Raw genomic sequence first — 72,089 nt, forward strand, 5'->3', positions numbered from 1 at the left:
GTTGGTTAGGTACCATTTCAGAGGACACAGAAAGGTGAAACCTTTGGCTTTCTTCCTCAGCAAAGAATGCAGCCAGACTGAATCCCACAATTTACACTTATTTACCTTTTTTGATATTATAAATGCTGATCTTTTTCAGACTAGCATTAGGCTAGACACATCTCTACTTAGCCAGTTGCCTAATTAGATTTGTACACACCTGACCCTCTCTGTCACCTTATTTTCCAGCATGTAACAGCACAGTTCAAACCTGATTTTAATCAGTTAAAATAGCTAGTCTTTCATTCCCATTTTACTTCTGCAAACACGAGAGACCAGATGTTAAAAGGAAAGGCGGTTCCTGAACTGTCCATCAGTTGTACAGAAAAGGACATTCAAAAACTCTTGCTTTTCTACTCTCGAGCATTCAAGTAAACACTGAGCTGATCACTCCACTAATGGTTAAATTTGCAGCTGACTGAGAGGCAGATAGTCAGTCTGTGCACATTTTGCAGGTCAGTCTAATCTGAAAGGTTACAGAAAAAAAAAACCTTTCTCAGGAATATTTTTTGTTTTGTTTTGTTTTGTTTTATTATAAGAGTGGTACAATCAAAATCCAACACCTCCTATTGTAGTTTTTTTGTGGTGTTTAAATAAATTAAAAAAAAATTAAAATGGTATATCTGTTATCCTTAGAGCTTAACCTTACAAAAAATAGAAGAAAGAAGGAAAGAAGGGAAAGAAAGGAAGAGAGAAAGAGACATATATTTATCAATATTTTGATAGTTCTTTAGTTCTTTAATTTCTTTGCACCAGAGAAACAGCTTGAATTCTAAAAAAGAGGACATACATTGAAAAGACATAATTCTTTCAGATAGGTCTGAATATTGTTCTTGCTGAAAACTGATTTTTCTTGTATTATTCTACTATCAAATCAACTGTGAAGCCTCGAAAAGTAATAAGCATAGCCAGTAAGATTCAGATAAACCTGCTGAATGAGGAAGCTACACTTAAACCAGACAAAAGACTTCCCCAGGTTTGCAAGTAAAATTAAATTCAGTAGAAACAAAATCAAATTGAGCTACATGAATGACAAGTGTAATTTTGCTTTATACAGAAATAAGATTTTTCACAGTATTAAGTTTGCAAATCTTAGCAGTCTGAATATTTAAATGTTCAGAATTTCTAACTGTCTCCACAAGGAGACACCAAGTGCACAAAATGCTCATCTGCATGTGACCTGCAGACAAGATAAAACACAATCATTTAAAAAATGGCAAATACTTTGTTTATAGAATTCTAATAAGTTAAGGAAAATATCACTCCACTTTAAGTTCCAAGAAGCAAATCTAGTGGAAAATGTAGTTATTCCATTTGCTTCTGGAAGATGGACTTACCATATTTTAAAATACTAATTTCCTTATGTTAAAGAATATATTTTAACCCTTATTTTGAATAGCTTTTTCAATAAAAAACATCAGTCTTCTGGAGAATTTACATCCTTGGTTTCAGTGAGTGAAATCTGACTAATGCCTCTGATTTGGGGAAGCTGTATGTACTTTAGCACTGTGTGGACTGGCTGGACAGCTACAACTCATTCCTCCCACCTCCCACTCTCTGACAGCACCCAGGACTTGGCCTGTAATTTCCTTATTTTATCCATGTCTTCCTCAAAGACTGTTGCACATTCTGCTTTCTGTTCTTCCAGTCTCCATTCCAAATGTGAATCAAGACTTACTAAACAAAAGAATGCCAATGAATGTGGTAGACAAATAATTTCATCAGCAGCAATTTTCCTATAGCTCCCAAGAATCTGTAATCTAGTCATGGTGACTTATTATTGTACATTGTATCAGCTTTCTCAAAAAAGTCTCTTTCCACTGGTGTTCCCACCAGTTCCTCAGGTTTGCCTCATAAAGAGGTTACAGTCTGAGACCCTCCCTACTAACCTCACCAATGCTAATAATCCTTTTCTGTTGTGTCCTAGTTTGGGCCCAACAGGACAACAAAGGAACAGCCCCATGGCTGCTCACTCAACTCCCCCCCCCACACACACACTCTGGGATGAGGAGGACCCCTTATGTCCATTAAGCTAGGAGAGCAATTAAAGGTGAAAAATAGAACTGATATAAAATCAGCAAGAATAAAAATAAAAAAAAAAAAAAGAAAAAACGCTCTTATTATTAAAATGCTCCAGACTATGAGAGAAACAGAGTTTAGAGCACTTTTGAAAGAGCAGTATTCAGCTTTTAACTTGTAGGAGGGATTATCTGGTACGGCACCTGCCTCTTCGCCCAGAAGTTGTCTTTTATTTCTGTAATCTTATGTTTTTTCCTTGCAGCTTATCAATTAGCTTAGTATCAACATCATATTGTCATTGATAATGCATAGTCCTGCTTTAATATTTAGTGACTCTTTAGAAGAGAAACATTTCGGGGGGTATTTTAGATACACCCAGAGCAACCCCATGTTCTCCATCATTCTTGTTCAAAGTACCTACCTTCTCTTTGTGAAGGTGATTCTTTGAACTGTTTATTATTTGTCATCTTTGGTGGGCAGGTTTCCTGCTCCCACATGCTATTTTAGCTGGCTTATTAATGAGGTGTAACATCCTCTGCCATTAAACAGGTCTACTGCTTGAAAATCTTATTGCACTGTTTCTTCTACTGCAGTCTCCTAATCAAAAACTCCTTTCAGCTTATTATAAACATTCAAAATTTGGTTTGACAAACTATCCAGGCATTGACTACAAGGAGATATGGGAAAAAGAAATATTCTAACAATGAATCTTCTGCGTCCCTTAAGCTGTCACAATTTGTAAGTTGCATACTCACTTGAGTGTATGTCATAGATTTACATGGCATCAGGATTTTATCTGTAGTATTATAATATAGAATGAAAAAAAATCTTTATTACATCACTTGAAATAGCTTGTAGTAAGTACTGAACTACTGAACAATGTAATCTACAGGCAACTGTATCCATTTCAGTGCAATGTGCTAACTACATCTGTCTTCTTTCAACTGCAGTCCCAACCCTTGCAAAAAAATCTTGGGATCTAAAATAACAAACAAGCAAAAAGTAACTCAAATAAACTAAAGAGTATGTCAAGAAAAGAATAAACAAACATCTGTACCTAAATAATAATTATATATAGAATATAAGAAGAATAAATTGTTTGATCTTCTGGTGAACAAGCCTTCCCATTTTTTTTACCATTCTTTGATAACATGTTCCTGGCAGTAATGCTCTCTAAACCTCTTCAGATAAATACCTCAATGCAATGAGGATTGCAAGGTGTTGCTAGACTATATGCCAAGAGAATCACTTCTAAATATGAGGAGTAGCATGTAAGAAGGTATTGACACATAAAGGAGAAATACAGAATAGAAGATATTGATAATTTTCCTTGCAATACTTTGAGGGTGTATTCTTCTTTGGGACTCTAATAATATATAACTTTTGCATCTTCACCAAGGCAAGGCTTTGAATACAAAGATTCCCTAAGTCCAGTTTTTCACCTTTCTTTATTATGCTTGACATAGTTGATGGTATTCCTCACTTTCACAATTCCACTGATAGTCTTTACTGCATGTCTCGATAAATTTATCTGATCCATATACCATCTACAACTGCACAGTAAAAGGTGTCACTGCATGAGGAAATGTACTTGCTATAAATAGTAGATACATTTGGGTTTTTCTCTTACACTGTCTAAAAACTTTTTTATTATCTGTCACAGCGCACAGTTTTTTAGTGCCAAAATTACAGTATTCTTTTTACAGAGCAGTTACCATTGGCACTTTTCTAATGGTAAAATAATTAATATTTCATTCTGCATATTGAACAAGGGGAGCACATTTGAAACCTTGTTGCAGTTGGAATGTCTTAATAGAAAAGGCAAAAAAGCACCTCTATATAATAAACTCCAGCTACATTACTTTTTTGAGTATTTTTCCCAAACAGATCTACTTAGAAACTTGCAGATATAACTTTTTCTTTTGCCCCTCTCAAGTTATTTATATGTTTAATTGGCAGAGGAATAACTTCAGAATCAGAACAAAATTTAACTAAGCACTTCAGAAAAAAAATATTGTCTATTTTAAAATTATTTAAACTCCGGAGACTGTGATTCCTTAGGATGACTTCCACAACCAGCAGTATGGAAAAGCAACTTGACAAAGATGAGACTGTACAATCACCCCTGTGATTAAAGGATGGTAAAACTAAACAGAAACTGTCTGTATGTATGTGTGTGAGTATATTTCCAAGACTCCACAGTATCTTCCAAATTACCTTAACTTTGCTGAAAACTATATTAAACTATGCTGGTAGTATTTCCCCTCTCTGTGTATATATTCAAGATAATTTGTTTTATTAGCAGGCAATTATCTGTATTACTGTTTTTAATAGGATAATCAAATCTAGAGCCATGGATTAATGTGCACTTTATGCCTTCTGTATTATTACTGTTTTATATGAGATAAATATTGCATAGTGTAAGCTCTTTAGCCTGGACAAGATAAATTCTCAATTTAAAATCTGGAAAAAATCCTACAAGTCATCTACTATACTAATGAGACAACACTGAATGAGTTTAAACTACTTAATGAACAGTATACTTCCCAAGACTTTATAATGAAATCTAACATACAAAATCAGTTTTTCATTTTTGAAGCTGAATTTCATGAACAAAAAGGACTGGGCTAATTAGTTGACTAGGAATAGACTTTTATTTCATAGAATCACAGAACACCCTTGGGTTGGAAGGGACCTCTAAAGGTCATCTAGTCCAACCTCACCTACAACAAGCAGGGACATCTCCAACTAGACCAGATTGCTCAGAGCCCCATCAAGCCTAACCCGTATCTCAGAGTCTGAGTCACTGTCACATGCTGCTCCTGCCTCAGGCTGATGCTTTGGGAAGCTCTGCATCCTCATCCCTCACTGGGCTGGTTCAGAGTGAGATGGGTGGGCTTAACAGTCAGGGCAAACCAGAGGGCAGAATTGCTGCTACCCCCCCTTCACCCTCCCAAGGGAAGATAAAAGGGGAATAAGGAAGAGAGACTTAAGGGTTGGAAACTGAAACTGGAACAAATTTACTGTAACACAGAAAAGGGAGTAACACGTGGGGGAAAGAACAGATATATAAACTTATACAGATATATACAAAACCGATCTCAGCGATGGCAGGAGTAGGTGGGTGAGTCCCTTGCAGCCAGGCCGCTTCAGGAGGGGAGTCCGCGGCAACTCACAGAACCCGATGGAGCTGGATTCTGGAGAGCATGTGGCGAGTTGAAGAAGCTCTGAGCAGCAGGGAAGGAGAAACTGAATGGGAAGAAGGAGTTGAGCTTCTGCTTCCCCTGGGTTTTATAGAGTATTGCAGGAAGTGGGAGGCAATACTGGCCCCTCTCTGTTCCGACCCTCCTGGGTTGTTCAGGGTCCTAAAGACCCTCTCTCTACTTCCTCTGCTAGGTGTCCAACACCCTGCCATGCCCATTTAAAGCATAACACCCGGGCACTCCCTTCTGCCCCCAAACTCAGCTCTGCAGAGACCAGCGCCTGTTTCCATCAAATAAAATGAAACCCAGCACAAATCACCATGTGCTTTTGCCTGTCTAAAAGCACTGGGCTGGTCCCCAAGTAGGTGCCCCATAGCCATGCCTGGTCTGTCCCCAGAGGGGGGTTCTGCAGATCCCACAGCTCTGCTCTCGGGACTGTGCCTTGGCACTGAGGCTGTGAAGGGAGAGCTCGGCCCTGGGCAGGCACAAGCTGCCAGCTGGGAAGGCAAGTGTGCCACAGAGGAGGAAAGATGAGAAGGACTGAGAACCTCTGTGCTGGTCTGTGGAGCTGGCCTGTCCCCACGGTGCAGCTGACACGCACACACACGTGCAGCTCGCCCAGCCAGGGGCTCCTGGAGGCTCCTGCTCTGCCGCAGCCCAAATCCCTCCACAAGGCTGGGGCTGCTCTGGGTGCCATCTCGGGAGAAACTCATCCATCTGCCCCCTCCCCCAGCTCCTCCGGCGCACGCAGAGCTAAAGCAAGAGAGGACAGCACCAGCTGTCGCCTGATGCTCACGGTCACAGTCTGGCTGCACCCTCCGGGCTGGGCTGGCCCTGCTGAGCTCCACAGGGATGGTGGCAGACACGGAGTGCTCCAGCCTCATGCCAGTTTGGTGCAGCCCCCCAGCAGCCTCCTGAGGGACCAGGCGCTTCAGCTGCTCTACCTCAGAGGCCATGGCAGGGGTGAGCAGGTTGCCAGTCCCCAGGAGGGACCAACCTGGGCAGCCCCACTGGGCTGGAGATGAGGTGAGGTGGCAGCACTGGCACCCAATTCTCTGCATCCTCATAGGTGCAGAGCTTGTCCTACAGATTGGCCAACTCTACCTTTCAGCTGCTCTCAGGCCACAGCATCTCTACAGGAGTGGCAGTTGGAGCTGACCACACTTCTCTTCAGCGACAGCTTGATCTGCTCTGCCCGGCTGGTGTACTTGAGGGTGTTGTAGGTGTCCTCATTGGCCAGCACTGAGGGGCCGATGACAGTGATCATGATGCTGCAGCAGTTGCCACCATTGGAGTCCTTGAGCTGGCGGATGAGCTTGCTCTCCTGGTACAGGAGCTCCAGGAGCTACTCTGCCAAGTAGACAGGTGGGAGGAGAGACCCGGAACCACAACTCCTTTCTCAGGATCCTCCCAGATAGCCAGAGGGCCCTTGGGCTGTAGCAGGTCATGAATCTGTTCTTTGTAGACCTCCTGGTAAGAGATGAGAACCTCACAGCTCTTCTCCCGCTTCCGGGCTTTGATCCTCTTGTTCAGCTGCTATGTTGAGGTACATGATTCCAGGACTTTTCTCCAAGTCCAGCATGGCATAAGTTTTTCCTGCTCCCATTGCACTGTAGAGAAACATGGAGCAATTCTAGCCCTCGAGGACACTGTCCAAGAGCCTGCAGGTGGTGTGCTGGAACACCTCCTCGTGGACGGTCCTCTTCCTGAAAACCCAAAGATGAACTTCAGGTCCTTACCCTGCTGCTTGGGCCTGTGGAGGACGAGGGCAGCAGGCTGCCAGGGGGGCTGTCGGGCTCCTTGGGGTTGAAGATGAGGACATGTTGGTCCAGGATGTACAGGAGGTGGGGCTCGGCCCACTCCTGCTTGCAAGGGGCGGGGACTGCATTTGCACACAATGACCATGGTGCCCCCCCCAGGCGGGGGGCTGGGAGCCATGGGGGCAGGGGCAGCTGGGTGCTGGGCATGGTGCTCCTGGGCAACACAGTGCTGCTGGAGGGCACAGGGCCACCAGAGATTTCTATATTTCTATTATTTCCTACACTTAGCTGTATGTAACAGTGAAAGGCACTCACTGCATTAACCCTAAATTCCATATTGGTTTACATCTCGTTATTTTCCTTAGGTCCTACTTCTCTTAGCCCAACCAACCTTGCAAGCGCTGTGCAATAGTTCCAATCTTTGGGCTGCAATATGTCACATCAACTTGTAGGCAAAAAGAGATGGTTTTGACATGTTTAAGCATTGCCTGCTCAAGTCAGTTTTTTATGAGTATGAGGAAAAATGACTTCAATTAAGTAAAGTTTCAATTTATTTTTTGTATGCCTATCTCAGGAATTTGTATAAAGGTCTAAATTGTCAATCTTTGTCATATTCAGTTCATACTAAGAAAGGGGTGGTAGGTTCTATATCACTGAATGTGGGTATATCTGTAAATGGCTGCTCAGGAATTACTTTTCCCTGTGGTGTTTCTTTTACAAGCTCTGATTCCAGGGGAGTCAGAACAGCACGTGGACGAGTGAAAAAATGTATTTGCTGAAGACCTGCAGCACTGACCAGCTGGATAGTTTGGTCTGGTGATGACAATACAAGGGAACTAAAAAGACTGAGAAGTCCTTGTCCAGCAGTGTGCTGCACAGGCACACAGAAAAAGTGAGAATCCCATGTATTAAGAGAGCAATAAAAATACTAAACATTAAAATAACCTAAGCCAAATATTAGCCTGCTTGCTTACCCAGAGCACTTGAGTTTTAGTATTTTTCTTTTATTACACAGCCTCGTATCTAAAGGTAAAGTCAATGTTTTTAAGCTGCTCCATGCAGCAAGAAAGTATGTATATCCTCCCATTTTTAAAGAAAATGTGTTCTCAAATGAAACAGCAAAAGGACTTCTCACTAATAGTTCTTCAGCTGTCATGAGCTGATGGGCAGGAAAGAGATCTTCCTCATGGACAACAAATGTAGACAAGGCTCTTTTTGTTCCCCATTGTAGCTTTGATCATGGGTAGAAGTATTATAAATATTAAAACCTTAAAAATAGGCTTTATATTATGTTTTATATATTTACTGCTTCCATCACTGACAAGCTGAAATTCTGTAAGGTACAAGGATGGAGTGGTGCATGGCACTAGTGACAGTATCAGTACATCTCCTGCTTCTATACAATAGCTTTGGAGTAACTGAGGGAAACTGTTGCTGAAACTGAATATGGTATTGTTAGTACAGGATCACAAAATGCTTCCAGAGGGTAAGTTGCATCTCCGGGGATCAGCTGCCAACCAGTTCCAGTACCCACTCTTTGGTGAACCACCTCTATCACTGGCTGCTGTTGTTCATGAAAAAGCAGCTGTAATGGAGTGTCACAGAGAGGCAGTCAGATAACAGCAGAGAATTAATAAAGTCAGACTTTAAATACAGCTCTGTGTTCCAAGAAGTGCTCTGCTGATGAACTCTCTAGATGCCAGGTGAGCTCTTTCTTCTCAGTGAATTATTACTTTTACTGGATCAGTGTGTAAATAGTGGTAGCTGTAAGTATACCTCTCCAGAGGTACTGGTTGTTGGGTATTGGTAAGTTACATTGTAATGAAAATCAGTAGAGATCAGGAGTTAAGGCTTTGTCCATAACAGCAAATTAATGAGGAACCCAGTTGTCACACTGTGAATTGTTGAAATAGTCCCTGGCATGTTTTCAGGTTGCTTTATTTTTTTGTTGTTTTGTTTTTCTGGATCAACCCACACTCTCCCAAATAATACCTATGTGTGTTTGAGTAAGCAGAGGTGAGACGCTATTTCAAACAGTCAGTTTGCATCCAGTCAGATTTAGAAAGCAAGAATATTTCGTAACTTAGGTGCAGATCATTCTGCACCAGCTGGACCCAAAGCCAGATAATACTTATAAACACTTTTAATTTATTGTAAAGTTTTATTCCGAGTGAAACAGACAACTCTATGATTGCTTTACCCTTCCTAGTTTCTGAGCACATTACAAAAAAATACCACAAGTGGAATGGAGACTTTAAAAGATCCACCAGAACCAGAAGTCTCTGAAAACAACTGAAGTAGATTCAAACACAGCTTTTTTCCATATTTCCAAGCCATAAATGACAGTAAAAAGGAAAACAACCAGGAAACAGCCTCCTGTCTGGCAGTAGTTGGTTCTTTAATGCTTGCTAGCTAGCCTTTAGTAGCTGCATTCAGCTTATTCAGAAAATGTTAACTATCAAGCTATATTATTTCAAAATTGAGGAGAACAGTATGCTTGGAAAAAAAAGACTTTTAGATTGAATGTACCAGAGTTCTCTAACTTAGTGAGGACTTCTTTAGGCTTTGAATTAAATACTGAACTGTTGGAGTTTTACAGAGTTGTTTCAAAATGCTATCCATGCCTAGAATTTTGCAGAAGTTCCTACAGCTGTCTCACAGTACAATATATGAACTGGTAATGCACTATCTTGAAGTTAACACACTTCAGGAATGGGAAAGGAGGGATAGAGATTTTATTGAGCAAATAGTAAGTTCACTGAACAGTGAAAGTTTGGAGCATTTGAAATTGTTCATAAAGTCAAGTCAAATGTCCTAATGTACTGCTTCAGATAATGAAAAACATGGGAGGAATATATTAAAAGTTATTAAAACTGAATGTTTTTTTCTGCTTGTTTAATTATGCCTTATCTGAAGGCCAAAGGGGTGCTATTCCATGCAGAGTCTTAGATTTTGGGTTGCCCTACTCTTACGGAGCAGGGGCAACCTGCATCCAGTGAGAATTTTCCAGGTATCATGCCTTATTTTTATGGGCTTGGCCTGCCATATATGACATGTGAAATGGGTCGTTTTAGCAGGGAACACTGTACACAATCAGCAGACTGACCTCCAGGGAGTTCTAAGGATATTACCCCAGCTTTCAGAAAAGCTCAAGCTGTCAATCAAATATGCCTAAGTAGATACAGTCAGCAAAATATATCTTATGATTTCCATTTTCTATTGCAAATTGAGGCAAAATTTTCATGTCATATTCTCCGGATTGAGTCACTCAACTCATCTATTGAAAGACATATATATTAGATATAAAAATAAATCTGCAATATAGCATACTGCTCTGAGCTATTATAGCTAGTCAGTATAAAGGAAATCGGCTGATACTTTCAAGCACTCCTTCAGCATACAATTTAATAGGGCATTGTGCAATGTCTTTCTTCATTAGAAAAGAGGAGGAAAAACAAGTACAGCAGGCAAAAAAAATGACTTTCATTTGCAGCCGAGGCTGAAGTAATTATGTTTACAGCATGAATTTTAAAATTTTCTTTTTATTCAAGACTTCAGTCTACTTTTAATTAAGACTCGCATGTTGGTTGAAAAAATACAGCGTATTTGCATAGAAATAACCATGGCAAGCTGAAATCTTAATTTTAAGCTGTTTTAATCACTTTCCTGGACTGATAATTACTTCTAGTTGATACATTTGAACTGATTCCTTGCAGCAATTGAATATATTCACACCAATTGAAGTATCCCCTGCTACTGAGAGTTCATATGCATATGATATCTCTGGAAGTGGGCAAATCGTATTTTTTATCATGGCCAAATAAGTAACAGAAATTCTTAGTCCATGTTGCTTGAGCTCCAACAAAAGAAGCTTATAATTACTTTTGACTGAATGTAAGGTAAATATTTGATGCTATTCTGTCAGTTTTAGTGATACACAAGTCAGCTTGTGGTATACATGTCCTTAGCCTTAGCCTTTAATAGAACTATAGATGTTAATAACAAAGGCAAGGTCAATTCTACTGCATCTGCTGTTGTTGCTTCATGCTGCAGGCAGATAACCTGGGAGACAGAGCCAGCAGAGCATCTAGCTAATGAACTCCCTTGAGACTGATGCTTTTCATGGGCTGAAAAACAGGAGATTGCTGTTAGCAAATTCAGTGCGGTAAAAATAGTTAAGATTGTATTTTAAAATGTTTTCAAAAGGTGATAATAATAGTGCTCAGGAATGCAAATAATCTGGAAGAGGTTTGAATTTAAACCTCTAATTCTTTTGCAAGTAGACTACATGAAACAATAATGTTATTTCTTAAGACTTCGTATGAGTTTTGCCCTAGGTATGCTTCTTCTAGACATATTCTCAAAAACACTAAAGGGCTCATTTTAAATTACAGAAAAATTATTTTAAACTGGCATGAAGATACAAAAAACTGGTTCAGAAATCCACTACTTCCTAACTGACACTGGCATTTTTGGGTCATGTGGAATAATGTCCCAGCATAGTGTACCAGAGATCATTGGAGAAGTTTTTTTTAGGTTTCCTTTAGTGTGGTTGGTTGGTTCATTGTTTTTTTTTAATTAAAAATATAGTTCAGTAAGCCAACTTCACTAATAGATGGAACTTTCAAAGCACGAGTTAGCTAAGTGCATGCCACTCAGAAATATAAAATCAGCTGGTTTGGGGTGCTCTGAAAACATTTCAGAGGATGCTTGTTGCAGGACTGATGGGCTTTAGAGACTCAGAGGTACCCAAAGAATCTATCTGAGTCTGTAAAATTTGCAAGGTTATGTAGGGTGCAATGTTTGCATCCCACTGCAATTCCTGCTCTTTAGTTTAATTTTGCAGTTAACTGAGCATTTTGCAGGATTGCTTCACAGATTGTTATTTTACAGCTTCACAAGAAGTTCATAGGACAAACGTAGTAAGAAACTGATACTGACATGTGCTTAGAATCATCTTCAAATTTGCTACTGTAGTTGTGAGGACTTGGCTGAAACATGTCCAACTGAAATGATGAATGAAGTAAAGACATTGCTGAAATATTAGTGGAAGTATTTCTGGTACTTTCAAAAACAATTTACTGCAGAAATAGATGATTGTGAAGAGTCAGTTTTATCCCCAGTGTGAACACTGGCCTTGAGAAAAGTCCTCAGTGGCATATGCATTCTGTTCATCTTACTTTACTTACACAGAAAAAGCATTAAACTCTCAAGAAACTAAAATTATTTTATCCAAAAACTGGGAAGGAATAACTCAAAAAGTATGGACAGTTTCTGGCAGCCATAAGAGGGTGAAAACTGATGGAGAAATGAAGATGAAGGCAGTACAGAAGGCAGAGGTTTAGGAGTGAAGAGGAAGAGGCAGGAGTGCACATTTCATAGTTTGTAAAAATAATTGATTTTGCACAGGGATAATGTAGTCCCAGACAGGATTGTCCATGAGGACGATTGTTAATGAGAGTAAGTAAAATTATTAATGTTTATGACTATTTTATTATCTTCTTTAATAATTATAATTATTAAGTCTAGGTTTCCTTTAGCATACACATTACAACTTCAGGATTAAATATAAAATAGCCTCTTTTTTTTTTTTTTTTAAAGTGTCACAGATCAAAGGAATCTGGAGGAATAAAAGCACAATTGATACTTCAAGGTACAAAGAGACAGAAAAGCTCTCTCTGCTATGTGTGTATAGCACACAAGTTGTGATGGTGGTTAGAGAGACTTCAGCAACCCTTCTTTCTAAATGGTTGTGCAAGGTGCAACCTGAAGTCCTGCATCTGGTCTTACAACCACTGGTGCATTTAGGATGGAGCAAATGGAGAAGCCCCATGGAAAAGGCAGGCCCTACACACTCCAAAGTTCCCCAAGCCACACCTGGGACAGAATTCACACTGGATCTTTTTACACTGGCTCATCTTGAGCATACAGCCCATGAGATTTTCTCTGATCTAGTCTCCTTCCTGAAATAGAGTCTCCTTCCCTACCCTCCAAAGAAGAGAATATTAATTAAGATTCATCCATACTTTCTCATTTTCCAAACATTTCTGAACATAGGCTTAATCAGCCCTGGAATGCCTGACACAGAGTGTTAGCTCTGGGGACTGATCCTGCATGCTGTACAGCAGGAACCACAACTGTTGAACTTCAGCACAAGTGCAACTTATAATAAATACAGTAATTAGCATGATATCACCTGTATTCCTGTTTCAAGGCATTTATAAAAGTTACAAAGGACAAGATGGGGTAACAGGTCTGTGTATTTTTCTGTTTAAAGTATGTGGAAACTCAGTATGAGTTGGAGTTTCAGTTGTGCCCCGTTGGACACAAATCTCTTCTCTAGCTTCACTTGCTCAGAAGGGTATGCAACATCTTTTGGTAAATACAGAACTCAGTCCTAAATATTAGTTGGACCCCTGCACTCTTACTTTTCTCTGTGTAGAGTCAAAAGACTTAAGAAATGGTCTAGAAAGCTTACATTTGAACTGGAAGACTGACTTTACCTAGTTACTTTGAATAGGAGCAAATAATTAAAGAAGTTAATTACTGTACACTACTTTGTCATAAATGAAACAGTTTCAGGGCAGTTATAATTCTTCTGCACTTTCCACAAAGCTCTGTGTACTATTTTTCATATGCTTTTTCATTATACATGAAATTATTTAGAGGAGAAGAAAAAAACATTTATAAGGAGAAATAATGTTCTCACAAGTAACAAGAGAAATGGAAAAGGGCTTTTTTGTAATTAAGATGATCTCTTTTTTCAGGTTTTTATTGTTAGCAACTACAATGTAGCTAACACCATAATTTTACACAGCATTTTCACTTCAATTTGTCATTGGTTCAAAAATGAATTGACTGCAGATTATCTTTAATCTCTTGAAAGTAGAACATATAAAATAATAGCAATGAAAATAATAAATCAAAGTTACAAAATATCTCCATAAATCTTCATTACATATAAATGAAATATGGAGTTGGAGTGTTAAATGCAGTTGTTAACAGACCTCTCTTAATTTTTAATTCTAGAGACTGACATGATATGTAAAATGAGATAAAATGTGCATTTACTAGCAGCCTTCCTAATCATCATAGTAGTTACTATTGGCCAGACAGGTACTTATGAAGTATGGCATTGCTGTGGACAAAATTATTTATCTGTATGACACTATATGTCACTTTTGAACTTCGACTTGACATCTATAAAATTGCATTTTCATCAAACTGAAAGATCAAGCTTTCTGTGCTGACTCACTTGGGTCAACATTTTGCAAATGACTGGATTTACCACTTGAACCATAAACCCTTTGTGAATAATTTTGTGCATTGATGTTTGATAGCCTAGGGCACAGATCATAATTTCTGAGCTAAAGAAAAGGTGTCAAAGCAAAATTAATTTCTTTTCTGCAAACCAGATTACTTATTCCAATGTGCTTTCTCATATGATGGTTGTTAAAAGTCTTACAGACTTAGCTGAATTCCCAGACACTATAAACAACATAATTCCATTAAGAGTAATTTTTAATACCCTTACGATAGTTCAGAAAGTCAATTGCCCCAGTAGACCAAAAGCTTTTAATTGATAATAGATTATTATTTTTTTTTTTCTGGAAGCCTTTGGCTTGATTTCCAGGTAGTGTTTACAAACTCAGCAGAGTTATGAATTTAAAATGAGATTGCAAAATAAAAAAGCTGCTGTTTGTTTCAACTGACTGGAGCGATTAGTGGTGTTTCATCTGTCTCAGGACCTTAGAGATGGATGAGATGTAACACACAGCCGGATAGCTGATCTCAAAAGAGTGATCACCCATCATGGCCTGCATGCCTTGGTTACATATCTGTAATACTAGCTGGAATTTTGCAGAAAACTTTTCTATTAAGAAGTTGTATCAAAGCAACTGCAGGTTCGCTCCTTTTTTGGACATAAAAAAAAATTCAGTAGAAAAAAGTTTCACTGTCAGTTGTCCAGACCTTCTTAAATGTTTCACTTAAAATCAAATTGGCTATACAAGCTGTACCACTGCCCAAGGGAGGAGGATATCAGGTGACTGCCTAGGATCCCTTGAAAGTTTACAAGACTTGTAAAGTAGAAGTTGGTAGAAGTTGCAGAATCCCTCGGGATCTAGTTTAGTCCAGTGCATCTCCATCACTCCAGGCAAACATGCCTTGTTGTCTTCTGATGTTCTTGTGAAACCAATATTTTAAAACCACTTTCATTAATATATTTTAGGGGACCTTGTAGTGCTCTTGTCACCAGCTCCTCAGTATTTAATACAAGAAAAAGGAATTATTTCCAATAATATCTCATCTAGAGCTCTCTGCCAAAGAACAGGTGTGAGTGCTATTCTAACCACTATCACACTTTGCAGGAATGTTATTGTGTATGATGTGATTTCTATGTGAACATGCCAAGTAAATCTTAAACTCAGCTTTGATTTTCAGACATGCACTGTATCCGGGTGTACCCTACAGTTCATCCATCCTTATAGTGCTGTGCTTTGTATTTGTAGCTGGAATGGTGTTGTTAGCCCACCAATGCTTTGGCTACTGCTCAGCAGTGCTCACACAGCATCAAGAATGTCTGTCCAACTCCTGTCCCAACAGGCCAGTAGGCTGGGAGTGGGCAAGAGGTTAGAAGGGGACATGGCCAGAACAGCTGACCCAAACTAACTGAAAGGATATTCCATACCACATGGCTTGGTGCTTAGCAACAAAAGCTAAGTGAAAGGGGGCAAGGGAGCATTCCAAAGCAACTGCTACACCTACAGAGGTCTTTCTTCCCAGGGAGTGGCTGGACATCATCTGCTAACAGTAAGTAGGGAATTTGTTTTGTGCGGCCATTGTTTTTCTTTTCTTTTAACTGGCTTTATTTTGACCCATGAGTTCTTAATCTTAGTTTCTCTCCCCATTCTGCTGAGAAGGACGAGTGAGACAGTGGCTGGGCGGGCATCTGGTGGACAGTCAATGTCAACCCAGCACACTTACATGTAAAATCACTTATTCACTGTGTTCTTGAATATCAGTGGCAACACATTAGAGAACATGTTATGTTTTCGTCAGGCATTTTGGACACTTTATGAAGGCATAAAATTCTCATTTCCCTTGTGTTTTTACATGCCAGTGCAATGAAAATGAACAGTGAGCTTCCAGGTCCCCCTGTGAAGAGATGTTTTGGAAAGCAATAAACTCATTTCCCATATTCTATAGGTGAAAGAAGAGAAAATAGTTGTCCATAGATTAGAGCTGGGAAAATATTTTATTTATAAGACTGGGCATGATGAGTGGGAAGGGAAAGCTGATGAAATAGCTTAGTACACAGATTTCTGTTCTGTGACTTACTACTATGTCAGAACAAATGATCTGGAGACACTGTTACTCAAGACTTGGGCTCTGGCTCCCTTTCCCCCTCTCCACAGATGTCAGATACTCCCCAAGGGCAGAACTCAAGCTCTGTAATCCAAGGTTTCAACCAGTGATGGACTTCTCCTATGTGTGAATGCAAGGCATGCTACAGCTGTTCACAGAGCTCAGAATGGAGTCAAGTTTCTCTTGTGCAACTCTTTTCCCTCCAGGCATCAAAGCAAATACAAATGCTCTTCTCAGCAAATGTGGTTTATAGGCCTATCATTCTGATTAGTTGTACAGGATGATTTCTTCATTGCTGACATTCCCTTATCTTGTTTGACCTTACCAGGTACCCACATTCCCTAACAAGGCAAGACTGTAGACACAAAGTTAAGGAAAGTGACTCTTTTTGTCACTTGGGAAACTGTATTTGGAGTGCTCTGTGCAGTTTTGGGTAGGCTTGGGTTTTTATTAATCATAATTATATTGTAAATAACATTAGTATTATCATTGTAACCAGTTGGTACTTTTGACTTTACTATTCCTTCTGAATATCTCTCACTCTCTTTCTCAGATAATACAGGATCCTTCTGTTTTGTTATGTAGAGGTTTGTCACATGCCATTTGCACACAGCTTCCCATCTAATGGTAGTCAAAGCTGAGGATTGCATTTATTATACCAGTGAAGCTTTCTGGAATCTCCCTCTCAATTTCTAGGAGTTGTGTTAGGAAGAGCAGAACCCATGTCATGTTGTTGCTTACAGTTTTTTACCGCACTTACTAGAAAATTCACTTTTAATGCTCTATTTGTTGCCTGATTAATTAAACATGTATAGATTATTTGCAAACTCTGTGCTATAATCTACAGTTTGAACCAAGATCATGATCTATTCACTGTGGTTTCTTCACTGATTTTTACTTCTCTCTTCCTCCAGTTTGCTGTGGATTCTTAAAAGATTGATCTTCAAGCCATCTTCCTTTGCATGAGAGATTGTTTCTCATGATGACAGCGCACAGGCATTGTTGACTACTGTGTCTGATTGAAGCTAATCTGTTACCTAGGTTATGACATATATCATCTGTATGTTTTATATTGTTCTAGGTTATATGAGGATGATTGTTCCACCTGCTATTACCAACAGCACTCATAATCTTTAAAATAATAGAATCTATTCAATCTGTCAGCAGCAGTCTTTAAATTACTTTGTTTTGCAAATAAAGTACACTCAGTCTTTTAATATATCTTTTAAGTGCTCTGTAAGGCAACAGTGCTTTGATTTATTTATTTAAGCTACATCCTCAGAAACAGTTTCAGATTCTCATTTCAAAAATTTGTAATCACGAGTTGCTTTGGGAGTGAATTATTCTGTAAGATGCCTCCACATCAATTATTCCTTTCTCTGGGTACCTAAGAGAGACTATGAAATCACCAGACAGAGTGTGAGTTTTATCTTCTATTGGATGTCATAAAAACACAGCTTTTTGCTCACTAGTTACAGTAATAACTGTTACATACTGTTGTAGGCTCCAGGTATGGAAAATCCCATCCTTTGCTAAGCTATTAAAGATTTATTTTTGCTTCTTATGTTCAGCCTGGAGCTTGTGGATCCATACATTTTCCTCAGTATTTCTAAATTAAAATCCCATCACAGTGGTGGCTTTCTTCTCCTCCTCAGTAAATAAGATATGAAGGAATCACATGCTGCCAGTGTGGATTTAAGAAACTACAGAAACCTTTACAGTGGTAAGCTGAGGTTTGAATGTGAAGTGCACTTGCTGCAGTGCTTTATGGAGCCACACAGCACCATTCCTTGTACCTATTAATGAAAGTCATTATTGCATGGTAAATTCACTCTAAAGCTCAGGGTATCTTAACTTCCCTATCTAGATTACATCTAAACAGCCACATTTACTAACTGGTAGTGTTATGCCACCTCTAGCTACATATTTGAGACCTTGACTGGAAACTGTTGGGTTTTTTTGTTGGATGAAAAATGCTAATATATGCATTGGGGCAAAATCATTTGGATTCAAGACATGAACAATGTCAGCAGACATTTCCACAATTTAATTACACAGCAAACTAGCTGGGATTTTGGCTGTGCATGGTATTTTGGGGTTTTTTTGGTCTGCAAAGTGTTTATCTCTTCCATCAGTGTGAATTATCATATACCTTGATCTGCAACTGCCGGAAGTTTCTTGGTGGGGTCACAGCCTCTGCTCATGCTGAACAGGCACTGTGAGGTCATGGGACAGGGAGCAGGCAGTAGCAACTTACACCTCTGGGGTGTCCATGTCATTTGAGGGTTGCATTTGCATGGCTTACTGATCACTGGGAGCACTGGGGCACACTCAGACCTGGAGCAGCCACTTCTCCCCCAGGATGGGTGTTCAAGGGGGGAACCCACATTCCTGGGAGAGGATGTGCATGTAACCCTCACTGCTGGGAGGGGTAACTGCCTCTATTTATTTGGATTAGAATATTCTGGGACATATCATAGCATCAACATAGAACTGTTTGGATTGGAAAAGACCTTTAAGATCATCAAGTCAATCCAGTAACTGATCGCTATGAAGTCCACTAAAGGGTATTTAGAAAATCATAGATGCAGATTAACCTTTTTAAGCATCTAGTGTTTTAACTCTTGTATTGTGGTTTGTTTGTTGCACTGCAAATCTAGCTTACATGGTTCACTACTTGTTGGTTAATTAAATGTTGTTAATAAATAAATATACCACTGTGATTCTGGTTTGGTTTATGCTATGTGGATTGCACAGTTGTTGCCTGAGAGCCATCTGGTGTTTGTGGGTAGCAGGCTGGCTGCATCTTGCTCCTTACTTATTTTAGAGAAACAAATGGTTCCCAGCTAGGGCAGGAGCTGGACTCTCCAATACAACTTTCTGTTCAGCTCTCATTTAAGCTATTCATTACAGGAAAATTTTATGGAACTGCTGAGTCATTAACAATCACTGTGAATTCATTGTTGTTCTTCTATACCCAGAAGATAAATTAGTCAAGCACAAGTGCAGCTGAATAAACATAATTTTCGGGGTCATTATATGCCTTTACAAGGAGGAGGACACTTTCAAAGAAGTAATGAGGTCATCTCAGGTCATATTGTGATATCCTGTGTAATACATATATGTGAATGTAATCTCAAGATAATATTTCTGTGTTAATTGACTCAGAAAGTTTTCTTCCCTTTACAGGGTACTTGGCTGTTGTCCAACAAATTTTTCTTCATATATTTTATGTATATGCATATAATTCTAGAGTGTATTATAGTCTGCTGAATGCCATGGATGAGAGTGTTTTCTGGCAAACTGAAATAAAGCTGTACTTAATATCATAGACTTAAAGAATAATTTCAGTTGGAAAATACTTTTAAGATCATAAAGTCCAACTGTAAACATAACACTGGTCTTTGATATTTTCAGCAGGGTGACTCCTCAAGTAGCCAAGCACATCTTTTCTCTATGACTCTGTCCAGATCATCCTAAGTTTAACAAAAATAACCCCAAGACTGTAGCCAAATGACCCTTTTTCATTCTTCTGGGTAACCTCCCTCCTGAATGACAGTTGTAACTAAAATAGCATATTAACTAAGTTTCACTTGTCATTTTCAGTATTCCTGTGCAGCATGAAATCTTTTCATTTGTTCATCACTTTTTTGCAGAGTACTTGCTGAGAAGGCCAGGCCAGGACCATGTCCCAGATCTGCAGTTCTGCTGTTCTAGTTGCATATCCTTGCTGGGTGTCCAGGCAGTACGGATAACGAAGCTGCCAGGCTGACAGCAGAGAGTAAAAACATGAGGAGGCAAAGGAGCAGAGAGACAGGGGGGATTGGAGAGACAATTAGAGGAGAGAATAAAACTGAATCCAGGCCCAGAATGGAAGCTAAGCAGACAGGAGGATCAGGAGGCTGGAACAGGAAACTGGGAACTGAACGTAGGGCAAAAATGAAACATGGAGAGCAAAGGAAACAGGGAGTTAAAGTCACTGGATAGCTGAAGCTCTGATGTAGCAGAAAGTTATGAGCATTAGCTGCATGCAAATGAATATTCTAATGTAAAACCAGAAACCCAGAAAATAATAAAAAAAATAACAGTGTATTTAATCTGATCCTGAAATAAATTTGCTTCATACCTCATAGGAACCCTGAAGTCGCTGGTGGAAAAGCATCCAAGTCTGCAGGACAGTATTCATCTCTCCTCCTCTGGCTACTTTTCCAAAACTCTTGCTTTATTCTGTACATGTCTTCCAACTTTTGCTGAAGATGGAATAAGAATATTTTAGAGAATAACTACATAATCCTCAGAGCTCCAACCACCCAGTGCACTAGTTAAAGGAGTAACGGTGCAAAAAAGAATTTGTGATCATATAATCAAAGGCTGCATCCTGATGTGTATAGTCTGCTAAGAAAATGAAGCTGACAAGGAGTTTGTTAACTTTTGAATCCTTAACTTTCCAACCTTAATAATTTGTTTTCTTGTTGGGACATTTCTCATCTGAAGTTAAATATATGTGTTACACCAGAAGCCCTAAAGTGTTTATAGCATAAAAGGACAGCTGCTGGTATGGGGATATAGTCATACACTATATCACAAAACTAGAAATCAAGCATATGCTGACAATCCCCTTTCTTCCCCAGCTGGTAGCTGGCAGGGCAGCTTTACAGGGCAATGGATGTCTTACTGTTGATAATGCAAAAATGAGGCAGCAGATGATACCTTGGAGGCACAAGTAACCAAATTAGGAGGGGCAAGGGAGGCAAACCAGGTTAACTAATGAAAAACAAAAGGAACGAAACCCTGAACCAGTTGCAATGGGCCTTGAGGGACAAGAGCTTTGACCTTGATGTGGTGGAAGAGCAAAATCAGGCTCTTAATCACCCATGCAGTATCTTAAGTAGCTGTTCTGGTCTTCATGCAGATATTCATACAGTCTGACAATTTTGTTCACATTTCAATTAATAAAACATTTTATGAAGAATCAGTTGTACCTCCAAGCTCTCATCTTTTATGCAGGTTTTAATTACTTATTAAACGCTTGCTGCCTCGTGTGGACTATACATGCTGAAAAAATAATTTGGCCTTGCTGAAACGAATCATTAAAAAATATCTTTGCACTAAATATCCCATTGGATAAAGCATAGGAACTGTCCATTATTTCCAATATAGTGTTAAAATCCTTGGGTTTGTTGAGTTTTCATTTTTTAAAAAGTAATAGTTTTCCCAACTTAAACACACCTTTCCTTAAACTTTCCTTCAGAAATTGCTTGTCACATAAAAGAAGAAAATTCTTTAAGAGTTATCCAACCACATTAATTCCTAGAACTAGAAAGAGTTCTTTACCCACTGGTGGTACCGTGCTGTTGTGCAGAAGATAATCACAGTGACAAGCCACTCTCTCACATAAGGAGATGGGCATGGTAGGCTTCCTACTCATCTCCATAAAGCCTCTGCCCAGACTCTGCCTACACTAACAGGTGCACAAAGGCCAAGTGTTTGTGACCAGCCAAAACAGGTGCTCCCGAATGTACCCAAAGCAGCAGGACCTGCCTGCTGGCCACTGGTATGCCAAGGACTAGAGGGTTGCCCTTGGCTCCCAATGTTACTTTACACTGTGAACAAACCCAAAGATTTATTAAACAGCAAACCCACAGAGGGACAGCAGCTACAAGACACAATAGAGCTCTGATCTTTTAATGATCAAGCAATTGTATCAACATTGTTTCTGTAATCAACTAAATTCTGATGTTTTCATATCTATATTTAAGATATTTATTATCATTTATTAGCATAAACATTGTGCAAGTCTAGTTCTTATAGCTAAAATCAGAACTTCAAGGAACATCACTACTATTTTATGGAAGACTGCAAGTCAGGAAAAAATTCTGACAATTGCCATTAACAGCAGCTGAGACCTTTGAATATCTTCAGGACTTGAGTTCCAATTGCTATTAGGATAGAACCCATCAGCAACATTTGTTTAAACTGCATAGGTGCCTTTCTGTATAGCTGATATAAATACGGTTGACACTTTGCAGTTTTGTAGTGAACTGCATTCTTTTATTGAAGAAATTGATTGGAAGAACCTAATGTTAGTGCCGGTAATGTTAGAGGTTCCCAATACTGATGAAGCACACAGCTGGCATCACCCTTGGCGGCCCCTGGCAAACAGCAGCATGTACAATGTGCCAGTCCCCCTGGCACATGTATAATCACTTATTTTCATTGGGCACCTTAAGTAATGTGCTGAGCTTCCAAAATGAATAGAGCCAGTGGGTGTACAAGGATTAGTATAAGCATCTGCTAATTAATGATTGCATATCCATGTGTGTACTGAAAGGAATAAATAACTATCCTGGGATAAAAAATTGGGACCTAGGGAACAGATTTCTGTGGATAAAATGAAAGTGTTTATGGCACGAATGTCTTCTTCTGATGTACATATAACACTGTAGTGATTTCTCATTTTACATATTAATTCACTTTAAATATTCTAACATAGATGCCTACTTCAAGAAACTTCAAGACAAAAGTGTTGTTCAGAAAACGCAATATAGGAAAAAACATTGGGTCTTCCATTTTCTTGCTAAATAAAAATGCAGGGAAAAAACTTTGTGAAATTTATGCCAATATTTAATTGAATGCATTAATCCATTTTGACTAATGTTTTTTAATTCACAGGTTACTTTTCTGCCTAGAATATATAAGTGTGTTACAGTTGATGCTGAATGGAAGTGTGATAAACTGTCATTTTAGACCTTTCATTGCTTGGATTCAGGATCCGTAATTCTCAATAAACACTATTCTAATCAAATAGAACACATATTTGAGAAATCTTTTTCTTTAAAAGTCTTAGTCTTCTGATTTTTCTGGTACTTGGTGTTCAGAAAAAAAATATCCAATAAATGTCCCAGGCTGCACTATGTTTCAGGCTTCATTTAAAGAAATCTCAATAGCATCACAATAAAATTTGTGGCTTTGGAATTAAAGGCTCTTTAATAGGTTCAGAACAAAGACAGCATTAGTCTGGAAATGAAAAATGAACCAGTAAGCATACAGAGTACCACTATCTTTGATGCCAAACAAACAGTAGAAAGGGTTGAAGAAATGAGAAACATTAATGCAGTTTTAATATTTTAGCATTCTGTTGTCTCATTTAGTAAGTACGTGGAAGCATTTTGTGCCTTCTTTATTGTGATCTATCCAGCTTTTACAGTGCTTCTGTTATAGTCATATACATCCTTTATCTCCCCCTGCCATCCCCACAAAAATGCTGAGCATGCTTTATTACTTTTATAAATATTAACAGAAACAATATAACTTTTCAAGAAAACTGTTCACATTTGTTTGCTGTAAATCACAGTAGTAACCTCAGGGGTATTTTTTCTTAGCAACAAACGCACAAGGAATTCAAGAACGACTTATTATTTTGAACAAAATGTAAAGAAAAGCTTTCCTTCCAGCTCAATAAAAATGATGTATACTAATATCTTACCTTGTAATTAAACCAAATAAACAAACATAATTGTACAAATCTTATAAACCCCACATTACAGATTTTCTGAGATATTTAATATTCTCTTTCTTTCTCTGTTGAGTTGTTTCATTAATGATTACATTTTTATTAACTACATTTCTCATTAATGTGTTATGCAAAATTATGTTTTGAGCAAAATTATGTTTTGAGCACATCAGGGTGTTTTTTTTTTCTTTGATGCTTTTATTACAGTTTTCTTCCTGCATAGATAGATTAACATTTTTACATGAAAATAACTCCAAATACAGATGACTGCTAAAACGAGTGAATAATTTTCAATAGCTATATTAATTAAAATTTGTCTCCCTTCCAATTCTTATGTTGTGTGTAGCAAGCTACAAAATGTATTTTAAATTATATAACCAGTCTTTCTGAATGACTTTTGTATGTGATTAATTTGTAAATAGTTTGTTAAAAATATTATAAAACCAGGAGATATTTATTAGTATCACCCACATGGCATATTTCTGTTATTTGATTTTCAAATGCAAATGCACTTTAAAAAATAATTCAATAATTATTTTCTATAAATAATTTCCATTAAGTTGGAGCTAAACTTTTATCTAACAGTGTGTATATATATATATATATATATATGTAATGCATTTAACATGATTGTGTCATAGAATATCTTTGAGAAAATTACATGTTCTACATATTTTCATTATTGAAATAAATTTAGTTTTTATGGCTTATAAATCTATCAGCTTCCTATAAAGTTTTCCCCATGGTTGTTTAAAAAGCATATAGAAAAATGTGTGTCTCTTGACCAGCAAAGTAGATGAGCTTTTCAGCACACTGTGTGGTCCTGGAGCTTATTTTAATTTTCACCTGGGTCATCCTCACAAATACCTTTTCCATGGGAAGCAAGATCCAGAAGATAAAGAACAGTGAATGCTGCAGCATAGACTCAAGGCTGGACCATGCATGAGAATTCAAGAGTCAGAAAAGGCTGCTGGGTTAGACATGGTCTATACTGCTTAGTTGTAATTGCTCAAGGGAACACAATGTGTTTTTTTTTCTTTGCTTCCATAAGCATGCAATAATTCTGGTGTAAATACTTATGTTTTAGAAACTGTGTGCACTTTGTAAATGTGAAGTTAAATTTACACAAGGACTTGAAGGAATGAATTTAAATCATTAAATTTTCAGTGCAAGTGAATATGGTTAAGAATTAGTGTAGATAAATACATTTAAAAGTTTATTACTAAAATTTGCTGTTTATTGTTACATGAAAATGCCTGTGAATCTCAGGAAATCCTCTAATACTACATGAGGATTTTCATCTCAGTTGTGAAGGACACCTCCCCATAGACCCTTGCAAAGTTTGTTCCTTTATAATCTAGTCAGTTTGCCTGGGACAAGCTAGCAGTTTAAAGTATGTTCCACATAATCAGCTATGCCTTGCTGTTATCTATCTGACTTTAATAAAAAACAGAAAATCCGAATCTTGGAAAATAAGTGTCTAGATTTATGAATTAAAATTAAAGCTTTAGCTGAAAGCACTTGCTTTGTAATCTTTGATGAGAATGGCAATATATTTGTAATCTTGGCTTACTGTATCAGTTCATGCACTGCACAGAAAATTGCAGAAAGGTACCCATGGGAAGGAGGAATGCCATGACCCCCTTACAAGAGCATATTCAGATTATTTCATCAGATATGCAGTTTTTCCATTCCTTTGACAGTCTGCCTGTTAGCATTCCTTCAGTATTGCCAGACCGCCCTCAGAAACACCCTCCCGTACTCTGAACGTGTTGTTCTGCCAGCTCTTGGAAGGGGAAATTCCCAATGGAGAGTAGCTTCCTTGTTTAATCTACAGAATTGGTAAAAATGTAATGCTGGGTCGTGAGATCTCTTGGATGTTAGTTATACTTCACTCAGCTAACTGGGGAGTCTTCTTTTGAGGATCAAAAATAGAAAGCCTAATTTCAGAGTAGAGTTTATGTTCCCTTTTAAGACTGTTTAACTTTTGTAGTATCAAAAATGAGAGAAATCTACCTGTTCTTGCCTTTTTTTTGCCATTTTGTTGTAATATACCACCCAAGTTCCAGCTTCTATGTCTTCATCTATTTTGTCTGACAAGCCATATATAAAGATTCAGTTCAGTGTTTATCACAGTACGAAAGTTATGAAGCCCTGAAAAATGTGGTTTCAAACATAATAGAAATGGTGACATACTCTAACCTATCGTGGCAGTAACAACACTGCTGTAATATAAAAGGGTACTAAGACATATTGGCAGTCGAGGCTGCTTGCTCTGCTATAATTGCTCCTTTTATAGACATGGTAATGCATCTTGGTTCCTGAGTATCAAATGTTGGCAAATGAGGACATAGCAGTCAGGAAATATTCTTACACATGAAAAGACTGTTTAGTTTTATTTGTTTGTTGCTTTTTTTTTTTTTTTTTTTAATCTTAAAGCACTCATAATGACATTTTCTGAACTGAAAGGCCAAGTCTAGGAGAAGCTAAGAGTGCAACCAGTATACAGTTAGAGTGCTCATCCTAGAAATAAAAGTGCTATTGATAAGAACTACTATAATGTTGTCTCTGCAAAGACAATCAAGATCAAGGGTGGAGAGTGCCAAGATTTGAGGTATCAGAATGTCTTTTCTCCAGAAACTGCTAGGATATGTGATGCTGGTATACAAAGTACTGCCAACATAGAAAGAGGACAGTGATAAGTAACCCAGAAAACTACATTCATGCGGCACAGTGCTGGCTCCTCAGCACACTCTGGGTCTGTGCTAGACCCGTCTGCTTCTGACTGATGGTTCTCATTCCTGCTGGTTTTTATGTTTAAAACTTTGAAATATTTTAAGGCTTATGTTACAGACCCTCATAGTGATGTTTAGAGTGTGAAACTGATGATCCTTGCTTTTGGGGTGTGGTGTGTTTTTACTCCACTACATTATGATTTAGGAGAATAGGGAGATGTTTGAGAAACTCCTGGAGTAATTTGGAGACCTGTCCTGAGGGGGAGAGATGCAAAACCTCATTCAAGATCATGCATATTGATTTTGGAAATGGTCCCTGGTGGATAAAATCCCCCAACGCTTGCCCAGCCATCTTTCAGAAAGTGCTAATTGGCCTGGGTCATTATTATGCCAGTTGCGTGCTAGCTATTCAGTACCATGCATAATCACACTCCAGTACTCATACTTACAAGTACAGGTTGGGGGCTGACCTGCTGGAGAGCAGTGTAGGAGAAAGAGACCTTAGAGTCCTGGTGGACAGGAGGATGACCACGAGCCAGCAGTGTGCCCTTGTGGCCAAGAAGGCCAATGGCATCCTGGGGTGCATTAGAAAGGGTGTGGTTAGTAGGTCAGGGGTGGTTCTCCTCCCCCTCTATTCTGCCTTGGTGAGGCCACATCTGGAATATTGTGTCCAGTTCTGGGCCCTACAGTTCAAGAAGGACAGAGTCCAGCCACAAAGATGGTTAAGGGAGTGGAACATCTCCCTTATGAGGAAAGACTGAGGGAGCTGGGTCTCTTTAACTTGGAGAAGAGGAGACTGAGGGGTGACCTCATCAAAGTTTACAAATACGTTTAGGGCAAGTGTCAGGAGGATGGAGACAGGCTTTTTACAGTGATGTCTAGTGATAGGACAAGGGGCAATGGATGAAAACTGGAACATAGGAGGTTCCACGTAAACATCAGAAAAAACTTGTTTGCTGTGAGAGTGACAGAGCACTGGAACAGGCTGCCCAGAGAGGTTGTGGAGTCTCCTTCGCTGGAGACATTCAAAACCCACCTGGACGTGTTCCTGTGTGATGTACTCTAGGTGATCCTGCTCTGGCAGGGGGGTTGGACTAGATGATCTTTCAGGTCCCTTCCAACCCATAAGATTCTGTGATTTTGTGATTCCTTCTCCTTTTTCAGTAACAGGGACAGAGATTAAAAGCCAAAGTGAGTTAATACAATGCCAAGAATCGTATTAATGGAGTAACTGGCACAAAATCCATGAGTAATGATTTAATGATTTTTCTCTTAGTCTCCAGAAAATTATATTTTTTCTGTGATTTGTTTTATCTGGTTTTGTACAGCAACTTGCCTACAAGAAGGACCAACCAAATTTTCACAACCCATGGTCCCATTATGACATTATCTCCCTTTTGAACTATGGCTATTCTTCAATGTTCTGATCATCATTATCTTTCAAGACCCTAATGAATGTTCATTAGTATTAGAAAGCTACATTAGCTTTTATGTGCCAGTCACTGAGAGGACTGCCATCAGTGGTGATACTATGTCCTCCAGCAAACACCCAAATTGTTGAAAGCAGGAAGTCGTGAGTGGCAGGACTTGAGCTGTGTCATTCCTGAAGTCATTCTGAAAGGTTTGACCAGGTGATGCTTGAGGACCCTTCCAACCTGGCACTCTGTGATTCTATGATTCTATTATGACAGATGGGTCTGAGACTTTTTAAAATTTCTAATCTTTCTTACAACAAGCAGTAGTCATTATTTCCAAGTTGAGGCCATGACAGCACGGTGTACAGGGGGTTAATTATTTGGCAAGTAATTTTATCTGCTAAAACACAACAAACATGATGAAGAATGAATGCAAGTCTACAGTGTAAAACAGCGGCATAGCAGCACTTGAAAAACACTTAACGTTAGGCCATCAGGATTTGCCAAGATCCTACTGAAAGATCCTCTATAGAGCAAGGGGTATTCCCTGTCTGCAGCTCTAAAGCTCCATCAGTGCACACAAAAGCTGGTGCTAGCTCATTTTTAGCATTGTAAACACCTGTGAATTCATGACCTGGTGCTAATAAATTGCAAAATAGAATTTGTGCAGAATTATATTGGCAGCACAAGAGATGTCTACAATAATTTTTCATGTCTCTTATACAGTCTTCTTCTTTTCTCTACTTCCTCCTTAAGGACAAGACTATAAATTGTGATTTTTTTCTGCAAGACAAAACTATTCAGGTATTTTTTTGCAAGCCAGCCATCTAACCAAAAGCAGACACAGCCAGATGGAGTGACTTGTGAAAAGAGACTTTGAAAAGGAGTTTAACAGACTATTACTAATTGCCCTCATGAGGCTTTTATGTCCTTACCCAAGGCTCATCTTTCAGAGAAAGCAGCAAATATAAACCTGTGTTGTGTGACAAGGACAAAAACATGGACAAGGGTTAGCTGGAAAAAAAATAAGCTTTTTAAAGAGAAGGACCGGAGAAGTATTTTATCCATGCAACATTGAAAAAAGATAGGGTCTGGTGAAAAGAGAAGGAATAGCAGCAGAGGCAATATTTGAACTGTTGAAGTTGACAGAAAAAGATAAAATGTACCAGTTCACCAGAGTTTTCTACAATTTTACATGTGGTTTTATTACAATTGCAATAAAAAGGCATTATCCAAAATTTTCCAAGTACTGGGAGTATAGAAGAAAGGAATAGATTGTGATATCCTTGAAGAACAGGCAGCTGCTGATGTCAAGAGTCCTCTCCTTACTCCAGAGCTGGACAGCATGAAGAGTCACTGAGAAGAGGGCAGCTCCTGCCAAGTGTACATGGCAAAGCTGTCACACAGCTGCATGTCCCCAAAGACCGGTGGGTTCCTGGGAAAAACCTGCTTATGGCACAAGAAATGTTCTCTGAAAATAAAATAAATATTTTCAAAATAATTCTGAAGCCTCAAAACTGGAATTAACTTTCAAAAGACTTCAACTGAAAAATTATTCATTAACACTTTTCACAGAATTTCACAGAATGTTTGGAGTTGAAAAGGACCTTAATGATCATCGAGTTCCAACTCCCCTGCGTGGGCAGCAACACCTTCCACTAGAACAGGCTGCTCAGAGCCCCATCCAACCTGTCCTTGAATATCTCCAGGGATGGAGCCCCCACAACATCTCTGGGCAGCCTGTTCCAGTGTCTCACCACCCTTACACTGAAGAGTTTCCACCTGATCTCTAACCTAAATCTCTCTTATTTCAGCTTAAAACCATTACCCCTCATCCTCTCACTGCAAGACCCTGTAAAAAGTCCTTCCCCAGCTTTCCTGCAGGCTGCCTTCAGGTACTAGAAGGCCACTATGAGGTCCCCCTGAAGCTTTCTCTTTTCAAACCTTTTCAAAACTTTAGTCTGGTATTTCTCATTCTCAGTCTCTGATGGTAAAATTTCCTTTTCCCTTGAGAAAAACACTGATGATATCACCAAATGGTAAACCAACAGAGCTTTGTTTGTACTCTTGTGACCAGATGGAGCAAAGACTTAACGAGTTGAGCTCTGAAGAAGTATTTTTTTCATACCTAGACCCACTAAGCTTCCTCCGTAACTTTAATGTCTAAATATAGTATGTGTCTACATGCATACATAAGTACACACATCTTCCTTTCTGTATGCTCACAGACACACACTGTCACAGCTCTAGGGACATAAGAGGAACAGTTGGAATATCTGATCAAATTTACTTATTTTTTTCTCTTTTATATATATACTAAACTACCCAAATTAGGGTTTTTCTTTTCTTTTTTGAGTTTTCTTCTCTTTGTCTTATTTTTATTTGCAATTAACACCAACAGAGTCTACAGAATCAATTGTCTTAGCAATGTAATTACATGGCATGTACTTAAAATGAGATTAAGTACTTCTACAATTTATAGTGGAGCCCTCTGACCACTCCTGTTTAATACTGGTACCAGTGAAGTCAAAAGACCTTTAATGAAAGCAAACAGGTAATGTTTTGTTCTGCTACAGATCTAAATCAAGTAGCTCCTTTGAAGTGAAGGATTTATATCAGCATAAAATCAATATGAGAATCAAAAACCAAGCCTATAAAATGTAAACTGTGTCCAAAATTGACAAGAGTTATTTAGCTCCATTGATTCCTCAGTAGAAAATCTGTGAGGTATGGATGGGAAATATTTTCCTACAGACAGTCTTGAAATGCTGCCTGCTGGTTTTGGCTTTCTGCTTTTTTTTTGGGGGGGGGGTTGTTTTTTTCTTTTTTTTTTTCTTTTTTTTTACTTTGGCAGCAAGTGTGACATGGCTAATGTTGAGCTCAGCATTGTGAACTATGGCCGAAGAAGCACATACGAGACCATTAGCTCATCTCATTACCCAATTAAAGCTTTAGTCCTGAGAGAGACTCTGCAGTCTCAGTTTTCGTACCTGCTTGTCAGTTAAACAAGCCAACCAAAGTAAAATTATATCAGTCAAGCTCCTGGACTGCATCTGTTTTAAAGCTTCCTCCAGTGCCTCAGCCATTGCAGCTGTTTTGTGTTGAATTATTGGCACACTTTTTGTGGATTTGGGAATGGTATTTAGACTTTTCAACAAACTCGTCTTACTTTGTGGCACTATGGATCCAATACAGGCACCACCCATGGGTTAAGCCAAGTGTGCAATTACCTTCTCCATGTGATGATGCACTGCAGAAAAGGGGCTCGGGCACATCAGAAAACTTTGTGATGTGTGACAGCTCTGAGTGGATTGGACCCATCTTTAGTCACCCAGGAATTATTTTTAAGGAATCAATAAGGCTTTTTGTGGTTAGGAAATAATAAAAAAAACCACCTTGGGCTTTACTTGGTTGCCCAGGCACAAGCCACTTTAGGTATTTAGGGATATCCCACTTCGATAGCTGGAAGTATGAATAACTTTTGGATTTTGGGTTATATCTGCCAACCCTGTGCAGGTGTCTCCCAGATACAACAAGGTATCTACCTCAAAAGGTACTAAATCCCTTATTTTAAAATACCCACCGACTGAGGAATTCATGCCATATCTTTACCTATAACAGAATAACTAAATTATCCTTCTGAGGTGACTGGTTCTTTTTATTGACTGCAGCTGCTTCTCTTTTTCTACGTGATGTCCAGACAGCTCAGAAAGATTATTTCCTTCAATGTTTCTAGTATGAGTTTTGTGAAAACCTGGGGGCTTTTTCTGAATATTTATAAGTCATCTTGCTTTTAGTTTATGCACTTGGAACTTGGGAGGAAATGTTATAAGCTCTTCAACCAGTGGGAACACAACCATAGGATGCAGAGGGAATCCTCATGCAGTCTATCTTCCTCACCTTTTCTCAGTAGCTTTACTAAGAGTTTCTCTACTTGTAAAACAAGGAGCCAACACCCCACTTTCAGATTTAGGACTAGAAGAGACATGTATAAGCCAAGTATTAGTGTCACTACAGACTTACTCAGACTTGTAGTAAGTAGACAGACTTACAACAAACACTTAACTCATTAAACCACACTAAAACAACTTGCAGTCATACAATCATAGAATCATCAAGGATGGAAAAGACTTTCAAGATCATCAAGTCCAACTGTCCACCCTACAACCTCTAACCACTAAACCATCTCCTGAAACACCATGTCCACCTGTTTTTTCAACACTGAGCATGAATTCAGGAAGAGGGAAAACAATTATAAATGTGTAAAACCACTTTTTAAAAAATAATCTAATGTCTGCTAGAAGGATGGTTCATTTGCAGAGAAAACATGAGAGTAAGAGGAACTTCTTGCTGTATTAAACCCCATTTCCTTCTATCATAGGTAATCAGCTCCTAAGAACTGATTCATAAATCCATCAGTGTCTTAAACGTAAACAGGAAATACCTACCTAAACATTAACTTGCTAAAGCTTCTGTAGGACTGGTGGTATATATTTACCTTATGAATGAACTTTCTATATTACATTTGCAAAAGCACAGGGGAAAAATCAGTTTTCAAGTACTATAATAGCAAGTGTCATTTGTTTATCAGTCTTGGGGCTATAGACACTGGTATGAAGGTATAAAGTGAAAATAGAGCTATCCATAATTCATCTGTGACAAAAACTCAGAGCTGCTAGAAAGAGATGTCCACAGAACATTATGCTTTTACAAACTGGATAAACAGCTTAAGCTGAAGGAAGATTTTCCTTCATTACCTCAGCGGTTGTGATCTGACCTTTTGGCTGCAGTTGGTAAAAAATCCTTTGTTCTCCTTTGCATACCAGGAATTAACATTTTTCTAAACTTCATGAACTCAAGTTGTATGAGTGCTTAGCAGATTGCACAAAGTTTTTCAGTGTTACATTTCTATAATACTGCTGTAGAACAAAATTAATTGTTGTCTGCAGTGGATGCAATTCTATTCACAGCAAGATAAATTGGATTTCTAAACTCTGATTTCCACTGTATTACCTCCGTGTATCATGAGAGTTATCCTGATGTGCACAGCAGTGAGCCTACTTACTTACATGCTGAACTAGAGCTTTATGCAGAATACATCATCCTGTTTTGCTCTTGAAAAGACAGAGGGAATTCCAAAGTATAACTGTAGACTGCCATCTGTGGGAAGGGTTTAATGAAGATACTTACCTCTAGTCAGGTCCTACCTGGAGGAGTAGAAAGTATCACTTCTGCTCATGGTCTTAATGATCATTCCAGGTAATCCAATTTGATGCTGGATCCATATTTTGGCTACCAAGATCAATAAACTCACAGACTTCTTTCACTTTGATTCTCTAACTGGAAGAGTTATGTTGGTTTGTTTTGTTTTCATTTAGAATTGTAACTCCTAACATTAAAAAGATAGATAAAGCAGATTTTCAGGTTTCCTATTTCATAAGCTTGAACTGTAACTGAAAGAAACGAAGAAGGAATAGGAAAAGGTCCCACTGGTATACAAAGGCAAGGTGGGAAATAAAAGGAATGAAACCTGGTAACTTTGCAGGCCCAGAGTGTTGAAATCAGTGGCACAAAATTGAGCTGGTGGCCAGAAATTAATGGTGAGTTCCAGGGGTACCCATGAAAGAGGTATTGGGAATAATGCTGTTTAACTTCTTCATTAACAATCTGGAGGATGGGACAAAGTAAATCCTCAGCCAGTTTTCAGATGATGCAACACTTGGAGAAGGGGCTGATACACCAAAGGGTCATGCTGTCATTCCAAGGGACCTGGACAGGCTCGAGAGCTGGGTAGGGGAACCCCATCAGTTTTGACAAAGAGAAATTGTGACTCCTGCACTTGGGGGGGAATAAATTCATATACCAGTACAGACTGGCTCCAACCACCCAGGAAAACTGTTTGACAGAAAAAGCCTGGTATCCTGGTAAACACCAAATTGTACATGATCTAGCAGAGTACATTTGCAGCCAAAAAGACAAACAGCCACCTCAGCTCCATTAGAAAGAACACTGCCTGCAGGTAAAGAAGGGATCTTTCACCTCTAGTCAACACTGGTGAGACTCATCTAAAGTGATTTGTTCAGTTCTGGAGCAATGTGCTGTGCTCCCGTGAAGGGTCTCAAGATTACAACAGTTTTGGAACAACTGTCATTTGAGGAGAGGCTGCGAGATCTGGGACTGTTCAGCCTAGAGAAGAGAAGACTCCAGGGGGATCTTATCAATTTCTATAAATACACGGTGGAGTAAAGAAGATGGGGTCAAATTCTTCTCTTTCTTTCATGTTTTGAAAGGTTAAGGTTGCATTACAGCTATTCCACAAACAGGTGATTAGTTCAACAGTGCACTAAAAACATTGCAACTGATAATGTGTAGTAAGAGACATAGCAGAGATTTTAATTTCAGTCCTGTGACCTGAAAAATTCATGTGAACGGTAAAATTCAGACTGATTTACAGTCAACCTAATGTACCAATAGACTATGAGATTCCGTTTCAATTTAAAGCAAACTACTGTCATGTATGATGCAGAAATGTTATTTTGAGCCCTTGCATTAAGAAAGAAATTGTTGAAGAATCAGATGGCTCAAAGGATTATCACTGAGGATAAGGACTTTCGATCGTCCTGGATGACACTGAACAAACTTTGATATAATTTCATATCTAGGTTTTAAGGTTGAAAATGGGCTTGAAACTCTCACTTGGTGTTGACACTGGACAATACCTTAAAACCACTTTAGAGTGCAATGTGTGAATATCAGAGCTCATTCAACATGAGCTGTGTAAGCAGAATTTATTTTTCCTGTGTCTAGTAAGGAGATACACCATCATTTTATTTTTTTTAACACTAGTGTCAACAACTTTTAATTTTGTGACAGTGAAAAGCCAGTTCAAGAGGAGATGACATCAGGGAGATTTGGGGAGTTGTGAGGGATCAAAAGAGTCTCAAGGAGCAGTGGTAAGGAGCTGGGAGCCATAAGACAGAATGGAATTAGCAAGTAGTTACAGGTTTTCAGAAGACCAATGGCTGGGAGTTTCTCTGCTGCTGTTGGTGCTAGCACAAGGCTCAAAGATCAAGAACAAATACAGTATCTAGGACACAACCTTCATCTTGTTGGGATCTCCTCTGTATTCCTCAGTCCTCCTCTCTCATGTCTCCACAACACAGGATTTGCTTTTCCATCCAATTGTCCCTCAGGGACTTACCAAGCCAGCTGAGCTACCAGTAGCTCCCATGAGGCTCAGCTCTGCTCCACCTGCAGCAGTGTCCTATGCTTTGCCAGCCCTGGGAGCAATCAGAGGAAAGGAAAGGAACACAAAGGAGTTAGGCAGCTTTCAAACCCCCTTCAGCTCCAGCCGATCCAGAGAGGATTGAAGGGAGATAGTTTCCCTTCCTCTACTCCTGAAGGAGAGATGATAGTCATAGAGTGAAATAGGTCCAAAAGGACCTCCGGCAGCAATTTGTGGACTGCTACCATGAGAAACTACATATTTTTCCCACACTTAAAACCAGTTATTTTACATGCTATTCCTATAAAATATATAGTATTTCTGTTTTCTCACAAATGGCAAGTAGTATCAGGGCATTTGATAGCAAATGTTCTTCCAGCACCTGAATGTAATGAACAGTTAGAGAAAACTGACAGCTATGCAAACTGTCCATTATGCTTTTTTTGCAGTATTCAAACACTTTAGGAAGACATTTCTTCATCTAACTTAATAATTTATCAAAAGCTAATGACACAGGTGCACATTTATTTAGGAGATACAAAAACTTTAGTAATCTTTTTAATGAAACCAAGTGGAATTCTCTTTATAAGACACTGAACACTGCAGTCAGTACCCTACAAAATTTTTCCTGTCATATGCAGCCTAAGAATATTTCTAGAGTTCACAACAGTGAGATTTTACGCTGACATTCATTGGATGTAGCTTAAAAGACTTCAATGATACTGAAAATCTGCTAGCTTAACTGATGCATCATTTGCAACCTGAAATCCCATTCCCCCTATCCATACCATATCTCTTCATGGTTTTTCTCCTTGCTCTGTGTAATATTTTTCTTGTAGCTCTCTTTTAGAACCTGTCTTCATATGCTGACACCTTGTTTTTGATAGTCTGTCACTTGCTACCCACACCTTAAGTAATTTTGCCTCCTGTTAACCTATTGCAGAATAAAATAGTCAGCTATTATCTGAAGACAAAAGATTGAGAAAGATCAGTATTCACTAAAAATTAAACTTCTTTTTTGCCATCAGGTATCAGATTTTTATTGAGCATTTCTGTTTCAACATTCAGAAAACAATAACAACTTTTATGATGCCTATTATCATTCATAGGTTAAAATAAATTTAAAAAATCAAGACTTCCTGCAACCATTATGGACTAGCTCCTTTATGAGTTTAAGACCAGATCCACAAAACAACTTTGGTCTGGAAAACACGAAAGAACTAATCATACAAACACTGAAACCCAAGAAAGTGGGTTTGCATCTTGACTCCACAGACAGGCAAAATTCTGAGATGCTCCTGGGCATTTTAGGCTATTTTTTTCTACATTAACAGTTCTTTGTCTAAGAAAACACCTTCACAGGATACAGGAATAAGGTTTTCCTTTTTTCTATATCTCTTCAAGGCTTTTATATGGTTGCTAACCCACATGTAGAAAGAAGCTGTTTGGGTCTGTTGCAAAAAACAAGTGGCAGTGCACCTTGCACAATGATTGTTTCCTATAAAAGAGAAATGCGGTCTTGAAAGCAGGAGCAGGACCTGCTCTTCACCACTGAACTGTGGTTCCACTCCTTTTTGGTCAGCTTCCCTGTTTCTATGGATCTCAAAGCAAATCCTGCACAGCTGTACATGTGCCTCTCCCTTGTAGATACAGCTTTTTATATATGGACTCTCCCAGGGTATGGAGGCTCTGAATCCTTTCATGACATGAAAAGCAAGCATATATTTTTTGCTCTTTGCAAAAGAAGTGCTTTAACCTCTTCTGCTCTATTTTGACCTCTTGGAATGGTAACATAGAAAATAATTCCACTCACAGAGAAAAATCTGCTCTAAAGGCTATGAAGATTTGACCACCCACTCACACTTCAGAAAAAGTTTCTGTGGAACAGATAGAAGTTTCATAGTAGTGTCATGTGGAAATTCAATATGGCCTTGCCCTTAAAGTTAATTTATTTCCTTTGTATAATACAAACACCTTAGCTGTGATAACGCCTGATACCAGATTCAACTGAGCTCAATAATTGTATCACTATTAGTTCAGTTAAAAAAAAAAAAAAAAAAAATTAAAAAATTGGCTTGTCTAGAGCCAACTAGACTATAAAATCATAGTGGAAGCAGATCTTCTAAATTACCTCCTGCATTATTATCTGTGGTATTTTAGATTACAATTTGCTTACTTGTGCCAGTTCTGTGGTGAACTTCCTTTCTTCTCTGATCTGCTTTTCTTACACAAATTGTTCATAACTCACTGGGATTGCTGCAATAAAATTTGACCTTATAACTTGCAACTGAAAGGGCACAAGCCTCCACAGGGTTCATCCAGAATGTCACCTAGATTTACCTTCCCTGATTCATATGGGGAAAACACACACCTCCCTGGTGCTCTTCGCCATCATTTAGATGCACTTTAATGTCATCTGTGTCAGAAAAATTCTGTGCCCGAACTCCTTCTGGACAGGTGTCTCTTTAAAATTGATAACAGAGGAATTACAAATGTCATTAACTTTAATCCTGAATCTGAGATTAAAATTAAATCCAGTCTGAGGTAGAATTCTTGTTCAAATTGGGAATTACCATGAGAAAAACTGTTTCTGATCAACAAAACGAGTTCAAACAAGTGTGATTTCACAGGTTATTGTAGTTAATCACTTCATTAATCTGCTTCAGGTTTTTGCACTTTTGACTATTTTGTTAGGCATGATTGTCACCTTCTAAGGAGCTGTGCTTGTGGTAGTTACAGGAGAGCTTGCTGGTACTCTTGCATTTTATTGTTTGAACATATTTAACTCTCTCTTAAACCAAGAATTAATGAGCTACAATTTATACAAGTCATATCAAAAGCCAAACCTTTCTCTCACGTGGCAAAATCCTGCTGAAGGAAAGCAAGCTGCATAGGTGGTTAGTGAAAGTCTGTTGCACAGCAGTTATGCAGTTATAACTGGCTTTTTTTCTTCTCTAACATCCCTGAAAGACTACAGGAAGCACTGAAAACTCAGACCTTTACCTTGTCCACATAATAAGGCAAGAGAGGATGACAATGTTTCCTAACTGAATGACAACAACATATGTAGACTGCTGTGAAGGTCATGAGCTTGGTCTGTTTTGAACACAGAGTAAGGAGCAGTAGATTATATCAGATTCCTTAGGGACTCCGTTGACAACCTTAATTTTTCTTAAGATGAGGCTATAGATTTGAGCACCTTGAATGACAACAGTTATTAAATGACAGAGGTGATCTACCATCAAGAGATGAGTTCCAGCACACTTCAGGCAAGTCTAACATCAAAAGACACCTAGCCCAGCCTAGGATTAATCCACTAGTGATGTACTTCCATTTGGAAATACAGTTTACTGACTGGTCTTCCACAGTATAGTCTGACAGGAAGTATGGGAATGGCTCAAAGCTGCACCAAGGGAGGTTTAGACTAGATATTAGGAAACATTTTTTTACTGAGACATTCATCAAACACTGGAACAGGCTTCCAAGAGAGGTGGTTGATGTACCAGGTCTGCCAGTGTTCAAGAGACTTCTAGAAAATGCCCTTGTAATCCCCTATGCTTTTACTTCTGGTCAGCCCTGAAGTGATCAGTTGGACATGATCTCTGTAGGGCCCTTCCAACTGGAATTGTTCTGTTCTATTCTATTCTGTTCTGTTCTGTTCCATAGACCCTTTAGTCTTAAGGTCTGGTTTCCAGACCTTATGAGCCAGAAAGCTTGTGACTTCATTTTCCCTTTTTCAAACAGTGCCCAGATGGAGACTTCTCTCTCATAAAACTCTTGCCGCCTTGTCCCCATCACTCCAGACCACTGTTATTGCCACCATATTTCTCCTTTCCTCTGAAAACTAACAAAAGACTGAGCTTGGGACAACACAGGTCAAGATGGGTGAGGTCAAACCAAACTACTGTAGAGGACTCATGGTAGTTTCACCTGGAAAAGGTTTATTATTTCTGTACTGGGATTGAGACATAACAGGGGAGCTGTGAGACAGATAGTGAATGATGCTAGCACAGCTAGAGGTGAAGACAGGTAATACTGAATGTGGGGAAGCTGGTGAGTACAAGATCAGCTACAGGTCTGGTTAAAAGGTACTGTGGGAGAATGTGGGAAATTCCTTCTGCTGGCAGCAGCAACAGAAAACCTGCCTATGTTCATCAAAAAAAGGAAAGGACACAGAATTAAAAAAAAAATGAATTAATGAGTCACATTTTGAACAAAAGCAGGGGCCTCTCAGATTAGCTTTTTGATGCAAAGGTGTCTGGTTTGATTTCTGGTCAAAATGAATTAGACATGTATAAAGAATTATTATTTAATGTCTTTTGATTTAAATATTCTTTTCTGTGCTGCTTTGACCGTATCAGAATTATTACTTTTAATTAATTCTTGCCCTTAGAATCAGTTCTTAAATGCAGTTATGGCTGAAGTGACTTTTCCACAGAAAACTCCCCTTTTCAGTTATTAAAAATTTACAGGAAAAAAAAAAGACTTTTCAGTGCTGGGTAATTTTTTAAGCTTCAATAAAATGAAGTAGGGTGTTCCAAAAACACATAGATAAACAAATAAGTTCATTAGATTGTTTTGAGTTTGCTTCTTTTTTTTTTTTTTATAAATCTTGTTCTGTCATAACATGCATACTCTTGTCCCCATAGGAAATGCAATACAAATATAACATACGGCCCCATTAATCCTTCTTCCTGCCAAAAATGCAGAAACAAACCAAAGAAAAATCCTACAATGTTTCTATTCAGCCTGCGAGTGGAAAAAAGTAAAGAAACTTCTGAGATGTAGCTTGCAGACTTTTACAGACTAAACCTATTTCATTGTTCTCACTTATTGTACCATTAGAATATTTGATTAGTATCCTAGTCCAATTTGCCTTAAAAGTAATAGAAGATTTTAGTTTCATTTCAGCAGGTGCTAGATGAAGTTTTCTGTGATCGCACTAAAGCTGTATAATTCTTCTTCAAAGTGCCTTTTCCAGCAATAAGCACCAATCGCTCTTTCTTTCTGGGACCTTCTCCAAAATAAATAGAACAGTGCTTGAAGTTGCCTCTCAGAATACCATTCCTGGGTTTCTGAATTTTTTGTTAATTTTTGGGTTTTTAACAAGATAGATAAAGCAAGCTAGGGCTTTACTTGAAGCTCCTGTTACAACATTCTTAATTCTCAGAGGAGATTTTTTTTCAGGTCAACCTAAATTTTGTCATTTAAGAGGGAAGAAGGTCTCCACAGTTTAGTTTTGGCAACACCCAGAGGATGAGCCAGTGGTTCTCCTCCTGTTGATAAAAAGCAGGGTCTTCCATGAACAAGTCATCCATGCTGGTCTAATCAAAGATTGGTCTTTTCCAAACTCTGAAACAAAATTGTGTACTTGTGAACATCACAGAATATCAATTACAAATAACTTCTTTTAAACCTTTGTCCTTCCAACTCAAAGCATTCTATGATTCTATGATTTCTTGCTAAAAGTCTTTATGAGTACATAAACCAGATTTTTCAAAGAGTTTTAAGTATGTCTGATAAAACAAAGATCAAAGATGTACATAAACTGGAACACTTTTTAAGCCAAACACAAACCAAAATCGAAATATTTTTCACAAGCAGTAGCAGGCACTTTGGATTAAAAAAAAAAAAAAATTATAGTAAAATATGGTATAGGTGCATGCTTATATTCACATGCAGATGACAGCAGTAGAGAAATATAAATATTGCTAGTTATAGACTGAGAGCTGTATTCCTCTCTTTAGTGCCGTCTAAAAGTAAAGAGCATTCATTTGTGTGTGGACTTTGTCCAAAGTCAAGACAAAGCACATTTATGAGAGATTGAGGCTAACTGAGATGTTTTATCAAACCAAAAGATTCTTCTGTTCCTCCTAGAGTGTGTGGGCAAGATGCTGTCATTATGTAAATAATGTAGTTAATACAAAGAATAAGATTAACAAACAATGCAGTTTAGCACTGACAAGAACAGAAATAATTTGCCTTTTCTTAATATCAATTGCTAACCACTCAGACTGATTTCTCTGGGAGTATGTAACTCTCATGGCCACAATGTGCAATGTTGACCCAACACACAGGTTAGTCATGATAATGGGTTTGTAGGACACTGTAACACAAAAGCACAAGTAGTCTTTGTTTCCAGGAATGTGTTTATTACAAATTACTTCCAGTAGAGTAAGTATACTTATGATTAGTAAAGCAAGCATACACACAGACACAAATATATATACATATTTACAAGTTGTTACAAATTAGTACTAGTTAAGCAACAAGTAGCTTAATTACTTAAATGTGTGCCTACATATTTTTTTTCATTAAAAGTATCACCAGTACAGTCTATTAAACAGCTCCCAGGAGTGAGGCCAAGCAGTGTTGTCTTGCTACAGATTTGACCAGGTGTCACTGATGGGTCCAAAGGAGCTTGTAGATAAGTTCACACGGGGGAATTCTGAGAGAGAGAAACTCAGCTCATTTTGGGAAGCTAGTGAATTACTGTTGTATCTTTAATGAGAATATTTAGGAGGATGTAGGATATCAGTTCCTGGAATAGCTGTTGCTGACCTCTGCTTTCTCAGGAGGTCGGTTTGTAGGTTATAGCAGTTTCTTTGTTCTGCAGGTTATGACAGTTTCTTTGTTTTGTGCTTATCAAGGATGCTCCAGGCTCCCAGCTGCATTTATTGAGGCCAACCCAGGCTCTCAGCCATGCTTGTCAATGATGCTCTGGCTTCTCAGGCCAGGTTCCAAGATTAGTGCTTCCCTGTCAGTATTTTAGCAGACATCTTTTGTCAGTATTCTTCCCTATTATAATGAGATCATTTCTATGGCTGTTCCAACAGCATATTTCTTCTCACTGATGTTAAACTGGTAACAGAATGAGCGAAATACTGGAAACAGTGTGTATCTGTATAATACTTTTCTGTCCTCTTCATCTTATCATATCCTTGATGGTGAACATTTCCATTAAGTCTCTAATTTACACTGCCTGAACGTTCAGAGGGCTCATGTTGAGGAAAATAAAATGTAGAAATTTATCAGTAGGCAAACCATTCACACTCCAGCATATCTGCCTTTAGCTACATGCTATGAGCATTTTTCTGTGAAATATCTATTCAGATTTCAGCACCACATCTCATTCAGTATTTATAGAGAAACTGGGCTGAAAAGCTAGTTTTGTGGTAAATTCACAATAATGTATCATGCAGAATCTCTTCAAACAGATGTAGCACTGAATGGTGTTGCAGTCCCTACTGAGAGTCAATAGCACACTAATCTTCTCAGCATTTGTCTTATCACCTATTTTTATTTTAATACAAGTCTGAGGCTGAAATTGGGATTTGTCTCCAGTGGTTCAGACACTGCAGAAACTTACACAAAAACACAATACCTGTAATCAAAAGCTTACATCCTCAAACTACCCCATCCCCCCCCACCAAGCAGACACTAAAGTTTCAGAAAGCTGCATAATGTACAAGCAAAGTTACCTTGATAATGACTTTAATATGCAGTGTTATTTTAATTTTCTAGTGTTTGGGGTAGGATAATAATCCTTTATCTGTGTTCTGAAGCACTTTACTTCAAAAGTAATTCTGAAGTTCCTTGGTGTCCTTTTTGGACTAATAGCTGCTCACCACAAGGAAAAGATCCCATTTAGTTTATTCTGTCCTAGGAGTAGAACAGCTCAGATTTTCCTAAACTAGGATTTTTGCTTCATGTGGGGAGAAGGAAAAAGTGATTGCAATAAAATAAAGAAATAGATAGAAAAGTATGATAGTAAGAATCTGGGTGGGAGTGACAGACAAAGAAAGTAAAAAGAAAAGATCTTTCATCTTACATGCTTTTATTAAAAGGACACCTTAGGTTAAATGAGCTTAAGACAAACAAAAAAGAAACAAAACTTCTTCAAGTGCTAATGAGAAGGGAAAATGAAAAAAAAATAATTATTTCATAGAATCATAGGAAAGAAACAAAACTTCTTCAAGTGCTAATGAGAAGGGAAAATGAAAAAAAAAAATTATTTCATAGAATAATAGAATATGCTGATTTGGAAAGGACCCATCATGATCGAGTCCAACTGCTTTCCCTGTGTAGTGCACCCCAAGAATCACGCCATGTTTCTGAGAGCATCATCCAAACGCTTCTTGAAGTCAGGCAGGCTTGAAACTGGAATGAAAAATCTAATTGTGTTATTTATTTTCTAATTTGTAAATATCTTTCATTTAGTGAAATAGCTTCAAATTAATTGAATAGCTTATATGCTACTAACATAACGTGCCATAGTTATACAGCCAATTCCATCCTTAAAATAACAAATAGATTTTAAATTAGAGCTTGGGCCAACATAAATTTCAGTAGATGGAGAATGCTATTGCTAATCATCAAAGCACTTAAGGAGAATGAAATCAATGTCTGAGCATTTACTCTGTAGAAATGTGTGTGCCTTTTATATTTGCTGTTATGTACCCAAAATGGGTAAATGGGAAATGAACAAATGCAAAAAAACCCAACAAACAACAAAACACAAAAAAAACAAACCAAAATAGAACAAGAGTAATTGTGTAACTGGTAGGATCTAATATTACAAAGTGCACAGAGTTGAAATAGAGATTGCATAGAATACAAAAAAAAAAAAAAAATAAAAAATTCCAACTGCCAAAAGGTAAAGTCTGAACTTTCTAGTAATAATAGCATATTGTATTTTGCATGAAAACACACAGAGGATTCCATAGAAGTTGCATAGAAACATGATACATGTGACAAATCTTTATCAAAATGGTAGTAGAACTCTTAAAAAAATCATAAAATCAAAATAGATTATTGGAGTGGAACAAAACATACTGTGGCCCAGGGCTATTTGACAACTTTTCTGACAGCCGGATATGGCAGAGGAAAGAAGTCCTTCTAAGGATGTGAAGGCACACATGTCTAGCAGAAGCTAATAACCATCTCCTAATAGGAACTGGCTGAAAAATCAAAATCCTCTTTGATTGGAAATTCCAACTAATTTTTTAGAATATTTTCTGAAACAAAAAGAAACCCAAAATCTGTTATTCCCTTTCTTCTCTGGTATAGGGATTTTGAATTGTCTTTAGAAAAATGCAAAAAAAAAAAGTTTTATTTAAGTTTTTCCTAATTGTTCAAAAGCTGTAGTGACTGACACATGTTGCAAGTTAGGAATAGGGTTTTTCTAGAATTAACAGCAATTTAGAGGTCTTAGGGACCCTGGCTCTGGGTGCTTTACTGAAAACACCCTGGATTCAGTTAGGCCCAAGTGCCTGTCTCCAGGGAGCACTAGGGATTCAAGAACAGCTGTCTGACTGACTAACTTTTGCAGGGGAAGAAAAAAAAAGAATCTTTTAGTTTATTTTTAATAATGAGCAGAAAATGAAATTTCCAGTGCCAGGTCACTCTTGATCATGATGTCTGTTCATGATTTATTTCAAAGGCTTCATTTCAGCTTTTGCTACTAAGGATTCAGGATGATGACAGTGCTCACTTCCTAATGAGACACAGTTCGCATTGGATGAACTAACCCTTATTATCTCCTTTTATAGAGTCTGGGAGAGTTTAAAAATATTGTTGTCACTGTGGTCACAGTAGATAGGGCCTGCTATGAAAATGCACATCTTAAAATGTCCAATCCAAATTTAAAACACATAACTGCCAAATCTTTGCTGAGATCTAACATAGATTCAGGAATAAATGTGAATATACATTCTAGCTGCTGAGTGCATTTGGATGATTTCAGCATTACGTGATGCTTTAAAGAACTAAGAAGTTAAGAAAATATTTATTATGTTATTTAAATCAACTTGACATTCAGCACTCATATATAATATTAAATTTCCTGGGTCTTCCAATATTTCTTGTTTTCTTTGCAAAAAACAAACTATCCACCTCATTCATACCATCTCAGGACATCTCTGGTGCAACCTCCTATTAAAGCAGAATCACATCTGAGCTCAGATAAGGTTGCTCAGAGCTTTGGAAAATGGGTCTTGAAAACCTCTGGGGAAAGAGACTGCACAGTCTCTCTGGACAGCCTGCCCCTTCCCTGACTGTCCTTATGGTGATTTCTGTCCCCCACCCTTCTGTTATCACAGAGTCATAGAGTCACAGAATCACAGAATGTGAGGGATTGGAAGGGACCTCTGGAGATCATTGAGTCCAACCCCCCTGCCAGAGCAGGACCGCCTAGGGCAGGTCACACAGAAACATGTCCAGACGGGTCTTGAAAGTGTCCACAGAAGGAGACTCCACAACCTCTCTGGGCAGCCTGTTCCAGAGCTCTGTAATGCTTACAGTAAAGCATTTTTTCCTCATGTTGAGGTGGAACTTCCTGTGCTCTAGTTTGCATCCCTTGCCCCTCCTTCTGTCACAGGGCATGACTGAAAAGAGATTGACCTCTCCTTATTGACACACACCCTTAAGATATTTATATACATTAATACTATATATGCAATAATAATATATACATTATCTTCTCTAGACTGACCAGCCTCAGGTCTCTCAGCCTTTCCTCATAAGACAGGAGTTCCAGTCCCTAAATCATCCTCATAGCCTGCCGTTGGACCCTCTCAAGTACATCCCTGTCCCTCTTGAACAGAGGAGCCCAGAACTGGACACAATACTCCAGGTGGGGTCTCACTAGGGCAGAGTAGATGGGGAGGAAAACCTCCCTAGACCTGCTGGACACACTCTTCTTAATGCACCCCAGGATACCATTGCCCTTCTTGGCCACAAGGGCATATTGCTGTCCCATGGGTAACTTCTTGTCCACCAGGACTCCAAGGTCCTTCACAGAGCTGCTTTCCAGCAGGTCAGCTCCTAATCTGTACTGGTGCACATTGTTATTCCTCCCCAGGTGCAGGACTCTACACTTGCTCTTGTTGAACCTCATCATGTTCCTCTTTGCCCAGCTCTCCAGCCTGTCCAAATGTTGCTGAATGGCCACACAGCCTTCAGGTGAACCAGCCAATCCTCCCAGCTTAGTTGCATCAGCAAACTTGCTGAGGATACACTCTGTCCCCTCATCCAGGTCGTTGGTGAAGATGTTGAACCAGGCTGGACCCAGTACTGATCCCTGGGGTATTCTACTAGTTACAGGTCTCCATCTGGACTCTGCACCATTGATCACTACCCTCTGGGCTCTATTGTGTAATCAGTTCTCAATCCATCTCACTGACCACTCTTCTACCCAACACTTCCTGAGCTTGCGCACAAGAATGTTATGGGAGACAGTGTCAAAAGCCTTACTAAGGTCAAGGTAGACAACATCCTCTGCTCTCCCTGCATCTACCCATTCAGTCACAACATCATGGGAGGCTACCAAATTAGTCAAGCGTGATTTACCCCTGGTAAATCCATGCTGGCTACTCCTGATGACCTTCTTCTCTTCCATGTGCTTAAAGGTGACCTGCTCCATCATTGTTCCAGAGATGGAGGTGAGGATAACTGGACTGTCATTTCCTGGGTCTTCCTTTTGGCCCTTTTTGAAGACTGGAGTGACACTGGCTTTCCTTCTGTCCTCAGGCCCTTCTCCTGTTTTCCATGATCTTTTGAAAATGATGGAGAGTGGCAGAGCAACAACATCAGCCAGCTCTCTCAACATTCATGGGTGCATCCCATCAGGGCTCGTGGATTTGTGTATGTTCAGTTTACCTAACTGATCCCTAACCTAATCCTCATTGACTAGTGGAGAGTCTTCCTTCCCCCAGGCTTTCTCTCTTCCATCCAGGGTCTGGGACTCATGAGGGCTGGTCTTAGGAGTAAAGACAGAAGCAGAGAAGGTATTCAGTAAATCTGCCTTTTCTGCACCCTCTGTTACCAGGGCTCCAACCTCATTCAGCACTGTGCCCACATTTTCCCTCTTCTTCCTTTTACCACTGATGTATTTGAAGAAGCCCTTCTGGTTCTCTTTTAGTTCCTTTGCCAGGTTTAGTTCTGCGAGGGCTTTGCCCTTCCTTGTTGTCTTCCTACATACCATGGCAACGTTCCTGTAGTTCTCCGAAGTGACAAGTCCCTTCTTCCCTAAACTGTGAACTTCTTTCTTCCACATGCCTTTTTTTCAAGAGCTCCTTGCTCATCCATGGCGGTCTTTTTCCTCCTCTGCCTGTTTTTTACTCAAAGGAATTTACCTTTCTTGAGCTTGGAGGAAGTGACATTTGAATACGTCTCTTATGTCAACTCAGTGTGTCCCCTGTTTCAATATATGGTTGTTACCTCTTACCTTCCATATAAAAATATTGGTTCTGTGTTCTCAAAAAACCCTCCTCTCAGTTATTGGAAAACTGTTTACAACCCTCCCAGTCTTCTCTTCCCCAGTTTTCATGTTCAGTAATTCTCCTACCAGATGTTTGACATCAGCTACCTAATCAAAAATGTATTTTATTGATTCCATCAGTACCACGATGAAACATCTGCTTTTCATAAATCCTTCAGATGTTGCTGAGTTCTTTTTCTATAAAATATTAGGAATAAGGGAAAGCAAACATATATATCTCAAGCTGGTTTTGATGCCTTCGCTTTTAAAATATGGAGTGTTGATGAAGGAGAAAAAATATCTGTTTCATTGACATAAGCATTGTTTCCTCTTAGTATATTGTTAAGCTATTTTTAACATGAGAATATATTTGTTTATTTGTCACTTATACTTCTGGTACTGTGTTCAGCTTTGGGGCCCCCAACACTAGAAGGGCGTGGAGTTGTTGGAGCAAGTCCAGAGGAGAGCCATTAAGATAATCAGAGGGCTGGAGCACCTCTCCTATGAAGACAGGCTGAGAGAGTTTGGTTTGTTCATCCTGGAGAAGAGAGGCTCTGTAGAGACCTTAGAGCAGCCTTCCAGTACCCAAAGGGGCCTATAGAAAGGCTGGGGAGGGGCTTTTTACAAGGGCTTGTAGTGATAGCATGTGGGGGAATGGTTTTAAACTGGAAGAGGGGAGATTTAGCTTAGTCACTAGGAGGAAATTCTTCCCTGTGAGTGTGGTGAGACACTGGAACGGGTTGCCAATGGAATTTGTGTATGCTTCATCCCTGGAAGTGTTGAAGGACAGGCTGGACATGGCTTTGAATAATCTGGTCCAGTGGAAGGTGTCTCTGCCAATGACTGGGGGACTGGAACTAGATGATATTTAAGGTCACTTCCAACCCAAACCATCCTATGACTCTATGATTTTATTTCCTTCTACTAGATACAGAGTCTGGGGACAAAGCCCTAGTCCTACTATGGTCCTACAATGTAGATAAGAGTTTAGGCTATAGATTTTGTGTATTTGACCAATTGGTGCACTCTTCTTCAACATTTCCTTGAGCTTTGCAATTTTTTTCCAGAGAGGGAGTTATCAGGAATTCCTTTCTGTACATCCGAAATAGCTTAAAGTTGATGTGCCAACATCAATGTTGCTGGCAGGAATTCTGGGGAATGGAGCCGCTGAGTGACAAGAGAGGCCATGGTTTTGAAACAGCACAGATATATGCATGTTTGCACAATTTTAATTTTGAGTCATATTGCAGCAAATATGTAACTGAGGAAAGAAAGCCTACATGTGTATTTTAAGTGAGATAGGACTGACCTGGATGCATGATGCTTAATATAAAGGAAATGAAAATGTATTACCATATCAGTAAATTATCTTTCCAGATATCTGAAGTACTACTTATAAAATCACCATCCTCCAAAATCCTCTTTTGAAATTATTTTTTCCTTATTTAGTTTTATTGTGTTATTTTTTGTTCTTGTTGTTAGGTTCTCTCTTTTAGTAAGGCTGAATGTTTATAAGGAATAATTTATATTTCCTAGGTGGCAGCCACATTACAAAGCTGGTACTGAATCTTTCTTGCCATTTGATGTGCAGTTGTTTCTCTTCTCATTATTGCATTGCTAGCCTATCTGGCTTATTTATAGTACATTCAAGTAATTTATAAATATAAGACATTGCAAAGGTCATTTGGAAACCTGCAGGCATCCCACATGGTAGAGCTTCAAACAGATGTGGATTTTTTTTCCTGTCAAATAAACTCTTGCTTTATATTCACTGTTTCTTTTGAAATCCTTCATTTTATTTAGCCCCTCACTTACAGATGAGCCAATGTAGAGATCTTTGTCAGTTAGCCAGTTACTCCATCATTGCAGATGTCCTGCTCTTCAAATAAGCATCTTCAGGGAGAAAAAAAAAAAAATTATTCTTATTCTTTCTTATTCAGTGCATCAGATGAAGAAAAAGTGACAATGTATGGGCAAAATTTAAAATCTGATTAAGAAAAGCCCAGTTTGTGACAGAAGCGAATTTCATATGTGAGGGATAGTTTTGGTAGATGACCTAAAACCAAATGAGACAGACAATACAATGAACACGTAACACAAATCATACCAAATGAAAGCTTATTAATACTTCTGGGAACAGTGTGTGGTCTTCTGCTTCCCATCAAGCGTTCCCATTATGACTTCCTCACTCTCAATGTTGCTTTTAAATTGAAGATGAACAAAGATAGGCTAAGTATAAGCAGGCTCCTTGAAGATGAGCTGAAATAACTTGGCAAGTCAGTAGGTCCATAGACAGCTTTGCCGTCTTAGAACTAAGCAGGTAACAGGCCATAGCAAAAAAAGTAACTGCTGTTCTGCTAATTAGAAGTCAAATTGGAGTGTAATGCTTTAATCAGACTGTAAATAAGCAAAGAGACATGCAGAAAAGCCACCAGTAGCTCTTGTGGTGACACTTGTACAGATGGTCTGGGCACTGAGGCTGGCATATTTATACATATTTATGTGCATATTATCCTGATGTGAAGAATAAAACATTTTCTGCACTACATTTTGCCTGTGAGATATTATCTTGCCCAGAGGCAAAGAAGGAAATCAGAGAATGTTGCTAGAGGAGCAGCTGAACAGTGACCTCTCTGTGGAACCTTGCAGTAAATGACTCAACAGAGCAAACAAATTATTCCCCTAATACCCAGCTTTACAAGAGAGGCTCTTTAACATTCTGGTTGGGAGAATGTTGGAAGGGAGCATCAAACTTCAGCTTAACTCTTCAAGACAAACCTCTGGCAGAGAGAGAAGGAAAGGCAGCAGCTGTACCAGGCTGCCCCTATTTCTTAGCCCCTCCATGGAACTAATCTAAATCTTCAGGGGCTGTGGTCAGAGGTTGTGAAGGAAAGTACATTTCACTATTTTAATAAACTTCTGTAGATGCCATGTTCCATCTGGCTAAGGTGTCTTACCAGCAAACAGTTTGAGATACTTTCCATTCCTTATCCCAAGTCATTGGGTTTATAAAAGGGACTGATTCTAGAACAAAGGCTCCTACAGGTGACTGGGGCACTGCAGTGTGACACCTTCATCATCCCTACAGCATAACCCTTCCCAAGGAGGTGGTGTCTTGGCATTTAAAGTTCTGGCCTGAAGAGTAAGTGGTAAACAAAAAAGTGGATGTCTGTGACCTAACAAGTGTAGAGGACATTCATGGAGGTCATATTGCCTCTGAAGTGTTAAGAGCGATGTCCCACGTGGCAGTCACACCTCCAAAAAAACTACTTCTGTGTCCCACTTCACAAAACTTCTGCACTTCCTGTTATTATGCAAGAAGACACGGCACTGGGCTGTAGACTGGTTTGTTTCACAGATTCATAAAATGGTTTGGGTTGGAAAGGACCTTACAGATCATCTGGATCCAACCCTGATCCAACTTCTTCCTGAGGACATAGCATGACCAGTGGCACTAACAAACCTTTGATCCAGACAGTAATACTTTTTGATCTTTCTCCTTCTCAAACTTAAATACCACTCAGCAAAACTGTAGTATATTGCTAAGTGTTCAGGGACTGTGTTCTTACAGCAGGAGTTAGAACCAGCAATCATGCAGTGATGCTCTGTTTTAGAAGGGATTCTGCAAAACCACAAAAATTGACATTGGTGAGAGAGATTTAAGGGAAGATCAGCAAAAAGCACCTAAATCATAGGTACAATATACCTTCCTGCTGAAAACATCTCTCTTTTCTAAAAGGTGCCACAACCTTTGCATAGCACTTGTGTTAATAAAGACCCTTCTCCTTCCTTATTTCCTCGTATTTGGTAACAGTCCAACACAGGACATGGCTCACCAGACTGCTTCATTTCTGTGCTGTGTCAGAGCTCCTCCACCCTCAGACTCTATCCAAAGCAAATATTTTAAAACTTCTTAATCATACCTGGAGGAGAACGAATAAATTTTCCAATCAGAACTTAAGCTACAGTCTTGACTTCTTTTCCAACCGCTCTAATTAATAATAAGGAAAAATATGAGAGATGGAAAGTCAGCATTGAAAGGAGTTAATATGTCATTCCTAGGCAATTATCATAGTCTTATATTAACTATCCAGTGTATAGTTATAACTGGGTAGAAGAAGAAAGTCACATAGAAGGAAGTCACATCACTTAATGATCTGATTTTCAACATTTTCTTCAGACTGGTAAGCCTAAGTCAGGTTTTTTGTAAGTGTAACACTTGTGCACAAAATCTTTTTTCATAATATGCCATGCTACCTTTGTCTATCTGTATATGTGTGTCAGAATCCTTTGTAAGGAAGGTTCAGGTTCACAAATCATAGGCTTGAGAAATCTTTTATCATTTGTAGGAAACTAGTCATGCAAAATCTTGCCCAATAAAAGAGATGTAGGTTTAGGTAAGCCCTCATGGGGGTCTCTTCACAGTGGTCAGGGTGGACTGGTAAAGTCTGTTCTTAGAAGGATGGGTGCTGAGAAACATCTAGTGATGATAAAGGTTCCCTGAAGAGAATGTCTGTGTAAAAAATTATAAATGCTAAAACACTAGATATACACTGTAAATTACTTCTTGCTGTTGTTTTTTCCATCATCCCTTAACCAGGTTGTCTTTGGTATTTGGAGCTTATATACATCTATTTGCAATTCTTGTTTCAAAACAAAGCTAGACCTGAAAAAAATGTTTTGCCTAAGTGCTGTTTTTTATGCAGCCATCCCCAGCCAGCAAACTTACTGACTTATAATATCAGTTTTGAGTACTATTCATGGCTAAAAAGTCAGTTTTCAGTTTATCAGTCATTGTTTGACTCAATTAATGGAATTTAAGCTCCTTTTACAATGCATTTTTTTTTTGTTTTCAAAATATACATCTGATAGTCATTAGATGATAACAATTATTTAATAGCATAATTAGTTAGGCTTTAATTTGAAAGACATATGACTTGAAACCATATGATTCCCAGAAATCCAGTCGTTATTTTTAATTCAGGCTATAAAACATCCATGCCATATTAACCAGCAAGTCTAGGAAAGAAGCCAAAAATGCAGTTTGAGTTTTTATGATTTAAAAAAATCTTATTTTCCAGACTCTGTTCAATGCCTGGTTTAGAGAACCACTTTCTATGCAGATATTTCAGTGTTAAATCTGCAAAGGCTAGTCAACACAGGATTAAAATGAAACAGAATCTAGCAAGTAATGTCTAGACCAGGTGTTTCATGGAGCAACTGCTCTATGGACACAGTACAGAATGGTTGAAAAGGCCCCAGCTCCAACACAACATGAGAGACTCAGCAAATCAAGACATTGTAACCAATGGGTTAATGAAGACATCCACTTATTCACAAGCACCATATACGTACTCCCACATGGCTTGCCCATAGATAGCAGCAGACAAGACATCTTCTTAGTAATGGGAATCTAGTGTTTGGAGATATTTTTCATTTTCTTTAGGAGCTGTTGGCTGTGATGGGGTCTCCCTTAAAAATTTTTGCTTTTTCCATAAATCTTAAAGCATGTTGCAGAACATTGTCTGCATTCTCTTGTCTGGAATATACGTTAGAAGTACATGTAGTTAATTTTAATACTGGGCTAGAGGGAAAAAGGAACAGTAAATGGGACATGCTGCAACCTTATCACCATTCTGCTAGGAGGGTACAGGGACTCCTGTTGGCAAGACATCTGTGCTCGGGTTTTATTTGTGTGCAAGCTGTGTGACCTCTTCTTCTTACTGTTGGGAATCAGGTGCTGGCAATAGAGTTCTGGGGTCAGTGTCCCTCAGTGTCAACACAGGCCTTTCTGTTAACCTTTCTACTGCTTTTCTTTTGGTGCTTGCACACACTTTCCTAATTCCATTTGTACCTTGCTCATTATAATATTTGTCTTAGAAATCTCTGCAGCTTTACAGAAGTTGACAAATATGACACATAAAATAGGGAGGCTTTCAATGAATTTAAGTCCTTCAAAACACTGTCCAACTTCTAAAGCTAGGACTTTGTCGATCGTTAAAAGAACATTTCTTATTCTACCTGTCTTGCAAAAAGTCTACCTATTTTATTTTATATCTTACTGGAGCCTGCTTTTCAGTCCAAATTTAATTTCACAAATCATAGAATCATAGAATCATAGAATCATAGGGGTTGGAAGGGAACTCGAAAGATCATCTAGTCCAACCTCCCTGCCAGAGCAGGGTCATCTAGAGCACATCACACAGGAAGGCGTCCAGGCGGGTTTTGAACGTCTCCAGTGAAGGAGACTCCACAACCTCCCTGGGCAGCCTGTTCCAGTGCTCTGTCACTCTCACAGTAAAAAATTTTTTTCTGATATTCACCTTAAACCTCCTATGCTCCAATTTGTATCCATTACCCCTTGTCCTATCACTGGTCATCACTGAAAAAAGCTTAACTCCATCTTCTTGACACTCACCCTTTACGTATTTGTAAACATTGATGAGGTCACCCCTCAGTGTCCTTTTCTCCAAGCTAAAGAGACCCAGCTCCCTCAGCCTTTCCTCATAAGGGAGATGTTCCACTCCCTTCATCATCTTTGTGGCTCTGCGCTGGACTCTTTCAAGCAGTTCCCTGTCCTTCCTGAACTGAGCAGCTCAGAACTGGACACAATACTCCAGATGCGGCCTCACCAATGCACAATAGAGGGGGAGGAGAACCTCTCTTGACCTACTATGCACCCCCTTTCTAATGCACCCCAGGATGCCATTGGCCTTCTTAGCCACGAGGGCACATTGCTGGCTCATGGTCATCCTCCTGTCTACCAGGACCCCCAGGTCCCTTTCACCTTGTTTAATTTTCCATGTTACAATTTTGTTTTTAACTTATGCTTAGACTTTTTTTTTTATAGTCTAAGACACTGATTTATAACTCACTCTTCATCTGGAAAGATATTATGGGTTTCCAACCCCATTTTCATATCTCTTCCAAGGAACAACTCAGGGCCAACAGCATCAGAATGCATGTAAGCTGTTGTCAGGTGTTGGCTTTGATGATGATACGGCACATCAAATCTCACGGTGAACTTTCATGTTAAAGCCCAGTACTGAGACAAATCCCACTGATGATCAAAAAACAGAACTGCAAGCAGCCAAACTGCCTTTAATTTATCCTCTTTAATTTTTGCAAGTGTGGCAAAAGTCTTCATGGCTGTTAAAAAACAACACACATTTCTCTCTGCATTTTCCCAGTTAGACAGTACTTGCATATCACTTTCTTCCTGTATTTGCTAAGCAGAATTGAATGAAAGTGCTGGAATTTGTGCATAAAACTTCTCAAAATGCATTTTGTGATAAAGTGCTTTATGTTATTAAGAATTGTGAAATTATTACTGCACATAAGTTTCACTATGTAGCTTATTTTAAATGAGGCAGAATATTTTAGTAGTCCAAGAAAAGACATATTTTATAACTTACATCTCGAGATATATCTGTAATTTTTTCCATAAAATATGCATGGGTGATTTTCTGCTCCATTTAACTAATGTGTTTTGGAAAGTCTTTGCAATAGTAAATGCAACAGATCTCACACAAGATAGGAAGCAATGTGGAAGGGTGGTTAAGAGCAACTTTTTTTTCTTTTTTTTTCTTTTTGCAGTTCTTCTTTATGTAGAAAGCCTCAGTATTGCTCTGGAATGTGACAGTGATCATCATGTATAAAATTGCAAACTATATTGGAAAACAAAAATGTCCAAATATCATGAACTACTCACAATGTATTTGCTAAGGGAAAAAGAAGGGTATCCATCCTTGAATTGCCTAGGAGAGCCTCTGGGAACTGACTATCAGCTGCTCCACAGATGGATACAAAAGACATTGTTGTCCTGAGCTGAGATTTACTAAACACAGAGTGAAAGATAACAGAACTCACTGAGAAAAAGCAGGGGTTAGCTGGTATGAACAGTGCAGTTGAGAGTAGTCTAAAATAATTTAAGTCTCATAATCCATAATGCATCTGGACCTGAAAGAGGACAATTGCCCTTTGCCTGTTTCTCACACCTCTGATATTACTTTTCCTTTGATGATACCCAGGCACAGATCAGCTCTGAGAAGGATCTGGAAGCTTGTCCTCATGCTTTCTGAAGTCAATGGGGACAAGCTTGATTCATAAAACTGAATAAGGAACAACAAATGTAACTTTGCAAATAATTTATGAGACCCACCAAAAGCACCTTAAAGATGCTGTTAGTAATTATCTGCTCAAAACAGGGAAAGCTGTCACATCAGAAGCAGATGGCTAAGGTTTCATAACTGCAAAAACAAATCCCAGATGTAGAGTGGTCCCACTTAACTCAAGCATACAACTCAATGGAACCTGCTCAGGAAGTGAGTGTCACAAGTGCTCCCCTGTAATCAGTATCTAGAGCTAATCACCCCCATGAAGCAATTCAGCACACCAAAAATCTCACTCTGCCAGTGCTGGGCTTCCTGGAAAAGAACTTATTTTTACAACAGCCCATAGAAAAAAGTTATACCCAGTTCCAGACAAAGGGAACAGAACTCCATCCCTAGAGCAGAAATATGCCCTCTTTCACCTATTTCTAGGCTTGTAATTTTTTCACTTGTCACTCCTCAGAAATTTAGTTCCAAGAGGCAGAATGAAGCCTATTTTTGCTTCGGATACAGTAGGTTTTGTTATTAGGACATAATTCTGGGACTTGATGAAGCACCTAATCCTGTAAACCATTTCCAGGCACATTAAGGACAAGAAAATAATCAGTAGTCAACATGATTTCACCAAGGAGAAGTCATACTTGACCAGCTTGATAAACTTAAAAGATTAAGTGACTGGCCTAGAAGATGATGGGAGACCAGTGGATATTGTTTACCTGGACTTCAAAAGGCCTTTGACACAGTCTCCTGTAAGATACTCGTGGAAAAGTTATTGAAGGATGGGCTGGATGAGAAGATAGTGAGGTGGGATAAAAGCTCCCTGAATGGCCAGACCTACTGGGTGGTGATCGGTGGTGCAGTCTAGTTGGAGGCCAGTCATTAGCAGTGTACTTCAGTGGGTCCTCTCTGATTAACATGATGGGGCAGAATAATCTAATCTATGAGTTACTGTCCAAAAAGTGACTTAATGGCACTGTTACTGTTAAGGCTGAGCTTCTGAGGTTTCTCTGGCAGTGAATGTATTGTCCACTGAGACAGTAACAGCAGTGCCTTAAGCAGAGAGAGGGCACCCAACTTTGTAAAAGAGGTCCTGCTTGCCATTCACAGCTTAATTAATTGCAAATGGGGTTATGAGGTTTAGGAGATGTGTCCTAAAGAGTAGACTGTTCTTATCAGTAAGTATTCATTAATAGGATTAGACAACATCTGCAATTAACTAACTTGGCAAGTAATGGACTGTCAAAAGGTGTCATACTTCAGCTCAGTTTTCACAAGAGCAAGCCTATGAGTTTAAACAAAAGTCTTAAGAGTTGCAAAGTTTCATCCTCTATCTTTCAGTCAGCAACATTTTTGCCATCAGATGCTGTGTAACTGCCTCACAAAATTTGTACATCTGCAAATATGGTCAACACATTTTTTTTCAATGTTTAAAAGGCTGCCTTGATATATTCTGTTTTCAGATGTTATATCAAAAAAATGAAAAAAAAACACAACACAGTATGAGAAGCAAAACATTATACTTTACATGATTGGTAGTATTGAAGTGAAAACACAGTTATACAGTCATCTTACTTCATTTTAAAAAACTGAACTTTACTATTCATGGAAAGGTGGGATTGAAAATAGAGCAAACAAAAATCCAGATAAGTGGAAGAAATATAACACCTGCAGTGGCAATGCACTGTTTATTACGTGCTAAATTGCCCCATTAACATGACTTTTTCTGACCTTGAAATATCACACTGAAGACAAAAGAGTAGTTCTGCCTCAATGCTTGTTGATTTTTGCATTTTATGTGGAAAATGACAAGCTATCTGGCCATTATAAGTGTATCTGTTGCAAATCCTTGTCAAGAACATACATTCAGTATAATCTTCAGGTAAGTGATATGTGAAACAAAGGTCAGCTAAACAGCATTTGAGCAAGTTTAAACTAGAGACTGATCTAACATTCAATTTCCTAGAGTAAGAAAAATATCTGAGGATTAAAGGATTATAAATTAGGTATGCAAGTTATGTGTCACCTCTGCACATAACAGAGGTTTTCAGATCTAAAAGAAAAAGGCACCACTACCAGGAACGTAGACCTTGCATTTGCTTCCTTTCACCAGTGGCTATATTGGATCAGGCTAATATTTATCACAAAGCTTGTTTGTTCCTCAGAAGAAAAGGCAAACACAATTTAAAAAAAAAAAAAAATTCCTATGCAGTAATTGATGCTTGAGCTCCATCCCATCCAATTTCTAATCAATACAGTATTAGCTATTTTTTCCAGTGTGAATACATTAGGTGACTAAGAACTAGGTCAACAATCTTTAAGTATTTTTTTGCTCTGATAGTAAAGAGATGAATGGAGTAAAATTAAGGAAATATTTTGCAACAAATAATTAATTTTGTTACCATGGGTGGTAAGTGTTGGTGGTTGATAATTCTTTTTTTCTCTCCGCATAGCAGGAAGTCAAACCCTGGAACAGTAGCAGAGTCTTGAGGAACATTTGGCCGAAGGCCCCATGTTACTCCTCACCAAAGGCAAAATTAACACCAAGAAGTGTATGACAACAGCTGGGATGGAGCCAAGGCAAAATGTTTTAGGCGCATTGCCTGGATATATTCAGATTTCAAGGAGGTAGTGTCAACTTCACTGAGTATTTAGTCAGATGCTAATAACATGTTAACAGCTTACTCAGACCAGGATCCTATGCAGCAGACCCAGAAACAGCATCTTTTTTTTTTTTTTTTTTCCTATTAAAACTATCAGCAAGACCTTTATGAAATTACAACATTCAGGAGCACTTGTTCAAAATCTTGCAGCATTAGTATTACATGTTAAAGCTTCAGTAAAAATTTGACATTTTAACAGCCTTATGTGGATGTATTTATGTATCTGTGTGTGGGAGGGAGAGAGGTTTTGTGTCTGCACACACACGTGCCTGCATATCAAATAAAAGGTACATATAGTAAAGTACAGTTTTAAAAATGAGGACATTTGGTGTTGATTTGAAACTCTGAAATAAAGTTTTGCATCTAAATATCTCTTTGATACCAGAGGAATGCAAATATTTTATTCTGGACCAAAAAGACACACAAAGCAATGTCAATAACAAGATGCTTCATTTAAATATTTATTATATTCACTCTCGAGCCATAGAAAACTATCTTTTTTTTTCTTCTAAGGAAAATATTTGAAGGTAGTAGTAGAAATGCAGTTTGCAAATTATATTTTAGAAGACTTTTTCCCAGTGAGTTTATTAAAGACATTAATTATCCTCAGATTAAGATGTGGCTTTATAGAGGATATAAAGATGAGTTTGGTGAGAAAATGTGAAGTAAGTGTGACTATTAGATATGTATCTTAATATCCTTTTTTTTTGCTATCTTATGTATTATTCAGACATATGAGAACTGTGATTATTTTCTAATATGAAATTGGTTCTGTTATTCCTAAAGTGAATTATTTGGCTTCACTAAAGTCCTTGAGAATTTTTAATTCTAACTTGAATAAGGTCATCTCTTCACCCTTGGCTTTTCTAAGTAAGATACATCTGACCTATAGAGTTATTACAAGTAGTAACTTTTTTGATTAGCATGTATGTTAATATGTCCATACTGAATTGCATATGAGAGCAGTATTGTTCTCTTTCTTTCATCTCCTCTATGACCTTAAAAAAATTAGTTCATTATTCTACACTTAATGAACCACATTAGCAAATTTTTTCTGTCTTACCGACACCTCTGAGTTTAGTATAATATTCCTCAGACCTAAGTGGTGATGAGATGACAATAAACTCTTGGTGTACATGAATGAACAGTTGAGATTCACTAGTTACCTGATGTTTTCATGAAGTAGGAATATCAGAATATTCCTAATAGTAATGGTGAAAGTTTTTGGAAATTATGAACGAGTGGTTATAATTTTGCTTTTATCCCTAAAGACACCTCAGCTTAAAGCATTTTGTAACCACGTCATTGTTTAAATCTCACACTCAGAGAAGCTGTATGACTGAGCCTAAGCCCCCAAAATGCTTGTCTGGTGGCAGAAAAGGAGCAGCTTGCTCTTTATGTTGCAAATTGCAACATACATACAGAAGTGTATTTATACACACATATATGCATGTATATTCATTTGTCTATAAACAAAGTCATCTTATAAGATGAATAAAAACAATTCCTCTCTCTAAATCTATTTGCCCAATTATTACATGATAACGAGGTAGTGCTGTTAAATTAATTTCTCATGTCAAGGGTGGATTTTAAAATATCTTGGGATGTATTTTCCTTATAACCAGTTTTTATACACTGGGTTTTACAGATTATTTAACTGAATATTAGGAATATTTTGCCATATTATATCAATTATATAAAACCTGTGTTATTCCTTCAAAAATCTTGGAATGGTTTGGATTGAAAGGGACTTTAAAGATCTAGTTCCAACCCCCCTGCATGGGCAGGGACACCTCCCTACTTGACCAGGTTGCTCAGAGCCCCATCCAATCTGGCCTTCCACACTTCCAGGGAGGGGGCAGCCACAGCTTCTCTGGGCAACCTGCTCCAGTGGTTCACCATCCTCACAGTAAAGAATTTCTTCCTAATTTCTAACCTAAATCTCCCCTCTTTGAGTTTGAAATCATTACCCCTTGTCCTAAAAATTTTCAAAACAAAGTATTATACCCATAGTAAACGTCCAAGTAATCATAGGCAAAGGTAAAAAGCATGTTTCTTTCTTTCTTTCTTTCACGAATCAAACTTCAGGTTTAGGAAAGAAAACCCATTTTTAAAGGTATGACACACATACTCACCCCTTGGTTACTAAAACATTCTGCCTTCCAATAATCAATTTTTGGATGGTGATATGTATACTGTGCCTATCAGAATATGAAAATATTATCTTTATTCAGCTTTCTTGTGACCTAATTTTGCTTTAAGAAAAAAAAGAGGAACCATTTACAGTCCATTAGTGCCTAGTGGATCATCATCAAGAGACACTTGAAAGTAAAAAAGGTAAGGTAAGGAAGATCTCAGAAACGCTTCCTATTTTTCCTAATAAATGAACTAATATTATAATCCACTTTTATTAAGGGTGCAGAAACAAATGTAAATTTTTGTGTCAGATATGGGCTAAGTCCTGGCTAGACACTACACAAATCATGCTAAATTTTGGGATCAAGTAACATTGTTCATATCTAAACTACTCATACTCCACCTTTATGTGTCTTAAACCCCTCCACACAGCAGGTAATACTTCATTACTAATAATCTTAATTTACGCTCTTTATCTCAATATTAAAATACTGGTGAATCTTTCAGATAGTTTTAAAAAGTTAGACTTAAAAGAAGGCATTGAATATGTATGAACAAATATTAATTAGAGAATCATAGAAGCCATATTTCCTTAGTGAATCGGGGCTGCCCCTGCAATGTTTCAGAGGTGTCCACTAGCACAGAACAGAGGTTGCCAGATATACCTCAGAGTCCAGCCACAGGTCCAGTTCCTCCAGCAGCCTCTAAAACACCTCAGTTCAGTCAAACCAGATAATGCACCTCCTGAAAATTCTGAGTTCAAAGTTCAGTGCATGTATCTTGGAGACCTTATGACACAGCCCTTCTCTTGACTATATAGACTGTAAGTGTATTTTAAATAAGTGTGTAGCATCTGATGTTTCTGACAATTCAACGCATCAGCCAGGGAAAGGACTGAAATAGAAAAGGGGACTAAGTTGCACTGTAACACTAAGGAACTAATTTGTCCACTTCCTTTCGGATTTGTTGCACAAGTATCGATGTTCTGGGACATCCCGAGTACTCTGTGGATGCTGTGTGCAACTAATCTGCGTTTGTCTAGCAAGTCTAGTTAAGGACAGTTTTAGCAGATTCACAGTGTGTGAGCAGACGGGCTCTGCAGCACCTGCGCAGTGGTCAACACATTCAAAATGCAAGTGTGGGCCTAGGGGCAGCTGATTGGAGTAAATGAGTATGCAAAGTATATATGACCTGGACATAGACAGCTGTCATTTGTCCTGCTACTGTTTTGAGTGGACTTCTGGGCACCCAAAAATCCCAGAGAAAATGGCTAATGCTGGTAGGAGAGCAGAAGGTGAGACACAAAAGCAATCAGCTGCTGCCAAAAGCAGTAGCATTAGCAGGTGCATATTCCCTCATCTGCTCGTGAGGCAACCTGGATAGGAACATTGTTAAGTTCCAGGCAGGACACGCTATGAGGCTTCAGCACAGTAATTACTGTACAATACAAAAATCACATATACAGTCATTGTCTCAAGCTACTGTCATTCTCCTACAGAGTAAAAAAGTAGTTAAAATTTAAAGTAGGTATTTGAAACCTTGCCATAAATTATGTTCTGTGGCAAAATTACTACACAGCATCTAGCTAAAGCTCTTAATGGCTATCTAAGAAAAGAATTAGGCCTGTTACGTCTTTTACAAGCATTTGTCTTGCACTTTCCATGCTTATTGTTTCATCTTTTCAGATTGATTTTATCATTTTATCTAGTGTTCACCCTTAGGTCTTAGTAACAACCACCTGGCACAATATGGCCCTAAAATATTTCCCAGCATTTGTTTTGTTAGGTTAACCATTAAGATCATTATCGTGCTTCCTGTTCTCTTTATCAGAAGGAGAACTGCAATGGCAAACTCCATAACACACTAGCATACATGACTTAGCTATTTATGGACATATTAATATATTCTCCAAATAAATGGCACATATTGAAATGCAAAAGAGCACACAAAAAATATGGTAACAGTAAAAGATATAGTATCTATTTTTTAAAGCATGAAAATTGCATGTTTGTCTCAATAGGTTACAAACAGATGGAGTGTTGTGTTCAGCAGATTTCTTCAGAGTTTCTAAATCTGCCTGATGGGAATACCATTACCTGCACCAGCTGTACAGGTGACCTCTTTGACTTCCACTTGCCAGGCTCTGAATATATGAGGCAGTGCTGGCATGTTTTTAAAATAAAGTGTATGCAAATGTGGACATATTTGACATGTTGCTGTAGTGCCTGTTTAAAATGTATGCTATCTGGTTTAACCCTTGCACCCATAATTACAAAGTGTTTCAAACTGTCTAGGCAATGAAGTGTTTTTATGTCTTTCTCTTGGCTAATCTTTTTTTTTTAGTATTATTATTTTTTTTTTTAACTGTATCAGGAGCTATTCAGATTTCTTTACACCTGGAATTATGAGTCTTTTTCTGTTTCCTTTCACTGTGAAAAGTTACTACTTTACTCCTGAGGCTGAATTTTTCAGGCACTGAATGTTTACTTCTCCCCCTGGGTGTAAGCACTTTTGAAGATCTTGAAAGCCTTCAATATTAAGAGCCTTTTTATATAAGTAATGGGATATATTTCTTGCTTTCACAAAAACACAGCACATAAAATATTCCTTTTTCTGTTTCTGTCTTGTTTATTATAAAATACCAAAGTAAACACATCCATTAAATGGCATTTCAAAGATACGCTATGGCCCATATTAAAGAATGGCCAGTGGTTGTGTTGCTCTAATGTCATTTTCTGGCTGAGCTCAACCACAGACTTGAGACATTCACTCAGTTACACAAAAGACAAGATGGTCCTTTCCTAGGAGTATGGATAACCTGTGTAAGACAATAGGCACAATTTAAAGAAAACATATACCTAAATCCAGGTGATTTCCTTTGGTCTTAGGTGCTCATGTGAGTGTGGTTTTGAATGAGGATGTATGTCCTCAGTGAGGTTATGGTGGATCAACAAGTACAGGGTAATGGAAATTTAATTTCCAGCAAATAGACCAGCCTGTGGAAAAGGGCTCTGGCTCTCATTTTGAAGTTCGGCTGTAGAAGGACTTCTGAAAGTTTAGCAGGCTAAAGGAATAAGGAGGCAAAATCTTTTTACCTCCTTGAATTCTGATTATTATCTTTTTCCATTTCCTATGCTGAAAATTTTTTCTAAAGCAAAGGGAAAACTCATACGTAAAGAGAGGAGATTGCTCAAAACCTTAACAGTGTAATCCAAAAAGCGTTAGCCGCAGATCTCATTATTACAGAAACAGAGAGATTACTTTTCTATTGGGAAAAGTTTCTGTAATGATAATGATTATGATGATGATGATAATATCAACTACTACTACTACAACAATGACAACAACAGTAGCAGTAGTCATAGTAGTAGTGGTAACATTTTTATATACGGATTTTCTGCCCTTTTCCTAGTGTTACATGCACCCTTCCCTGGCTCCTGCAGGTCCTGAGGTCAGTGGTTTTAGCCTGGTGGCAGTGGTGGGTGTTATCATGAGTGTTGGTGTCTGGAGGCTTGCAGTGGGAGGAACATGATCATAGAATCATAGAATGGTTTGGGTTGGAAGGGACCTTAAAGATCATCTAGTTCCAACCCCACTGCATGGGCAGGGACACCTTCCACTTGACCACTTTGCACAAAGCCCTGTCCAACCTGGCCTTGAACACCTCCAGGGAGGCGGCATCCACAACCTCCGTGGGCAACCTGTTCCAGTGTCTCACCACCCTCACACTAAAGAATTTCTTCCTAATGTCTAACCTAAATCTGCCCTCTTTTAGTTTAAAACCATTATGCCTTGTCCTATCACTACACACCCTGGTAAAAAGTCCCTCCCCAGCTTTCCTGTAGGCCCCCTTCAAGCACTGGAAGGCCACTATAAGGTCTCCTCAGAGCCTCCTCTTCTCCAGGCTGAACAGCTCCAACTCTCTCTGACTGACTTCGTAGGATAGGTGCGCTAGCCTTTGGGTCATCTTCGTGGCTCTCCTCTGAACTCGCTCCCAGAGCTCTATGTCTTTCCTGTGTTGAGGGCTCTGGAACTGGACACAATACTCCAGGTGGGGTCCCACGAGTACAGAGTAGAGGGGCAGGATCACCTCCTTCAACCTGCTGACCACACTTCTTTTGATGTAGCCCAGGATGTTTTTGGATTTCTGGGCTGTGAGTGCATATTGCTGATTCATGTTGAGCTTTTCATTGACCAACACCAGCAGGTATTTCTTTTCAAGGCTGTTCTTAATCCATTCTCTTCCCAACCTGTATTTGTTCTTGGGATTGCCTATTACTAAACAGGAAAGGTGAACTAGTCACCAATAATGCTGAAAAGGCAGAGGTCCTCAACACCTTCTTCACCTCTGTCTTTACCAGTGCTGTTGGGTCCCAGGCCATAGGAACAAAAATCCAGATTGATGCAGACACCAACCCACCATCAGTGGAGAGTTGTTGTGTCAACCATTACAGGAGCTTGACCCATACAAATTGGTGGGTCTGGATGCCATCCACCCTAGGGTGTCGAGAGAGCTGCTGATGTTGTTGCAAAGCTACTCTCTCTTTGAGAAGTTGTGGAGACTGGGAGAGGTCCCTGAAGAGTGGAGGAAGGCTAATGTCACCGTTCTTGGTGGATAACAGGCTGGACAACAGGTGGATAGCATGAGTGAGCAGTGTGCTGCAGAGGCAAAGAAAGCCAACAGGACGCTGGGCTGTTTCAACAAGGGCATCACCAGCAGAGATACAAAAGTCATCATCCTACTCTACTTAGTTCTTGTCAGACCACACCTGGAGTATTACATTCAGTTTTGGTCCCCGCTCTACAAAAAGGCTGCAGACAGGCTAGAGAGTGTCCAGAGAAGGGCCTCAAGGATGATCAGAGAACTGGAGAGTCTGCCATATGGAGAGGCTGAGAGAACTGGGTTTGTTCAGCCTTGAGAAAAGAAGGCTTAGGGGAGACCTTATTACAATGTTCCAGTACTTAAAGGGTGGCTACCAAGAAGATGGAGACTCCTTATTTCCAAGGAGTCACATGGAAAAGACAAGGGGTAATGGGCACAAGTTGCTCCTGGGGAGATTCCAGCTGGACAAAAGGTAAATTTTTACGATGAGGACAGTAAAACATTGGAATAGTCTCCCAAGGGAAGTGGTAGATTCCCCCACATCGGACAATTTTCAGTCTCAGCTTGACAGGGTGCTGAGCTGTCTCATATAAACTACAGTATTACCTAGAAAGGTTGGAGCAGATGATCCTTGAAGTTGCTTCCAACCTGGCATTCTGTGATTCTATGATTCTATTTATTTGTTCTCTCTGTTATCTCTAAAAGAAGTTCTGCTCAGCTCCAGGCTTTCCTTTCTTTAACTGACCACTGGTGAATTTTTTATAGCCATGGGGTTTCAAGTGCGAGCCTGTGCCCATCTCTTATCATCCCATATCTGCCCTCCTCTGTGCTGTATCCTGTGTCTCCACTTGATGCTGCCATTATTTTTGTATATTACATATTTGTGGCAGTAATAAACACCTCATTCTACATAGAACAACTGCTTATTATTGTTATCTCAAAAAAACTAGGATTATACTCTGCAAAGATACAGGAAAGTAGAACAAATTAGTGACAACCACCTAGTCATTAGATTAATTGCTGTTAAAGTTAACCCAAGTGAAAAAAAAACAAACAGCCTGGCACACTTCTGTCCTGGGCCTTGCAAACTCAGGTCAAAGCCTGTGGCCAGGTACTAGCAATGTCAATACTACTGGACTGCAGGTCTAAAGGGTCACAGAATTAAGTGCATGCTTTGTAACTATAACTAAAACTCATTAAAACTCACCAGACTGTAATTTCATTTTGCATCATGGCAATGGTCCTGGATCACTCTGAATCGTATCACATTCTCCTGATGAATTATTGTCTGGCAAACTTTCATGCTCTGGATTTTAACAGAGCTCTACTGATTAGTGTGCAAAATGCATCCTGACCTAACACATCCCATTGCTGCTCAGAGTCTTCTTCTCTCTCCAATATGCAGTCTGTGAGACACCTGCCTCCCTGCTGCTGCATCAACTGGGACTAGAAATTTGCACAGTAAAGTGAGGACAGATACTCAGGCAACTTTAGGAGAGAATTAAAAAGGAACTGATGTGGGGCAGAAAAAGGACAGAAAAAGGAATTAAACAGGTTATAGGAATGGGATAGCAGGGAGAACAGGAGGTGTCAAAGAGTCTGAGGTTTCATGAGAACTCAACAGAGCAGCTCAGTGTCTGCTATGAGGGAGAGAACTCCCAAATGCAGAACTAGCAAGATGCTCACCTTCAGCTTCACAAGCCATATCATTGTGAGAGAAGTATAGGGTTAATTTACATGCCAGATGCCTAATAGTCTTCATGAAATGGCTGGTTGAAATGTCAAATTTATTGTCTATACTAACTGCAAGAAACTCTGCAGAACTACCTAGGACATAATAGATTTCCTCTGGCTAGCAATAACTCTCTCTTTGTATTTCTCAGCACTGATGAATATAAAAAATGTATTTACTTTCAATCTTAAAACTGTCAGGCAGTAATAAGTCTAATCTAAATTTACAAGGATCAAGTAACTACTTATGGAAAGTGTTCTTTAGGTATTGCAGAAACGGTTCATACTTTACAGTGGTTCAACAAACGCAACAAGAGGCTATGTTTGCAGACCATAAAAATGAAGTAAAAAACTTAAGATTACTACTATGAATTTGAACTACTGATAGAAAATCAATCTTTAGCCTAGCATAATCCAGAAAAGGGATTGTAACATTTTTATTATAAAGTCTTGATATAGCAAAAGTTTTGCATGGTTTGATATTAGAAAGTGAAAACCGTAATTCTTTGATTTACTTTGAAAAATATTTTTATTTCCCATCAGAAAACATCTGAACTGTGCAAGGATTTATCTGCCTTTAAAAGCCACTTTCAGCAACATCAGTAATCCCTTCTTAGATGGTGAACACTGAAGCTACCTGTAAACCAAATTGCATTTTCCACACATGACAAGGCAACTCAGTATAATGGAACCCAGGTGTTAGACTAATTTCTAATTTAACCATAAATGAAGAAAAGAGAAATATTGATCCTCAATGCAAGTTGTTGTGGTATTACAGAATCCATCATAATGAAGAAATGACCCCACTTTGCACAAAGGTTAACTGTACAAATGGTACTGCAATGACAAAAATGTTAATGAGTTTGTGTGGCAGCAGGTAAGCAAGAGCTGGCAGAAGGAAGCTATTGTGATAGGCAGATAATTACAATGGAAGTCATGTCTTAGGTAATGACTAGGATTCACATCACATATCTTCTCAGACACAGTACAATTTCGCTAGCTCTGTTTATGGTAATCTATGGGATTATTTGACAGCAAGGTGACACTGTGACTTTGGAACAAATTTCTTTCATAGACAGCACAATTACTGATATTGTGACATTCAATTAGATACATCACTGCTGTACAATTTTGATTTTAGAAAATATAAAAACATAAGGTATATTTTTCATTAGTACATGAAGGTTTTTGGTTCCCAATTTGGAACCACTAAATGCTTTGATCCTTCTAATGTGTAGGACTCAGGAGAAATTTAACAGCTGTGAGTTTTTAACCATTCAACAGCAGGATTAATAAATAAAAGAGGAATTATGCATTTAAGATATGTAATTGTCTTAAAGAGAAGGAATATAGATTTCCAAGGCTCATCTGTGTTATAAACTCTGCTACATAACAAATACATAATATTCTTTTAAAAAAATGGAATTCTGACAGTAGAGACATACTATATTATATTCTAGGCCACATTGCCCACCGATCTATTTATTCAATCTCACAAAAAAGCTACAAAGGCAAAAATATTCAGATGAAGAATCAGCTCTGTATCACCTATTCTTCCCTTTAGGGAAGGGATGTTAAATAACACGGAGAAGACAAGACTGGCAACAAATGTGAGTAGCTCTTAAAGTTCCACTATATCCTTGGTCCACAGCAATATGCAGGGTCTTATTGTGAGCATTTCATTGAAAGACCAGACTACAACAACCCCATCAGTACTTATATGTGAGTAAAAATAGTTCTCCATTCACAAGTGATAAAGAGGTACTTGAGCAAACAGACAGCAGTTTTTAAGAAAGATGTCTATTTGAAATTCTTCAATAAATGTTTTGTGCAAACAAACTTTGGCTTCCGGAATGTTCATCAACATTTTCTCTTTGTGTTTTATGTGGATGTTTCAGTGCCTGAGCTTGTACAACCTGTCACCTAAAGCACATTTTGTTACTTCAGTTCTTTTGGTGACTGAAGTAATCTTCCATAACTGCCTCAACTAATATTCTCTCTTCCTTCATGAAGTTGTATATTCACAAATACAGCATTGTAAATAATAATTTCCTGGGGGAAAAAAAAAAAGATAAAAAAGCAATATATAAGAAAGAGTATGAATATATCAGAAGCAAATTCTTGTCTAGAAGACAAAAGAATGTCTACAAATACATTGTCTTACTATTAGCATGTCTATTGTACTACTGGTGATTATTTTTCTCCCTTGATAAAGGTTTTACAATCTAAAGTTTATGTATCCACCTTCTTTGTAACTCTGAATCCGTGTGAAATGTTCATTATTTTAAGATAGGAAATCTAGGTATTAATCAAAGAACAGTACTCAGGAACAACAGCCACTCTTACTCTGCACGATCTGTATAATTCCTTCCATTGAATTTAGGTGCAAACCTCTGTACTGAAATTGGATTATAAAAGTTGGCTTACATAACTTATTTATAGAGGTTGTGTGGAAAAATATCCTGTTACCTCCACTTCTGCTCAGAAATGTGCAACTTGTATGAACAAAACCTAAGTCTTTAATTGCATGAGGATTCTGCAAAAATTTGTTAGAGCAGTCACATTCTCGCTCCAAGGAGACGAGTCTCAATCATAATGACCTTACATTTGTAGAGTGGTTTTCTTGCCTAAGGATGTGCAAGTGCTCTAAAAACTTGACAAGTTACATCCATGAATCTTACCATTCACCACTCAATTTCAGCAGCCTCTGTTGTGAAAAGGTTTTAACAACACTCAGTAAAGTCTAGTTCAGCTTAGGACAAGATATGACTACTGTAAAGAAGGAAGAATCTCAGCAGGCAGACAATAACACTTCACATGGGAATGCCAACAGACCACCGAAATTAACAGACTCCATAGGGAGTGTGGCACATCAATGTTATGACCTTCCTTTTGTGTTTTGAAGGAACCATACAACCAACAACACATTGAGCAAATCCAAATGCATTTGATGCACTTAGAGCACAGTTCTTCAAGATGCTGAGTACTGTCATTCACAAGATAACAAGCTGTAAGTCTGTAAAAATGACATGATCAAATGTAAGAAAATGCTTAAGCACTTCACTGATCAGAACTTCCAGAGCTGTATAAAATACTCTGTGTCCCTGAGAGCCCAATGTTCACATCTTGAAAGCAGGAATCCTGGAGGAGAGAAACAGAAGCAGTGAGAAGACTTGGTACTTTCACTGGCAAAATTTACAAGGGCAGAAATAGGTAATTTCCCTCAAATTCCTTTCTCTTACCCATTCTTTGAGAATTTGTTTTACTAGACTACAGCTGATAAGGAAAAGGTTTCTGATTAAAATATATATATATATAAAAAGACTAAAACATATCATAAGAAATTTAGACAAAACCTAAGTCTCTAAAAAACTTCTACACAGTCATTAACCTCACTGTAGAGATGCCTGTTTCAGTTAATGGCTGGCAGACAAATTCAGTCTATTGGACACATCCAAAGAGCAGAAGAAGATGACTGTTACATTAGACATGGCCTTTTAAGTCTGCTCTTACCCAGCAGTCAGATGAAGGTGTCAAGATGGAATTGTGTGCCTGTGACCTTCTTTTCTTGTATTCCCTGTCCTATAGGTAGTTAGTCTCCTACTTCTTGTACCAGATCTAAGGCAATAAGCTTGAAACCTGAGGGTAATATATATCCTGTGATACCCATGAAGGCTTCTCAGATCCCATGAATGAATATTCAGCTTTGTCAGAAGTTCAGCTTGGTATCAGGTCTCACTGGCAATCCTCACCTGGACACGTTCCTGTGTAACCTACTCTAGGTGATCCTGCTCTGGCAGGGGGGTTGGACTAGATGATCTTTCAAGGTTCCTTCCAAACCCTAAGATTCTGTGATTCTGTGTGATTCTTTGACATGGTTCCTATAATAAAGAAATGTATTTCCAAATGTCTTCCCAAATGGATTCCAGTAAAGAGTCAAATCAAGAGACTAAAGCCTGGTGAACCAACAGCTGGCACCAACAACAGTTCTGCATGGATAAGGGGACCATAAGGGAAGCTGGGGAACAGAGAAGGACAGTTGCAGGAGCTGGGGCATGAGAGGGGTGAGTAAGACACATTCAAAATGCATGCATATGCTGAGGTGCATTTATGAGAAGGTGAGAAGGAAGCACTGTAAAAATAGCACTGGGGGAAGGAGGTTCAACTCCTCGTTCACAGTCTACTCCTGGGAACTCCTGTCTTGCTCCCACCAGTCCAGATTGAAGCAATCAGAGTAAAATCCACTGCTGTGGGATTAGGAGGTAGAAATTGAAAGAGGTCATTGGGATGAAACACCCTTCATTCTCACACATGTAACATAGCAGAGCAGTTCCCCAGATAGAAGTTAATTTGCCTTATCTCTTGTGTGTCTTGGAGCTGCACAGTAGGAGGAGAAGGAGATAACTAGTAATGAAAGGAAAAGAAGAAATGTTATCCTTTACTTGCACATACATGTGTTGGAGGAAGTTGAGGAGGAAAGAGGGAGCAGTGTAGTGTGTTCATTGAAAAGAAACTCCCTCAAACAAGGAGAACACAGCAGGAGGAAAATGGAGATGAAGGAAACCCATTCAACTGTGAAGCATCCTGGGGAGAGGGACATGTGTCCCTAAGGTTGCTGCGCTTTGCACTGTGAAGGAGGGAAGAGAACTAACCAAAGTAAGTGGGGACCGAAGGCTTCCTGATACTTCTGCACCCACCTCTGCAACCATCACACTGTGCAGCTGGTCACTCAGCTCTGCTTTGTTTACAGCCATTTCCCCAGCTGATGCCTGTGAGTAGGGAGCATGTACAGTAAGCCCTTCAAAACTTTTTACTTAGCTTTCGGTAGAGCAGGAGCTTCAGCCAAGACCTCTCTTCATATATTGGTTCCTTACCCACCACCACAGAGCCCTTTGCACATGTCCTTTATCTCCATTTTCATGTTTGCATCTTCTTTTCAAGGGAAAGTGAGAGTAGTAGTTCTGGTGGATAATAACCTCTTGCTGCTAAACTCATCAGTTCTAGCAAGAGGTGAGGTTCCCTGCAAGTGTCCTGAAAAGTCTGGAACATTTCATTACATTAGAGATGGATTTTTCTGCTTACTGATGGTTTTTGTTGTTTTCACTTATAATTGCTACTGTTTTCTAAAACAGTTTTGAAAAACCATATTCAACACCTGAAGGTTCCTGTGGTAGCTGGCACACATCTATGCAACTGAGAATGAGGTACTAGAGACTTTCAAAATACTTCTGTCAAAGAATTATTTAGAGAAGTATTTCACGGCTAACACTTCTTACTGGGGAAAAAGAAAGCACATAAAGACTGTTTTTTAAAT

The sequence above is a fragment of the Apus apus genome, chromosome 1, assembly GCF_020740795.1.
Source record: "Apus apus isolate bApuApu2 chromosome 1, bApuApu2.pri.cur, whole genome shotgun sequence".
NCBI classification, from domain to species: Eukaryota; Metazoa; Chordata; class Aves; order Apodiformes; family Apodidae; genus Apus; species Apus apus.